The sequence below is a fragment of the Medicago truncatula genome, chromosome 6, assembly GCF_003473485.1.
Source record: "Medicago truncatula cultivar Jemalong A17 chromosome 6, MtrunA17r5.0-ANR, whole genome shotgun sequence".
NCBI classification, from domain to species: Eukaryota; Viridiplantae; Streptophyta; class Magnoliopsida; order Fabales; family Fabaceae; genus Medicago; species Medicago truncatula.
The window spans coordinates 42,391,577-42,463,189 of NC_053047.1; the positions used below are offsets into that span (position 1 = coordinate 42,391,577).

A 71,613-nucleotide genomic window follows, 5' to 3' on the forward strand; every position below is an offset into this window, starting at 1 on the left:
CATAAATAAATAAATAATAATAAAAAGAGTTGATGAAGTTTAGTTCAATTTATAAAAAAAGACTATAAATTCAACTCCCGTTGTCAACGCGTAGACCTCTGGGTCCGTTTGGTTCGAGAATTAGGAGGGGAGGGGAGGGGAGGTGAGGGATTTTTACGGAGGGGAGTGGAGGGGAGATATTTTTAATTAAAAGTGTGTTTGGTTCACAAGGGGAGGGGAGGGGAGGGATTTTAACAGTATTTTACCGTTTTATCCTTAAACTTAATTAAATAAAAGAAACTGTTTGTTTTTACGATTTCAGAAACTGACAAAGACAAGCACACATCTAAGCCGCTATTTTATCTTAAACTGGCTCATGTATTTTGCTCCAAGTATCATATTGTTTTTTTTTTTTGCTTTTTTTATCGGAGCAATTCTTTGTAATATTTTTTGTATAAGAGCAATTCTTTGTAATCCTTGCATTCTTTTCCAATTACTTTCGTAAAAAGTAGCATAGCTCTTAAATATATGACATAAGAATTTTCAAAATCATGGATAGTGCTTATTAATTAACAATTGTAAGATAAATGAAATTTGTTGCATATGAACAAATAAGACACATGAAAGTGACTATGACTACTGTTAACTATTTCTCCTTAAAAAAAATAATGATAAACATCATAACAAAACAGTCTCCCTAAAAAAACTCATAAACATCATAACACCATCATAGTATGATTAATCAGAAGAACCAAAGACAGTTTCCATTATGACTGCTTTGCGTGCTTTGGATGGACACTGAAGAATCATTCTAAGTATGTCTACATCTTTCATGACAACACGATATATCTTAGGCAATGAATTTGGGTCACATCCACACTCCTCTAATAAATTCCAAGTCTCTTCTCCTGAAATTGGAGGCAACTCGTGTTTATGACGTTCTCTCGTTATTTCATTTCCTTCCCGTAATTTAAACAAGGATAATAAAGTAGCGAATCAATAACGATGTAATTAATAATACTACGATATAGACAATGAGATGATGAAATTACTCACAATTCACTTTGGAGGAAGCCTCAAGCAGTCGTTGACAACAACAAAGTAGTAGTAAGAGCGGTTTGTACATCTAACAAATAAGAGTGGTAGATTATATAATAATAAAAATTGTTACAAGGAAAATATAACAAAATAATAATAATAATTGTTACAAGAATAAGATAACCTAATAATAATAATAAGATTATTACAAAAATAATATAATCTAATAATAATAAAAGTTATTACAAGGTTAATATTGAGATTTGAAATTAATTTAAGGATAATTATGGCAATGCAATAAAATTTTAAAGAGATTTGCTCCCCTCCCCTCCCCTTCCCTTCCCTTCTAAAAATTGAACCAAATACTTCAAATTAAAAATCTCCCCTCCCCTTCCCTCCCCTCCCCTCCAAAACTCTCGAACCAAACGGATCCAGGGAGTCTCTGAAGTAGCTCCGATCTTATTAAGTCATGGAACTAGATTCATCTTAACTTTTTCTTATATAATAATAATAAAAAAAAATAGAAAAATAAAGAACGGTGATGATAACTCCTTTTAATAATTTGGGCCAAATAAGAAGCATTGATTTTGATTATCCACTAACACCACCATTTATTATTTATTTTCTTTTAATTCTCTAGTCTCCCATTAGAAAATGATGAAAGAAATAGAATCTCATTTCCTACTTCCACTGGTTCTCGTGTCTCTAATTGTAAATGTTAGTTTCATGTCACCTTTTCTGTAACAAAAAATATATGTTAGATTCATTTCACCTTTTTCTTTTTGTTTGTATTAAAACCCATTTATATCAATTTATTTCGATCCTCTTTTTCTCACGGTTGGTCTATTTTTTTCGATCCAGCTTCTAAAAATTATTTTAAAGTATATAAAATTATCAATCGTCACAAGTCACAACATCAACAATTATTGGCGTAATTAAATAAAAAAATTATTTATGATTTTTTTAATAAAAATAAATATTGATGATTCCAATGACTTCAATGGTAGTAAACTAAAGAAAATACTGAAACAAATTGACTAATATGAACTTTAATTAAATTTTTTTATTTTTTTTATTTTTATATTTTGGTTGTCCAACAAATTGTTCCAAGAAATGGCTGTTCAATAACATTCCTCTTAAAATGTTAATTTTCTAGAAGTGCTAGTTCAATTAATAAAAAAGTCAAAATTGTTAGAATGAACGTCATGATTAGGTTTCAAACTCCGACCTACACTTATATGTGTGAGTTTTCAAGGACTCTTGTTATTTCATTTATCGATAAGGGAAAAAAGAATCAAGTTGATTAATATTAAAGTTTTCTTTTTATGGATTGATGGTTTTAAAGTCAAAGAGCCAAATTGAACTTTTAAAATAGGTTAAGAGATAAAAATGGTATTTAAGTCATTGATTTTTTGTAAAGGAATTTAATCATTGATTTATGAGTTTAATTAGCCTCTATTTGTTACAGCGGTGGATCAGACCTGTACCCACGTTTTGACAAAAGCTACAATTTTAAGCTTCTCAAAAATCACGGTAGATTAGCATTGGGAAGTGGTATTTATGCTCCCACCATTATACCAAACATGTACTTAGTATATTTTGTTAATCTTCATGACAAGTCATGTATTTTTGTATTCATTAATTAGTTGGACAACACATCATTTAATGTATGTATAAATTAATTGTACACCACAAAAAATACTAATTAGAGTCATTTATTAAACTAAACGTTTTTAGAAAACTAAACATTCTTGCTAAAGGGATTTTTTAACTAGTTTTTTTATAAGGTTAGGCTAACCGTTGCCTCTGATAAAGACACAAGATGATGGACACAATCTAGTTTCCTCGTTCAATCGATTGCTCCATCAGAAGAATCCTACACCATTCATCTTTCAATTTGGTAAGATTTTAGGTTCTCTTGTTAAGATCAAATGTTACCACACTGCAATTTCACTTCATCGACAAATGGAATTGCTTCAAACTTAGTCAGTTTGAGCATCTTGATTAATTGTTTTTCTCAATTGGGTCAAAACCCTCTTTCTTTTTCTGTATTTGCTAACATTCTTAAAAAGAGGTTATGACCCAAATGTCATAACTTTAACTACACTCATCAAGGGTCTCTGTCTCAAGGGTCGTATTGATCAAGCATTGCACTTTCATGACAAGCTGGTAGCACTTGGATTTTGTTTTAACCATGTTAGTTATGGGACCTTTCTAGGATTCATGTTTGGAACTGCATGCAGTGGATCTCTCATGCACCGCACGTCTACAAGAAGCAGCAATTTTTAGCTTATAAAAAATCACGTTCAATATGCCTAGGGACGTGAGAATATGTTACTAAACGAGCACTTAATGACCTCTTAGAGTGTGATTGTGGTTTTAATATCATGCACACATCTTAGACTATGAAGGGGAATTAGAGAGTAGTCGACAAAATATGCATGGGATATCACTTATTTCCTTCTTGGTGTGATGCAATGTGAAATTAGTGAGACAATTTCAAAGTCTCTTCCATCATCTAGACAAAACACAAGCATGATCCAAGAAACAACCAAAAATGCTACCAAAACAGCCTTAAGACGAAAAGAACAAATCAAAAACATGATCCAACCCCTCATAACAACAACATTGTCAACTTTATAGACCTTGACCCTAGAGAAGAGTACGTGCAAGATTGATTGGAACCCACATAAGACCTAAAGGAGATCTAACTAAAAACCAACTAAACAAGGATCCAACAAGATGGCAGCACAGAACCGGACACACAAAACCACCACTGCCGACTGGAATCAAACCACAGGTTGAACCAACACGACAGCTCCAACCACACACCTAAAAAGTAACTGAAGTAAGAAAAAATGCAGGACACTACAAACCAATACCAGCGGAGCCACCAAAGCTAAATTGGCCCACCTAAACTGACTGACACATGAGAGAATCGAACTTGAGACTTCGAGAAGGAGCACACTCCCAGATCCCAAGCCAATACTATATATCATAAAGTTATTGTATTACATCAAACTATAACAAATTTTGCAGAAGATAAGTGTCATGAATCGCAATATCCATCTAATTCCTCATAGAAGACACCGAAAACAGATTTGTCCCATAAAAGAAATTTACTTTAAATCCATCCAAAAAAACTAGATCACTTTAGTTGTTTATGAGATTTTAAGTGTTTTGGAACTTTAAAAAAAATAAAAAATTGAACCAGAATACTTCACTATAAAACGTTTCTCAGAAGAAAACCGGAAGGCGTTGCACGAGTTTTTCGGATAACAACCTAAAGTCTTTGTTGAAAAGGATTCCGGGAACAAGATTCCATAACATGATTCAATCAAGGATTCAATTAAGGATTCTGGTAACCCACTAACCAAGAAAACCTAACCAACCTCAAACCTCAATCAATGATTTGAGTAAACAATTAAAACACAAACACGTGAAAATATTAAGAGAAATAACACAAAAACTATTAAGAGAACACCGAGAATTTGTTGAAAGCTGAAGTGCGAATTGTTTTTTTTCCAGAAAGAGGGGTGAATGCCACTTGTTTTTTTTTTCTCCATAAAAGGTGGGGTGAAAAGTGAAAGGGAATTGTGTTTTGTTTTATATAAAAGGTAAATACAGTAGTTTGTGTCAAATGTTGGAATGAAGGTATAAATGTAGGGGTGTAGGATATAACTTCCGTAAGAAAGATATGTAAGATTAAAGTTTTAAACAAAAGGGAATTGTGTTTTGTTTTATATAAAAGGTAAATTTAGTAGTTTGTGTTTTGTTTTGCCTTTACATATTTTTGAGCCGAAAAGCCCGTGAAGAAACCTATTTAAATAAGAAAGATTTACACACTCAACAGAAACAAAAACACATTCTTCCTCTTTCTCTATCGTTAGGGTTTTCCAAGCCCTAGCCATGTCTTCTTCCAAAGTTGCAGACCCAACCCTAGGTTACCTCACTCGAAAAGACACTGAAGTAAAACTTCCACGTCCAACTAGGGTTAAGAACAAAACCCCCGCTCCGATTCAAATCACAGCGGAGCAAATTCTTCGTGAAGCTAGGGAGCGTCAAGAAGCTGAGATACGTCCTCCAAAGCAGAAAATCACCGATTCAACCGAACTCGGCGAGTATCGTCTCCGGAAACGAAAGGAATTCGAGGATTTAATTCGGCGAGTGAGGTGGAATGTTAGTGTTTGGATTAAGTATGCACAGTGGGAAGAGTCGCAGAAGGATTTTACACGTGCACGTTCGGTTTGGGAACGAGCATTGGAAGTTGATTATAAGAATCATACTTTGTGGTTGAAGTATGCTCAAGTTGAGATGAAGAATAAGTTTATTAATCATGCTCGGAATGTTTGGGATCGCGCGGTTACTCTTTTGCCGCGGGTTGATCAGTTGTGGTATAAGTATATTCATATGGAGGAGATGCTTGGCAATGTTGCGGGGGCGAGGCTGGTTTTCGAGAGATGGATGAAGTGGATGCCGGATCAGCAAGGATGGTTATCTTATATAAAATTTGAGCTTAGATATAATGAGATTGAACGTGCGAGAGGGATTTTCGAGAGATTTGTTTTGTGTCATCCTAGGGTTGGTGCTTGGATTCGTTATGCAAAGTTTGAGATGAAGAATGGCGAGGTTCCTAAGGCGAGGATTGTTTATGAAAGAGCGGTGGAGCTAGCGGATGATGAGGAAGCAGAGCTGCTTTTTGTGGCGTTTGCGGAGTTTGAGGAAAGGTGTAAGGAGGTAGGGCGTGCGAGGTGTATTTATAAATTTGCACTTGATCATATTCCGAAGGGGAGGGCTGAGGTTTTGTATCGGAAGTTTGCAGCATTTGAGAAACAGTATGGTGATAGGGAAGGGATTGAGGATGCTATTGTTGGGAAGAGAAGGTTTCAGTATGAAGATGAAGTTATGAAAAATCCATTGAATTATGATTTGTGGTTTGATTATATAAGATTGGAAGAGAGTGTCGGGAATAAGGAAAGAACTAGGGAGGTTTATGAGAGAGCTATAGCTAATGTACCTCTAGCTGAGGAGAAGCGATACTGGCAGCGCTATATTTATTTGTGGTACGTTTGATTTGAATGCTGTTTTGTTGTCGGTTTGTTTATTTATCATTTAGTGATTTTTCATTTTCTAGTGGTATTTATTATTTTCTGCGTGTATCTTAGGATTAATTATGCACTTTATGAAGAACTTGATGCTGGAGATATGGAGCAAACAAGAGATGTGTACAAGTAAGCAGCCTTTTGTGAACTTCTAAGTATTTTGTTTAAGTCTCTGTTTTGTTGGATTTGTAGTACTTTCTGTCCATGCTTTTCCTGAATTTTATGCATATTTTTTACGGGATATCTGCTAGTCTAATAGTATATCGTTCACTGAAAATCACTGCATATGTTTGAGTATTTTCCAAGATGATGGTGTTAACAGAACGTCAAAATGTTTATCATTCTGAGTGCTTGATATGTGGCTTAGCGCTCATCCGAGTTGCCGTCTCTGTAGAGCTTCGTTCCACACATATTAGTAATTAATTTTCTAAAGAAATTGCATGTTATTAAGGTCTGTTGACCACTGTATCAACAGTTTGATAGATAGAATAGTGGATAGTGCATGACTTGAATGTAAGATATATGTTTCTGTGCAACATCTCTGCTCATGATTCTTCAGCCACTTTTGGTTCATAGATTGATTTTATGTGCATATTAAGATTAGGTTGAATGTAAGATATATCTTTCTGCACAACTTCTTTGCTCTTGATTCTTCAGGCGCATTTGATTCAGAAGTTGACTTGTTTTTTTTTTTTTTTTTTACCTTTTCTGGTTGAGTTCTATTGCCATGGGTATTTAAGATATATGTTTCTGTACTACTTTTTTACTCTAGACTCTACAATCACGGTTGACTCTGATTTGTCATTTTTGTCCATTGACTTTTTATTTTACCCTTATATGGTCCAGTTCTATTGCCATCATTGACACTACTTTCATTTCCTTAGGGAGTGTCTCAACCAGATACCTCACCAGAAGTTCTCATTTGCAAAGATATGGCTTCTAGCAGCCCAGTTTGAAATACGTCAGCTGAATCTCACTGGCTCTCGTCAAATATTAGGAAATGCTATTGGAAAGGCTCCAAAAGATAAGGTAACATTACTAATATCTATCTAGATGAAATATTATTATATTGCTTACTTTCATTGCTGCATGTTTAACTTCACAGACACCTTTTATCTTTGTCAACAGATATTTAAGAAGTATATAGAGATAGAACTGCAGCTTGGTAATATAGATCGATGCAGAAAACTATATGAAAAATATTTGGAGTGGACACCTGAAAATTGCTATGCATGGTGCAAGTATGCAGAACTAGAGAGATCTTTAGCTGAGACCGAACGAGCTAGAGCAATATTTGAGCTTGCAATTGCCCAACCAGCACTGGACATGCCTGAGTTGTTGTGGAAGGTACACATAAAATTTATTTCTTTATTGTACAAAAGCCAAATCGTAGCATTTATTGCCTATGGAAGCTTCTAATGTGATTTCTCTTTCTCTTTTGTTGTCATCTTCTGATGCATACCACATCTATGAACCATCTATGCATGCTGGTCATAACCTAACTGTAAAATTGTGAATATATAACAGGCATACGTTGATTTTGAAACTGTTGAGTGTGAATTTGAGAGAGCAAGAGTGCTTTATGAAAGGCTTCTTGATCGAACAAAGCACTTGAAGGTATGGATGAGCTATGCAGAGTTTGAAGCAACAGCTATAGATGAGAGTTTAGACTTATCGGAACAGGAACAAAAGGAGCGATGCCTTGTTCGTGCGAGAAGTATGTGATCACAGCTTTAAGCGCATGCTATATAAATCATGATTGTATATTTTGTTTGAACTTTGAATGCAACATAATAATTTTATGATTCTCATCATATTTTGTTTTGTGCTTGTTTATAGAGGTGTTTGAGGATGCTCTAAACCACTTCAGATCATCAGCTCCAATTTTAAAAGAAGAAAGGGCAATGCTATTGGAGAAATGGCTCAACTTGGAGGCTTCATCTGGGGAGCTAGGTGATGTCAGCTTAGTCCAGTCTAAGCTGCCCAAGAAGCTCAAGAAGAAGAGAAGACAAGTTGCTACTGAAGATGGTTCTTCTAGGTATGTTACTAAATCATTGTTTCTCTTTGAGTGGTTTCCAAGGGTTAGTTTATATGGCCTTGTTTACAATTTGATCACTGCTATTTTCTGGTATCGTTAGCATTAGGAGGCTTGTTGACTACGATATTCTGTGTTAAATTTGTTATTAAAACAATTTTTCTTTTCTTTTTGTCTTTTTTCCTACTTCATTCTTCTCAATTTGATTTTGCAGAATCGAAGAATTCATCGACTATCTATTCCCTGAGGAAACACAGACAACCAATCTCAAGTTCTTCGAAGCTGCTTACAAATGGAAGAAGAAAAGATCGTCTTCTGCTGATGAATAAGAGTATCTTGTAGCTTGGCATGATTCCATTCTTGTATAACCAGCAAATACTGTAGCTTAAGCTTAAGTCAAGCAAAGCAACTAAGTCAATTCTGGGCTATTGAAGTTTGTAGCAGAGGAATAATGTAGTTTCTTATTCAAGAAAAAGTATGCAACAGAGACCAACATTTGAGAAAAATCTGCATTCCTAAAATTGTGAATTGATGAAAGTCATGGTTGTAACTTGATGTAGTTGTGTTTTTCGTCATTAATGAAATGTGTAAGGTCGGTACCAAAGTCAATTATTGAGTGTGTACATATGTCAATAACTACAACTTTACTGTGTTACACGTTTAGATTCTTTGAATTCTAAACATTAACGTACTTAATGCTTTAGTATTATATATACTATTTTCCTTCTAGATATCTATATAACTTGATTTATAGTACAATATTTCTTTTTGAGGGGTTTATAGTATCTATCGATCTTGTAATTTTTTGATTTTTATCTGATTAATCTAATCTTTTTTTTTTAAGTTTGGTATTCAATCCAAGAATCGACTAATTTGAGGGGACCAAATCCACTAGTCACTTATGAGATCCTATTTAAAGTTATAACATAGTTTGAGCTTGCCCACCGAAATTGCTATCGGCGGGAATCTGATCCAAAAATGGACTAATTTGAAGGGACCAAACCCACTGCCCACTAATTTGAGGGGACTAAAACCTTAAAAAGATCAAACTCTAAGATCCCAAACCAACTACTAACCCCATTTTTAATCTAATCTGCTTACTATTGCCTTAGTGGATTTTTTTGAGTAATGGTGCTTTAGTGGATATTTTCAATAGAGTTGTCTAACTTTCTCTATAATGATTTCAATATATTATGTATTGTCTTATTTCAGCACCAATCTAACATTTTTTAGGCAATCACCAATTTAACATACTATTATCATCTTTGCAACACTTTTTGTTGAGGTAAATGATGGCTAAATTTGTCTTTTTGTTTTACTAAATGAATTTACCGATAGTGTGGACTTCAACTCGTGTTTTATTTTAGAGAAATGATATTTGTACAATCATTTTTGTACAACTTTTGTACAACCTTCTCTCTCATACTCACATTTTTTTCTTTTTCTCTTTCTATTGTTTTTGACCAATAAAAAAAGAACACAACAAGGTTGTCCCAAAAGTTATACCAAAAGAGTTGTTCAAATATCACTACTCTATGTTGTTTTAGATGTACCATGTTCGATGTTATGAAAATTCATTCGGTAGTTTGATCAATTTCTGCAGTTGAATAATTTGGTTTATTTCAAATATGAGAATGACTAGTTTTGTTCTTGTTATAAGTTTATCTATGTATCACTAACATTTTAGATTGCAGCTGTATTTCAAATATGAGAATGACTTAAATGTCAATAGTTTGAGTACATATTTAATCAATGATGAAATATTATATTAATTTATGTACCTAAGCTAGTGAGATACACCATCCAGTCACTACTATAAACAAAAATCAATATTTTAGATTCATTCATTAAATTATGCATGTGATCTATAAATTTAATTGCGTAAATTTCAACTAATAGAAAAAGCTTACGAAAAATATCAGTAAAGACCATCAACACCAAGTTAAGTTAAGTTAATAGGGAATGATGAAAGGAAAGTATGCAGCCTTAAATAAGGGATAATGTTTCATGTACACACTTTTTTGCATACACACATTGTACCACTCCATGTGAGAGTGTGTGAGAGACAATACATGTGAGTTTTTGTGTGTGTAGAGAGACCACAAGGACACTTGTCAAAATTATATGTGGGTGTACAAGTGGTACATGCCACCTAAGGTGGTCTATGTATCACTACTCTAAATAAGAGTCTCAAATGTGGTCCATGTGAGTAATTATATGTAGGGTTCGAACCCAGACCCCTGCATATAATAATGCATTGTCCACCAACTGAGCTATGCTCACGGGAAATGCATTTTTTTATTTCCGAAAGAGTGATACAATTTGAGTCAAATGATATAAAAATATATTGCATACGTATCAACCAACAAAATTATATGAAGTATAGAAAATTATCAAAGGTCTTCTATTTGATTCCCCTAAAAAAAATTATCTCATATTTGATTTGAAAATTCCTCTCACCACCTTTTTAAAAAAATTCTTATATTTAATTTAAAATAGGAGTAAAAGATAAGCTCGTTTAAAATGAATATTTTGTTAAACACAATATGGTCTAACTTCTTTTTGTCTTCTATTCTTAATGTGGCAACACCTAATTCAAGAAAATTATCAAATAGCTATGGTAAATAAGGTAATGAATGCTACTAGTGGTAAAATTCCACAAGTGGACCTAAAAAAAAGTGATGAAAAATCAAGCCAAGCCAAATGGTTAAGATAAGGTTTTGGAACCCAAAAGTTATGAGTTGGAGTTTAACCTATGTATTTGGTGGAAGATAAATGTAACCACTTTTATAAGTGTTTTTTAAAGCTTTAAAGATTTCTTTATCCTAGACTATAACAAAATTTCCTTACCCTAAAGTTTATTTTATAAAAAAAGAAATTTTTTATTTAATTATCAATAATCACTATTTATACCATCTTGCTCTCAAGTTGTGACATAGAGGTTTCAAGGACATTTTGGACCAGATGCATGACCAATTTACAATTCAACTGAATGGACTTTTTTTTTTTTTTTTTTTGAATAATTTCAACTAGATGAACTAATTGTCTCCATTTCCATGTGACATCAATGACTATTTAGGGAATAAAGTGTTTCATTATAAATTAAATTAAAATTTCCATTTTTATCTTAAGATAAGAACCTTCACAATGACTATCTTAAGGTAATTTGATTTTCATTACCTTGATGTACATAAAGTTAAGAGTAAATTACACTCCCCTTCCTTAAGAGATATTTGAATCACACTCCCCTCTCCTTTTATGTTAAAATATACACTTCTCTTCCTTGAAAAGTAAAATCTATACTCTCATCCCTTTCAGATGCTTGAATTGCAACCCCCTCCCTTAATAATTAAATATGTCCTACACTTTAATCAATTTTAACATAAATCAATATTTTTATGATATATACTAATTTTGAACTATCATATAAGAAAAATAAATCCATTTCTTTATAATTTAAATGTCAATGATAATTAAATTTAAATATTTTGTTATTATTTATAATTTAGAGTATAAAATTCAGTTAACCATACTTTATCGACTTTCATAATTTTTCACATATTTTAATTTTATTTTTGGTTGATTCATATTTTATAATAGGGTTTAAAAATATATGTTAACGAAATTGTGAATAAAAAATAGCGAAAATATGTATTCAAAATTTGATTATATTAAAATGGATCCACAATACTATTTTTCTTCAAAGTGTGTTAGATTATTTTTTTTTGCTAGATTATTAGAAATAAAATAAAAAATGTTGAGGGAGTAAAGAGTAGATTTTAACATAAGAGGGGAGATGAATGTAATTCAAGTTTCTCTCAAGGGAGGGGAGTGAAGTATTTTCTAATATGTTTTGAAAAAGATGGGAGGAAAGTGTATATTTTAACATAAGAGGGGAGGGGAGTGTAATTCAAGCATCTTTAAAGGAAGAGGAGTGTAATTTACTCTAAAGCTAAATTCCATTTTTATCAATGACTATTATGTCCATCAATTAAGATAAGAATCTTCCCAATGACTATTCATGTGCATTCAATATTTAAAAGTTTAAGACTTTATCCATTTAAAATAAAATTCATTATTTGAATTCATTTTTATCTCTTTAGCTTGTGCCTCTAATACAAGTTAGGGTCATACTAATTTGTGGCTAAACCATATTTTTATATTAATTTTCTTAGCTAATGCTTCAAAGACACTATAGTTAACATTTTTCTACAATGTTAATATGACTATTATCTTTATTTGTTGGAATTGAAGAAACAAAAACTAATGGACAAATGTGTAGGAAGACAATGATTAGGCGGTTAGTGATGAAGTGTAGCGGTCAAACATCTTTAACAAATTATTCATTACTAGTTTTTTTTTTGTTTCAAGCAAATTATTTCGTTTTAATGAGTATGGAAGTATAATAATAATTCCTATAAAATAATAATAATAATAATGATATTAAAAAATTGCTTTGTTTACTAGTTCTAACTCAACCGTTAAAAATATTAAAATTGTTGTATCAAACGTTGCGGTTATTGTTCGAATCCCAACTGCTTCGGTTGTATGCATGAGTTATCAATAACTATTGTGATCTTGCCTATTTATAAAAAAATTATAATAATTGCTTCAAAAAATAACTAAATAATAATAACAATAATAAATAGAGCCAACGAAGTTTGACTCAATTGATAAAAAATAACAAAAAATTTAACTTCTTTTTTTGTTTTTTGAGCAAAAAATAAAATAAAATTTAACTTCTGTTTCCAACATCAACATGAATACCTCTTTAGAGAGACTATAAGGTAGCTCTAACTCAATTAAGTTGCGAAATCCGACTCATTTAAACTTTTTTGTGCCAAATAAGTAGCATTGATTTTTTTTTTTTTTTTTTATAAATAAAGTAGCATTGATTTTGATTATCCATTAACAGTTAACACCATTCATTCATTATTTATTTATTTTTATTATCTCATTAATGAAAGAAAGAGAATCTCACTTCCTACTTCCCTCTAGTACTCGTCTCTCTAATTGATCTTTACCACAACAAAACCAAACCATGTAAAGGTTAGTTTCATGTCACCTTTTTCTTTTTGTTTGTATTCTCTTTTTAGATGTTTCTTAAAAATCCATTTATATCTATTTTTGCATGATCCTCTTTTTCTTACTTAGTCAATTTTTTTTCCTTTTGTTTTTGAATTATTATTTTGAATATGGTTACTTTATTACCTGTTCATACGGTTACTTTATTCATTTTTACTTCATAATTTGTTACTTGTTACCTGACCAATGCCATCACTTACCTCTCTATATATTGTTACTTTACTTCAACACACACATTCATATGCATATTCACATTCACATTCACATTCACACTCTTCTGTTTATTGCTTTATAGGTTGTTACCTATTATTTTCATCTTCATCATCTATCAATTCTTACATTTCTTTGTTGATGCATTTTTCTTTTTTTCTTTTGATGTTAATTATGTGAACATGTTTTGATTTCATGGTCATGTTCATGATCTTAACTATTGAGAAGGTTCTTAACTTAGTTGTTACATTACATTGCATTTTCTTCTTTCTTTTTTTGGTTACATTACATCTTCATCTTCAACTTAGTGTGCTTTCTGCCACTTAGAGCAAGCTTGGTTTCTTAATCAATAACTTGAAAAGTTTAATGATTTCTATGTTGATAAAGAGGAAGAGTTTGTTACTGATGAAAAATAGAAAATCCTTTTTTTCTTCTGCTATTGAACATTGTTATAGAAAGCTCTTGCCTTGATGATGATCAAACCCTAGTTTCTTTTTAAGACTATATAAACTTGAAAAGTGTTTTCTCCTGTTTTTTACTAGAGTAACTTAAAATCTTATATTGGTTGAAAGTTCTGCTTAGTAACACATGCTATGATTAACTTTATATATATTGTTACTTAAAAAAAATTTACACACACACATTCATATTCACATTTTTCTTTTCTTTCTGCTTAATTTTGAACTCTTTTAACTTATGAAAAAATGTCTAATATTTTCATCTTCAATAAATTCTTACACTTTTTTTGTTGATGTTAATTGTCTGACCATGTTTAAATTTCTTATATTTTCATCATGTTCATGCTAATCTTAGCTTAACTATTGATTATTATATTGTTTAACTTTCTTAACCTATTATGTTTACTTTCTTTACCTTTTCAGCCTATAAGAAAGAAAGGATGGAGAATACCTGTTTTTGCAGCTATGCCGATGGATGGTGTGCTTCTTGCAAGCGTAAATATGAAGAGGAAGAAGAGGAACGTGCAAAGCCCTGGCAGCAAATCAAACAGGAAGCAATTGAAGAACTTGCTTTTACGTTTTTTTTGTATGTGTTTATAATTTTCTGATCTATTTGAAGTTTCTGATATTTTTTAATTAATTCTTACTGTTTTGGTCTCTATTTCAGCTTTGATATGCTTAAGAACAACCCGGATGTTGACTGCTCTAGGGCTAAAGCAAAGGATTTTTGGTCGGCTGAGACTTATGATGTAAAGCTTCCTTGGAAGGACTTGGCTGTAGGCCGTGTTTGTCATGGACGTGGTCGTGGGTGGGATTCCCTAAGAAGAAATGAAAGCATGCCTGAACATCTAGTGGACGCGTGTAAGAGGTGTGCTCGAGCATTTATAAGGGCCGAATTTCAGGTATGCTTTGTTCCACCTATAACTATTCAGGCAAATTTTAGGTATGCTTTGAGAATGATTATCTATTGATCATTGTCATTGGCTTGGCTGTCTACTATATTAAATGAATGCTTTGATTTTATATCAATTATAAGATAGAAGGTGATGCTCACAAAAAAATTTATCACCTCTTGCCTACTAAATTAAACACAAATGAAACTAACATTGGTGCGATAAGAAAAAAAACCATAGGTTATGTATTTATTGCACCTATAAACTGAGGAAGGGAGAAAAAGCATAATTGTTCTTGTCAGACGATGTTTTGATCCGAACTGATATGCATGGTTATCTGCAAGTTCTTTGTTTATGTGTACAGATCTCTATTATCTGTTTTGGCTGGCTGTTTGTATTTGTTTTAAAAAAAAATATATTGGATCAATAGATTCTTGAAAGTTTACCTTTTCAGAAATCTATTTCGAGTTTTTTTGGATCCATAAGTTTTTTCAAAACTTCGCAATAATTTTTTTCGCCGTACAGATTTTTAGTGTCTGTAATCTGTTGTAAGTCGCTCGAGGTGGGTTTTTTTGGATTTGAGCGTGGACTGTTTTTGTGGCCTCTTTTGGTGTGTTTAGCAGGCTATTTCAAGATTCTATTTCGGTAGTCTTAGGTCTCATTTGAGGTTTGAGGATCAATAACCTGTATTTTCAAATTTTGCATTTGATTTATTTTGCTTCCTTGTGTGCTGCTGCTATGGGTTTTTTCAGGTTTTTAGCTTAGATTTTATTTGAGTTGTCATGGTTTTTTAGTTTGGCAACTGCTCTTTTTTTTTTTTAATAGCAAAATTTATTCTCGTCGAGTAAGTGCAAGAAACACCAAAACTCACGGATAAAAAGGGAAAAAATACAAGGAGAGTGCCGCCAATATACGTAACACCAAAAAACGACCCCCCAAAAAACCCAAACCGCACCGGTTAAGAAACTAGAGGCAGACATATACCTACGGACGACGCAGGCATACCCCTGCCTCACACACACCCAAACCGCACCAAAGCAAAACCACCCCCTGCAAAACCAGCAGGCCGCAAAACTGCGTTTGGCAACTGCTCTTGATTTGAGGTTGTGTTAATCAAGCTGTTTTTCTGGCCTCTTGTGGTGAATTCCTCACATATATTTCAGGGTTCTATTTTGGTAGTCTTAGGTCTTATTTGAGGTTTGGGGATCAATAGCCTCTTATAAAGTTTTTTCAAAATTTACATGTTTTTAGCAAAGATTTACTTTGAGTTGGTCTTGTTTTTTAGTTTGGCAAGTGCTTCTGAGTTGAGTTGGTAATAGTTGTGTAATAAATTCACTGACTCATTTGAATGTGTGAACAGGTATGATCATGATGTGCTTATTGAAGGATAAAGGAAAGGACATTGTGCTTGACTGTTGGTGATATTAGGAGATGTTTACACTCAACACATGAACTATTTTACTATTTACTATTTACTATTATAGCATGTTTGTTTCCACGTATGTGTGGAGTTAGACTCGTGTTTACTTAACTCTACTTTACATGCCACCGTGTGGTGTGTTCCTAGTTCCTACCGTTGTTTTCAAGTTTACCAAACATACACTAAATTTCCTACTTATATATTGAACATAATTTCATATTTGCTGAGCTTATTGACCATAAACAAATTTAACTTATTTAACATATTGAGCACAATGTTTTGATTGCTTAAACATTGTAATGTACGCTAAAGAGATAGCTAGTTGTAGTCGACATGACTGCCACCACCGCCATTGTCCTCAAGATGTATTGCTCTATCCATCATATTTGCTGCTTCAAACCTTGCACCAGTAAATACTAAAAATTAATCAAATAAGTAAATAACTTTTTTGGTGAATGGAAAGGGATAAAACCCCCTGCAAAGAAAGTGGAGAGTTTTATGTGAATGGAAACATACAAAACCTCTACAAGAAAGCAACTATCATGTAATTTATAACTGTTTTATTTAAGATAAACGTCAAGGTGTAATTGTAAATATAGTTTTAATCTTGAAGCAAAAACTGAGTACTGTGTAAAAATCAATACCTAAAAGTTATTAAGTCTGCATTCCGAATGATGTCAATTGCAACAAGTGGTGGAGAGTCTTGAAGTAGATATGCTACCATTTCTATTATCCTCTCGTTAGATATTGTTACATCGCTCACATCCAGTTTGAATGACTTCAATCTAACAAAGCAAGGAAGCTGATTTCTCATTGAATCATTATTTCTTAGAACCTGTATAATTAGAGTGAATTGGATACATTCAAATGAATATTCTCAAAGACAACATTGTTTATTGCAAATATTTTGGCATAAGGATTAATACCTATCATGACCAACATAAAAAATATAAAGAGGAAAAATGATTCTAAAGTAACTTACCATAAGCATCTTCGCAAGGGTTGTGAATCCGAGAGTCAATATTTTGACATTAGCCAGCAATTGCAACCAACTAACTGGGATTAAATGATCATTCCGATAATTAAACTGAGAGTAATTAATATTCACTTCTTCAAGAAAAGGTAAATTGCATGCAGAGGGGGCTGAGAAAATAGGATGGCGAATGATAGTGAGAGACGTAAGTTTTGGAGTACAAAGCACAACTTTGAAATTGCCAGCTTGTTTACACAAGTGGGCACTACCTATGGTCAGACTAGAAACGTTAGAATTTGACACGGAAAGGGTATGTGCATCATCCTGTAAATACCACTCCACAATGACCAAAGTACTCAACATGTTACATGTTGAAAAGGGCTCAACACAGCCATTGTTACTTGTAGTGAAAGTAAGACCACTAAGATACAAGGTTTTCAATGCCGGCAAGTTCAAAGATTTTGGAAACATCTTACCACAGCCATATGCAGATGGATAATAAAAGTCAAGCTTAAGAAATGTCAAAGAATGAGAATTAAAAATGGAAGGGGGAAATTCAAGATCTTTTATTGTCCATAACTTAACAATGACCGTGAGTTGTTGCACATTATGTGACGCAGCATATTCCATGACCTCTAAGAGTGTGGTTTTGTTGCAATCTGCGGCATTATCATACTCATAACTTAAGCTATGAAGAGGAAGAGAGTTGTCACGCCTAGCCAAAAGTTGGGATACAAACCATTTGCAGATATAACTCTTCTGCTTCTCGGAGTGATGCAACGTGAGATTAGCGAGACTTTTCCAAAGGCTCTTCCATCGTTTAGACAAAACACAAGTCTGAACAGATTGCTTTATATTCATAAATTCAATTATATGCAGAAGGACATGGTCAGGCAGTTCACTAATTCTATCACTTTTCTTTTGTCTTTTCCTCTTCATCGTTCCTTCGTTTCTTTATCTTTATCTTCAGTAACACTTGACTGACCTAACAAAGTTACACAAATACTTCTTAAAATCATTGTTTATATTTGGTTGTGCGGTGAACATAATTGATTTTGAATGAATTGATTATGCATAAAAGTGAGTGGCCTGAAAATTGATTTATGTTTGGATGTATTTGCATAAAAGTGGATTTGACAATAAATTTAAGGTTAAAATCAAGCGTAGAAGCCAAAACTACAAATTCTAGCTTCAAGTGAAATCAATTCTACAACCATAATAATACTTAGGCCCCGTTTGGATTGAGCTTATTTTGAGCTTATAAAAAATAGCTCATGCAAATAAATAAGCTTTATATTAATTCATAAGTTTTTTTTTTTTAGAGCATATTAATTCATAAGTTCTCACTAATTAAAATTGTATCTCCGTAGGTTGTTTTTTCATAAACTATCTTACCAACTTATGAATAATAAATAAAAGTTTATTTATTTACATAAGCTCAAAATAAGCTCAATCGAAAGGAACCCTAGATATATCAAACATGGAATAACAGAAGACTTGGGCTATGATTCATCATAAGCACATATATCCAAAACAAAATATGCAAACAACAACATGTTATAATAATTTTACTGAGAAAGTTTTCATAAAATTTCTGACCTCTGAAATTGTCTTCCTTCAATTCTGGGATCGACAGCGTCTCTGTCCTGTTCTATTCTTTGCACGACACAAATTGTGTCTAGATTTTGTTTTTATGTGAATCCTAGGTTTGTGTCTTTTTGTTTTTTTATTTAGATTTATTGGACTCTTGTAATATTATTGATGACCCGATTTGATGAAAATTACTTTTGACACATTACATAATGCTGAGGAACACAAGTAAAATACGTTTTTGTCTCCTCGGCAGTTAACTGCTGAGGAAAACCTCGATAGTAAACTGCCGAAAATTTGTTATAAGTATAGAAAAGACATAGGAGTTTTCAAAACTCCATTGTTACGTTTTTTATTCTCCTAGGTGCGATTTTGAGCAATTTGAAGCCATTCCAAGCCAATTTCAATCACACAAAAAAAGTAAGTTTTTTGAATCCTATTGCATTCTTGTTTTGTGGTCGAATTGTATGTTTTTTTTTGTCTTGTTTGTTAAATTTCGATTATATAGGTTTTATTGATTTTATGATATGTTAGGATACTTTAGGTTAGAATTGTTAGAGAACTTTTATTGAATTGTTAGGTTTAGGTTTTGATGAATCGTTGTTGAATTGTTAGGATTGTTTAGGTTTAGGTGTAGGTTTTGATGATAGTTTAGATTTAGGTTTAGTTTTTGATTTTACGATTTTATGGCATTGTTGTTTAGTTTAGGTTTTGATCGCCATTTTTTTTTAATGTAGATATGTCTTAGAATCAGAATCAGGGTAACATTCAGGGTGATGAGAAGAACAAAGAAAATTCACCTATGACATGGCAAAGAATTGTTTGTGATGGTTCCGGAAAAAAAAAAAAAAAAGGGTTCAAAGGTGCCGGTGTACAATCAGTCGAGGTTGAGGAGGAGCGGGAGGACATGCTATTTTTGTCCTCAACCAAAACAAGGTGCCCCAGGGACTGTAGCAGGCAACCCGGTTGACTTGTGTGACGAGGAAGAATGAATGTAATGACTTTTAATGCCTATTTGTTTAGGATTTTTTTTATGTTTTATTTTTGTGTCGCGCACATTTTGTTTGACATTATGGTACTTAGAATAAAATCGCATTTGAAATAATTTCTATTAAAGTCGCGTTTTGAATAATTGCGTATTCGAATAAAAACTAATTAAATCTAACGTGAATTCAACTAATTAAAATTGCGTAATGAATAAATAAAATTGAAAAGTGAATAAATAAGATAATTATTGTTCCATTCAAAATTACAACATGTATTATGCATATTCAACTATATATGTTATCACATTACATTACATTCCGGAATGTACCTTCCAATTGCAACAATTATCTTACCCCTGAATGAGGTAAATTTAAACTTGCTAAACAGCAGGATTCCAGCATGCGATGATCATTTTAAATAATGGTATTCAAGTGTCAAATGAATGAGGTGCATTCTTTGACACTTCAATACCTTCATTTAAACCGGCCTAACAAGAATTTAATCTTTTGACAAAAACAATGGTAATGCCGGTCGAACATTAGAGTCCTGCCGTTTGGCAAGTTTGAATTACCACATTCAAAGGAAGACAATTTTTGTAGCTCGAAAGCGCATTCATTCCTTACCTAATGACGATCTTTTGGCGAAATCAAACTTTTGATGATATCTTCAGTTGATCTCAGCAACGTCACCCGCATATCGATTTACTGGAACATGTTGTGCTCCCTGAACATGCTCATCACGTTTTCGTCGTTCGTTAATTCCACCCAAGTCAATGATACTCTCCCCTCGTCGAGCGTTGGACGTTTATACCGAACGTGTTCCACCCTCCTTGTGTCTCTGGGATTGACTCCTTGGTTGAATTCAGTCAGTTCATCCTTAAGACCTCTTAACGTTACACCAAGGCACCGAACCTTCAACCTCTGAGGTTCTCCACCGTTGAATTATACATGAACGTCGATCCACTCGGCCATTGTTTCAAATCTACAAAATAAGAAATTAAAAAAAATCAATGAAAAACTCATTCAAACATTTCATCAAACACTTGATGTGCACATTATACATAGACTCTAAAAACCCTAAAATTATAAATCATATACTCTTACTAAAATAAAAAAATTAATTATATACTATAGCATAAATGGAGGGGATTACAAAATTACAACATCAGCCGCCTAAGGCTCCGTTTAGATTGACTTATTTTATAGCATATACAAAACAATTTATGCAAATAAATATTCCTCTCGGTTACATTTATAAGCAAAACACAGTTTTTTAAGTTCATGGAATAATTAACATATCTAGTCACATTTATAGACCAAATACAATTGTATTTGGTTACAGAAATAAGCTACTCCCTCCGTCCCATTTTAATTGAGCCCTTAGCTCATTTCACACTTATTAAGAAAAAGTGTATAAAGGAAAGAGAGAGGAAAATGGTTTTGAGTGTCTTTATCAACTATTGATGCATTCCTCTTTATATCATAAATGCAAAATAAAATATATTGAATTGAGAGTTGTGAAAGTAGTATTAATTATAGTTATAATTGAAAAAAAGTAATTGATATTGTATTGAAAAGTGAAATTGGTCAATTTTTTTGGAACAATATTTTTTTACAATTGGCTCAGTTATTATGGGACCGAGGGAGTAGCTTATTGCTTTTTGGACTAACTTATAAGCTTATTTTGATATAATAAGATGTTTTTGGTAAAAAGCTTTACCCACTAGCTTGTAGCATTTTTTAAGAAGCTATTTCAAGTAGTTTTTGAGTTTTTAGCTTTTACTTTTTTATATTTTCTTCCAATTTTAACCCTATTAATTTAATTTCTTTTTTAATAAAACAACTACCCATGTTCATATTTCATAATTACCACGTTTTTTTCCCTTAAAACAAAGAAAAATTGCCTTGATTTATTTTTTTAAGGAACATTTTATATAAGTTCAATGAAATGCTTTATATTTTGTTATAATTAGCTTGCTGTATATTGTAAAATTTTATATACTCTTGTTCACATTTTTTTTCCACCTTGCTCTTATTTTTTGGATTTGTAAAAGTAGATATCAAAATTGTCGGTGGAAATTGTTTGGAGGATTAAAAATTGAAGAAATTTTTTATGCAGATTAAAACTAAAAGTTTGAATATTTATAAAGATCAATGACATATTTAACCATAAATTAAAATATTAAAAAATATAGTTTTGGCCTTTCACCAAATACTAGTTTCACAATAATATAGTTTGAAATACAACTAGATATAAGGTAGACAAATAAATATTGTTGTACAAAGAGATAAGTTGTAGTCGACATTACTGCCACCACCATTGTCCTCAAGATCTATTAATTGCTTTATCCATCATATCTGCTTCTTTAAACCTTGCACCAGTAAAATATTAAAAATTAATAAAAAAGTAAATAATTTTTGGTGAATGGAAATTAGAGACAAAAGTGAGTATTAATTGTGTAAAAATCAATACCTAAAAGTTACTATGCATGCCTTCCTAACAATGTGAATTGTAACAAGGAAGTAGTTATGCTACCATTTCTATTATCTTCTCTTTATATATCGTTACATGACCAACATCCAGTTTCAATGACTTCAATCTAACAAAGCAAGGAAGTTGATTTCTCATTGAATCATTATTTCTTAGAACCTGCATAATTAGAGTGAATTGGATTCATTCAAATGAATACCTATCATGAGCAACATAAAAAATATAAAGAGGAGAAATGATATTAAAGTAACTTACCATAAGCATCATCTTAAAGGTTTCGAAATCGAGAGTCATTATCTTTACATTAGCTAGTAATTGCAACCAAGTCATGACGATTAAACGTTCATTTGATATACAACGAAAAGAGTAAAATAATATTTACTTCTTCAATGAAAGGTAAATGGCATGCAGGGGGGGCTGGGAAAGTCGTAGGACGATGAACCTTGATGGTGAGACAAGTAAGTTTCGGAGTACAAAACACAACTTTGGATGTATTGTGTAAAAGTGGATTTGACTATAATTTTAAGGTTAAAATCAAGTGTAAAAGCTAAAAGCTACAAATTATAGTTTCAAGTAGAATTAATTCCACAAACAAAATCAATTCTTATTTAAAACATACACAAATGTTAAAATCAATTCTACAACTTGTAGAATCAGTTTGACCCTCCAAAAATTAGAAGAATTGGTAATCATAATAATAGAAACCCTAACCCTTATATCATTCAAAATTGCATGCATGCACAGTGATATCTATATAGTTAAACATCACCAAAACATACATATCAAACATGGAATGAAAGCAAGGAATAACAGAAGACTTGGGCTATGATTCATCATAAGCACATATATCCAAAACAAAATATGCAGCATACAATACAACATGTTATAATAATTTTATCAAACTAATTATGAGGTGTATATATGCTGAACCTAAAGCGTGTCAAAGATACTGAGAAAGATACCTAAACATATCAAAACGAAATTGTCTTCTTGAAATTCTTGGATCAGCGGCGTCACTGTTTTGCTCTTTTCTTTTTACAACACAAATCTGCCTCCAGATTTTGTTATATGTGAATCCTAGGTTTGTTTGTCTTTTATTTATTGGAAAATGCTACCTTGTGCCCTTAGGGCACATTTTATAAGGAACTTGAAGTGGAAATTTTGTTTAGAAAATTATGCCAATTTATTCTTCTAGAGAATGAAAATTAATGTTTTGTAGTAAATATTTATCATTTATAGAATCTTTAATGTGTGCCGCATAAGTTAGCATGGCCCATATTTATTTAGCACAAGAAGAGGTAATGAGCTTTTGTAATAAAGACACTTGTGAACGATTATAAGGGTAAAAAAGGTCGAAATTGTTAGGTTAAATACGTTGACCGCATTCCAACTTCAATTTTTTTCATTTTGGTTAGTGAGTATTCAATGATATTGTCATTTTGTCTATTTTCTCAACCAAATTATTATTTTTATTAGCGTTTAAAACAGACACTCCGTGTTTATCTGTCTTTTTTTTTTTTCTTTGTATGCGTATAAATTACGTGCAAAAGTTTTTATGAAATTTTGATTTTGGCTAAAATTATAGATCAAATATATTTTGCATTTTAATATCGTAACAAACTATATTAATCTTTTTCAAAGAGTACATTAACAATATAACAACTATAATATAAATTCTTATCTTTTTTAAAGACACTAAAAATATAACATTCTTCCTTAAAAAAATACAATGTAGCAATCTTATAGACAACTTGGTTTAAGGGTATAATGGGAAGTGAAAAAGTCACTCTAAAACTATGTATGCTCTTTATATGTAGTATATATTATTATTAATTATAATACAGGGTAATAGTCAATTTAGTCCCTGAATATAAAACGAATAACCACATGAGTTCCTCAATTTATCAAAATTTTAAAATAGACTCTGATTATGCACTTTGTTAGTTAAAATATTCACTGACGTTAAAGCTGTTGGAACAAAATGTGTTTCACAATGAACTTTATTAAGTTTTGATGATAACAAGGTATTAAAAATTGTCAATTGGTTATTACTAATGATTGTTCAAGTGTACAGGACCAAAGGCTACTCAAGTTATTTCAATAGGTCTTGGAAGAACAATGGAAAGAAAAAGAAATTCTGAGCATCTGAAGAAAACTGCTCCTGAAGCTGAAGTGCTTCTGAAGAGATGACGTCATCAGAAGCAGAAGGTCATCAGAAGCAAAAGTTTTCATCAGAAGCAATATCTTCACCAGAAGCTACGTTTGATCCTTTAATCAAACTGAAGATTCAAAGTAGCTGATTCTCAATTCAGTCTTATCAAAGAAGAACGAAGAATTGAAAGGGAGGTATCAACGGATATATGGATAGCACTGAGCACTTGTCTCTCATTAATAGAGTTGACAAAGTACAAGTGTACAACCACTACCTCCACTACTCTGTTTTCTGTCTACGCTACAAGACAAAACAACAGCCATGCCTGCAGAATTTGTACACTCAAGATGGGAATGAATTTGAAGCTTATTCTTCAAAGGACTACACCCAAATCAGGCAAAGGATCACTGGTGGATAATCAAAGGATTTCAAACGACTCTTTAGACGTGCTGATTATCTCAACGTCTCTTTCACGCCTCTATATAAAGGAGTGAAGACTTGAAGATTGAATATAGAGATACATAAGTTCAAAAACGCCAAAACTCTGTCAATTTGATTCTACAAAGCACACTGAATTTCTGCACTGATTTGATACATCTTAGAAATTCAAAGTCTAGAGTCTTTTCTGTATTGTATTGTGAACACCACTGATTGTATATCAAGTGTTCAATTCAAACTCAATTCTCTGTATTTTTGTTTGATTAGAAGTCTCTTGCCTGCGTGCTTGAGCATTAGAAGTCTCTTGCTTAGTGCTTGAGCATTGGAAGACTCTTGCGTGTGTGCTTGAGCATTTTTTTTGTGAAGTCTCATACTTAGAAAGTATTGAGCAGTTGTAATCTTTGTGATTATAGTGAAATCTCCTTGGAAGTGCAAGGGGGACTGGACTACTTCCGTGTTGTGGAAGGAACCAGGATAACTGCTTGTGTCTTTGTCTTTCTTTTCTCTGCTCTGTTCTTTTCCGCTGCAATCTGACTCTGATCATTTCATCAGAAGCAATCAAACTGCTTCTGAAGTTTTATCAGAAGAAGTTTTTTTTTAAGAGAAATAGAAAACACAATTCAACCCCCCCTTCTTGTGTTTTTCACCTTCAATTGGTATCAGAGCCTGCTCTGTTATCACAGCACTTAACCGTGTTACAGTTCAAGATCTATTAGAAAAACATGTCTGGAGATGAGGAATCAGTTACTACAAAATACACAAGTGTCAAGCATGACTATGATACTGCTGACAAGAAAACAGACTCTGGAAAAGCTCCAAAGTTTAATGGAGATCCAGAAGAGTTTTCATGGTGGAAAACTAATATGTACAGCTTTATCATGGGATTGGATGAAGAGCTATGGGATATACTGGAAGATGGAGTTGATGATCTGGATTTGGATGAAGAAGGAGCTGCTATAGACAGAAGAATACATACTCCTGCTCAGAAGAAGCTTTATAAGAAACACCACAAGATAAGAGGAATCATTGTGGCTTCTATACCTCGCACCGAATACATGAAAATGAGTGACAAATCTACTGCGAAGGCTATGTTTGCTTCTCTATGTGCAAACTTTGAAGGCAGCAAGAAAGTAAAAGAGGCTAAAGCTTTGATGCTAGTTCGTCAGTATGAACTTTTCAGAATGAAGGATGATGACAGTATAGAAGAAATGTACTCAAGATTTCAAACTTTAGTTTCTGGATTGCAAATACTGAAGAAAAGCTATGTTGCTTCTGATCATGTTAGTAAGATTTTGAGAAGCTTACCTCCAAGATGGAGACCCAAAGTAACTGCTATTGAGGAACCTAAGGATCTAAATACTTTAAGTGTTGAAGATCTTGTTAGCTCACTCAAAGTGCATGAAATGAGTTTAAATGAGCATGAAACCTCTAAGAAGAGTAAATCCATTGCTTTACCATCTAAAGGAAAGACCTCAAAATCTTCCAAAGCCTACAAAGCCAGTGAATCTGAAGAAGAATCACCTGATGGAGATTCTGATGAAGATCAATCTGTAAAAATGGCTATACTGTCCAACAAGCTTGAGTATCTGGCAAGGAAGCAGAAGAAATTTTTGAGCAAGAGAGGTAGCTACAAGAACTCCAAGAAAGAAGATCAGAAGGGATGCTTCAATTGTAAGAAGCCTGGTCATTTCATTGCTGATTGCCCTGATCTTCAGAAGGAGAAGTTTAAAGACAAATCCAAGAAATCAAGCTTCAACTCCAGTAAATTCAGAAAGCAAATCAAAAAGAGCTTGATGGCGACCTGGGAAGATTTGGATAGTGAATCTGGTTCTGATAAAGAAGAAGCTGATGATGATGCTAAGGCAGCCGTGGGGTTAGTGGCAACAGTATCATCAGAAGCAGTATCAGAAGCTGAATCAGATTCAGAAGATGAAAATGAGGTATATTCCAAAATCCCTAGACAAGAACTTGTTGATTCTCTAAAAGAACTTTTATCACTGTTTGAACACAGAACCAATGAGTTGACAGATTTAAAAGAAAAATATGTTGATTTGATGAAACAACAAAAGTCAACTCTATTGGAACTGAAAGCTTCTGAAGAAGAACTCAAAGGGTTTAACCTCATATCAACAACATATGAAGATAGACTCAAGAGTCTTTGTCAGAAGCTACAAGAAAAATGTGATAAAGGTTCAGGCAATAAACATGAGATTGCCTTGGATGATTTTATTATGGCTGGAATAGACAGAAGCAAAGTTGCTTCTATGATCTACAGCACATACAAGAACAAAGGCAAAGGGATTGGATATTCTGAGGAGAAATCCAAAGAATACAGTCTCAAGAGCTACTGTGATTGTATCAAGGATGGATTGAAATCCACCTTTGTGCCTGAAGGTACAAATGCTGTAACTGCTGATCAGTCAAAACCTGAAGCTTCTGGTTCACAGGCTAAGATCACATCAAAGCCAGAAAACCTTAAGATCAAGGTAATGACAAAATCTGATCCTAAGAGTCAAAAGATTACAATTCTGAAAAGATCAGAAACTGTTCATCAGAATCTGATTAAACCAGAATCTAAAATCCCAAAACAAAAGGATCAGAAGAACAAAGCAGCTACTGCTTCTGAGAAAACAATACCAAAAGGTGTCAAACCTAAAGTATTGAATGATCAGAAGCCACTCAGCATTCACCCTAAGGTACAAGGGAGGAAAAGTAAAACCTCCAAAACTAACCCAAAAGGACCCATGAAGATATGGGTACCTAAATCTGAATTGTCCAAAAATGCAGGTGTGCTTAAGGGCAAGAGAGAAACAAAGGTCATGGTACCTAGACAGCGGATGTTCAAGGCACATGACTGGAGAGAAAGCTTTGTTCCTTACCCTTACAATGAAAGATGGAGGAGAAGTGAAGTTTGGTGGCAACCAAACTGGAAAGATCATTGGTACAGGTACTATTGGTAATTCCTCCATCTCAATTAATAATGTGTGGCTAGTAGATGGTCTGAAGCATAACCTATTGAGCATTAGTCAATTTTGTGACAATGGATATGATGTAACGTTCAGTAAGACCAACTGCACACTAGTCAACAAGGATGACAAATCCATTACATTCAAGGGAAAGAGAGTTGAGAATGTCTATAAAATAAATTTCTCTGATCTGGCTGATCAGAAGGTAGTTTGCCTTCTGTCAATGAATGATAAAAAAATGGGTATGGCATAAAAGGTTGGGACATGCTAATTGGAGATTAATTTCTAAAATTAGCAAGTTACAACTGGTCAAAGGATTGCCTAACATTGATTATCATTCAGATGCACTTTGTGGTGCATGTCAGAAAGGAAAAATTGTGAAAAATTCTTTCAAGTCTAAAGACATTGTATCAACCTCCAGACCCTTAGAATTACTCCATATTGATCTTTTTGGTCCAGTTAACACTGCATCTTTATATGGAAGTAAATATGGATTAGTCATTGTTGATGATTACAGCAGATGGACTTGGGTAAAATTCATTAAAAGTAAAGACTATGCATGTGAAGTGTTTAGCAGCTTCTGCACTCAAATACAATCTGAAAAAGAATTGAAAATTTTGAAAGTCAGAAGTGATCATGGTGGAGAATTTGAAAATGAGCCATTTGAACTTTTTTGTGAAAAACATGGGATTCTCCATGAGTTTTCTTCTCCTAGAACTCCACAACAAAATGGGGTTGTAGAAAGAAAGAACAGAACCTTACAAGAAATGGCCAGAACCATGATCCATGAAAACAACTTAGCTAAACATTTTTGGGCAGAAGCAGTCAATACTTCATGTTATATTCAAAATAGGATCTATATCAGACCTATGTTGGAGAAAACAGCATATGAACTCTTTAAAGGAAGAAGACCCAATATCTCTTACTTTCATCAGTTTGGATGTACTTGTTACATCTTAAACACTAAAGACTATCTGAAGAAATTTGATGCCAAGGCTCAAAGAGGAATCTTTTTAGGTTACTCTGAAAGGTCAAAGGCATACATAGTGTATAATTCAGAAACACAATGTGTTGAAGAATCTATGCATGTAAAATTTGATGATAGAGAGCCTGGAAGTAAAACTTCAGAGCAAAGTGAAAGTAATGCAGGTACAACTGATTCTGAAGATGCATCAGAATCTGATCAACCTTCTGATTCTGAAAAGTATACAGAAGTTGAATCTAGTCCAGAAGCTGAAATCACTCCAGAAGCTGAGTCTAATTCAGAAGCAGAACCTAGCCCAAAAGTACAGAATGAAAGTGCTTCTGAGGACTGTCAAGATAACACTCAGCAGGTTATTCAACCTAAATTCAAGCACAAATCTTCACATCCTGAGGAGCTAATCATTGGAAGCAAAGATAGTCCTAGAAGAACAAGATCACATTTTAGACAAGAAGAGTCATTAATAGGACTGCTTTCAATAATTGAGCCTAAAACTGTTGAAGAAGCTCTCTCAGATGATGGATGGATATTAGCTATGCAAGAAGAGCTAAATCAATTCCAAAGGAATGATGTGTGGGATCTGGTACCCAAACCTTTTCAGAAGAACATTATTGGAACAAAATGGGTATTCAGAAACAAGCTGAATGAACAAGGAGAAGTAACCAGAAACAAAGCCAGACTTGTTGCTCAAGGCTACAGTCAACAAGAAGGCATTGATTACACTGAAACATTTGCTCCAGTTGCAAGATTGGAAGCAATCAGGTTACTTCTATCCTACGCAATTAATCATGGCATAATATTATATCAAATGGATGTCAAAAGTGCCTTTCTTAATGGTGTCATTGAAGAAGAAGTGTATGTTAAACAACCTCCTGGGTTTGAGGATCTTAAGCATCCTGACCATGTTTATAAACTTAAGAAATCACTATATGGCTTGAAACAAGCTCCCAGAGCTTGGTATGATAGACTAAGTAATTTCTTAATTAAAAATGATTTTGAAAGAGGACAAGTTGACACAACACTCTTCAGAAGGACTCTTAAGAAAGATATTTTGATTGTGCAAATATATGTTGATGATATAATATTTGGTTCTACTAATGCATCTCTTTGCAAAGAATTTTCTAAGTTAATGCAGGATGAATTTGAAATGAGTATGATGGGAGAACTGAAATTCTTTCTTGGAATTCAAATCAACCAAAGTAAAGAAGGAGTATATGTTCATCAAACAAAATATACAAAGGAGCTTCTGAAGAAGTTCAAGCTAGAAGATTGTAAAGTGATGAACACTCCAATGCATCCAACCTGCACCTTAAGCAAAGAAGATACTGGAACAGTAGTAGACCAGAAGCTATACAGAGGTATGATTGGTTCTCTGTTATACCTCACTGCATCTAGACCTGATATTTTATTCAGTGTATGCTTGTGTGCAAGATTTCAATCAGATCCTAGAGAATCTCATTTAACTGCAGTTAAGAGAATCTTCAGGTATCTGAAAGGAACAACTAATCTTGGACTCCTGTATAGGAAATCCCTAGATTATAAGTTGATTGGATTCTGTGATGCTGATTATGCTGGTGATAGGATTGAAAGAAAATCAACCAGTGGAAATTGTCAATTCCTGGGAGAGAATCTGATATCCTGGGCAAGCAAAAGACAAGCAACTATTGCTATGTCTACAGCAGAAGCAGAATACATTTCAGCTGCAAGTTGTTGCACACAACTACTTTGGATGAAACATCAGTTGGAAGACTATCAGATTAATGCTAACAGTATTCCCATTTATTGTGATAATACTGCTGCTATTTATTTGTCAAAGAATCCAATTCTACATTCAAGAGCCAAGCATATTGAAATCAAACACCATTTTATCAGAGACTATGTTCAAAAAGGGATTTTAGATATACAATTCATTGATACTGAACATCAATGGGCTGATATATTTACAAAACCTTTATCTGTTGAAAGATTTGATTTTATTAAGAAAAATTTGAACATGCATTTTGTGTCTGATTGAAAAATTGCTTGCTTCTGAATAAGAAGTTTGGTTCTGAAGTTTATTCAGAATCATTTGGTTCATCAGAAGCTCTTAACTGAGGTTCTGAGGAAAATGTGCTTTTGAAGATGACGTCAGCACTAAAACTTCAGAAGTGTTATTCTTTGCTTCTGAATAGCATGGTTAGTGGGAACGTTGGCAGTTACTTCATGTAACAGCTGTCCCATTATCCAAAAGGTAGTTTTCTGAAGAGTCTCTGACGTGGTCTATTTGTATTGGAGTATAACAAAAAGGGCAATAATGTTTTATTTGCTTTTTAACATACTTACACGCGCCCCCAATTTGTCATTAATGCTGTGTTTGTTTGTCCCTTCTGAATTGCAAACGTTTTAATAAAAACACTAAGTCAATTCACACACTACTCACTTCACAACAAACACTTTCTATTTTCTTCTCAACCCTCTGCGAAAGTAAGCGCATTCACTCATCCTCTCAAAACACCTTAGAACCCTAAAACTACTTCAAATCTATGGCATCTTCAAGTTCTGCTGGTGGTTCTTCATCAAATATGGATATAGATACTCCAGCATATGAAATCAAAGGAAGAACTATGTCTATTGAGGAATGGGAGTTAATCATTCAAGCGGAAAATCCAGTGGATTTCGCTTCTCTAACTCACCATGGGTGCGACTTGGTAAGATTCTACAAGAAGCAGAAGCTGATGAGTTACTTCAGTCTTCTCAATGGTCCTACTTACGAAGTGCTGGTCAGACAATTCTGGGTAAGGGCTTCAGTCTTTGACATTGAAGCTGCTAGACAGGAAGAAGCTCAACTGATTCTGGTTGATCCTACTCTAAAGGGAAAAACCAGAGAAGAAATGGGTCTACTCTCCTTCACCGGCACAGAGATTAGATCAAATGTCATGGGTATTCCTGTAACCATAAATGAGCAGATTATTGCTCAAGCCATGGGAAGGGATACTTCTGGCAAATACTTTGGAGAAGAAATTCCTAATCCAAGAACCAGCTCTTGGAAGGAAATTGTGAATGAGACCATCTATGGGTCTAAGGTTGCTCAATCTTACAGCACTTTGAGCATTGAGAAGAAAATGCTGCTGAAGATCCAGAATGAGAACATCTTTCCCAAAGGTGGAGGAAATGATCAACCTTCACTTGGTCACAAAGTCTTTCTGCATCACACCATCACTCAGGAAACAACGATGAATGTTCCAAAGTACATGTTCAAATACATGATCAAGGAACTAAAGAAGAGTCAAATGGAAAACAGAAAGTTTGTTCCTTATGGAAGACTACTCTCTGTAATCTTTCAAGAAGGAGGACTTCTAAGTGCCTTGAAGGATGTGGGCATCTATGATAACCAGAAGCTGGGAGCAGTAACTGGGAAGATAATCAATGCATCAACACTTGTGAAGATGAAACTGATTCCAGCAAATGCTCTCAAGAAACTAGATTCTGATATGCGTGAATCTGATGCAATATCTGATCTAGTCACTCATCACATCCCCATCTACAAGAAGGATCCCCTGGATGTGCAGAGAGCCTACATCTTGGACTTCTACAAAACCTACAATCAGAAGATCAGCTTGAAAGATGTCCCTGAAGAAATGTATGGTGGTGATCTGCCTGTGACCAAAGGTAGAAAATCTAAGAAGAAGCAGATCACCAAGGAAGAATACCTTGCTGAAGATGCTACTGAGGAGGGTGCTCAGAAGCATAAGAAAGCCAAGAAGGAAAAATCTGCTATGTCCACCATTCTTGAGGAAGTGGAGGATTTGGATGATGTCCCTCTTATCTCAAAAAGGACAAGGAATGCTCAAGAAACAGCAGAACAGCCTGCTTCTGAACAAACAGGCTCTGAGCAAGCTGCTTCTGAAGAGCCTCTAAGTCCCAAGAAGAAAAGAGAAGCTGCTCTTAAGACCATCAAAAGGAAGAGATCTTCAAGGAATCTGAAGACAGCTGAAGGACGAAGGGCAGAAATGTTGGAAGAACTGGAAGAAAACTGGGATGAAGACTCAAGCCCCAAGAAGGCAAAAAGGATTATAACTTCAGAGCCTATAGTCATGCCCAGTTTTGAAATGACTGAAGAAATAAAGCAGTATGCTAAGGAGTACTCTGCATCCAAGATAGCAGAGAAGAAAAGGTTGAAGGAAGTGTTTGAGAAAGAAAGGGATGAGCGTCTCAAGGCTGCAGGGTATGTGCCTACTCCTGACATTGCTGCTTTAGCGTCTGAGTTAGAAACTGTTCAGTATGGAGCAACTCTGCTTTCTCAAGCCTTGAAGAATAAGCAAGCTTCAGGAGCAACTTCATCAGAACCAGTTTCAAAAGCTCCAGAAGCAGTTCATCCAGAAGCTCAATCTTCAGGTAATTCATCCAAACCTGACATCTATACTCAGATTCCATCTCTACCCTCTTCACCCTCTTCATCATCCACAGAATCAGATGACCAACCCCTTAGCCAACACATAGACAAACTTCTAAAAACCAAACCTACCAAACTAACAGAATATGGAACACTTGACTATGAGAGAACTCAAATAGAATTTTCCAAAAATAGGATTAAACTGTGTGAGAAATTCAATTTGCCTACTACTCATCCACTATATCCAGATATTCCAGAACCTGTTAGTATACAACAACCTGAACCCACCCAAACAAACTCACCAAATAACCAAACTCCACAAAGAGCCTCTGAAGTAGTTTCAGAAGCAACTACTTCAGAAATCCCCCAACAACAACAAGAATCCTCAACCATTCACAATTTAGAAAAACACTTAGGTGGTGAAATGCAACCTACACCTACAAAGGCCTCTAAGACAGTCCCTGGAAAGACTGTGTTAGAAAACCAACAAACAGAAACCATCCCTGAGCAAACTGTTCCTGAGCAAAATGTTCCTGAGCAAACTGTTCCTGAACAAACTGTTCCTGAACAAGATGCTTCTGAACAAGTTGCTTCTGAACAAGTTGCTTCTGACCATCAATCAACAGAACCAGAACAACAACCAGAACCACCAATAATAGATTTAGCCTCTGACCAACCTTCCACATCTCATACAACTCAATCTGAACCTTCAACCATCCCTGACTATATCCTTGAATCTGAGTATATTGATGAACAGTTAATCAAGCTTAGTGATGAGATTCAGACACTGATTCTTCGCAGAACAGTTCCTGTACCTCCTATTCACTATCTTGATCAATGGATGGATCTGAAAAAGAGTTTTGATGACCTGCTGGATAAGCTTAGTTCAAAGTGTGTCTCATCTCACTCTGCCATGCTGCAAAAGATGTTGGATGATATGCATGAAGCAGCTAGAGTGAAAGAGCTGAATTACGTGCCTCTGCTGGACATCACTCCTTTCTATCCAGAAGAAGAGTACATCTCAAGGGCAACAAGAATTCATGCTGGGTACAAAAGAAGATTGAGGGAAAAAGATGAGCTACTCAAAAAGAAGGATGAGCAAATCAAGTATCTATTGGAACAGATGTACAAGCAAACCCAACCTTAGTTGCACATTTTTTTTGCTTGTTTTAATTTTTTGTTCTAAGTACTTTAGTTGCACTGCATTTGTATCTCAACTTTTCTATATATATATTATCATTGTTTCTGGATCTTGTGCTTTTTCACCTTCAATATGTTTTACAAGCTTTAACTCTGATGATATTTAATGCTGCTTGCTCTGAAATACTATTTTTAAAGGTTATATGTTTATTCTTTTGTTTTGTTTTGCTCTGATACTCTTTCTTTTGTTTCTATTCTTTTTGTTGATGACAAAAGGGGGAGTAAATGTATAGTATTTTTAAGGCACTGAGCCCCACTACAACCACTTCTAAATTTCTTTTAAATACTTCTGATTTGATTTTATGAGTATTTTATTGAAATTTAATTAATAAGAATAGAACTTAGGGGGAGCTTACAAACCTCACCTTAAAGATCTATTAGACTCAGGGGGAGCTTACAAACCTCTATCCCAGTGGTCAACTTATTAATTAGATCAACAACAATTGAACATTTTAAATACTATTGTTTGTCATCATCAAAAAGGGGGAGATTGTTGGAACAAAATGTGTTTCACAATGAACCTTATTAAGTTTTGATGATAACAAGGTATTAAAAATTGTCAATTGGTTATTACTAATAATTGTTCAAGTGTACAGGACCAAAGGCTACTCAAGTTATTTCAATAGGTCTTGGAAGAACAATGGAAAGAAAAAGAAATTCTGAGCATCTGAAGAAAACTGCTCCTGAAGCTGAAGTGCTTCTGAAGAGATGACGTCATCAGAAGCAGAAGGTCATCAGAAGCAAAAGTTTTCATCATAAGCAATATCTTCACCAGAAGCTACGTTTGATCCTTTAATCAAACTGAAGATTCAAAGTAGCTGATTCTCAATTCAGTCTTATCAAAGAAGAACGAAGAATTGAAAGGGAGGTATCAACGGATATATGGATAGCACTGAGCACTTGTCTCTCATTAATAGAGTTGACAAAGTACAAGTGTACAACCACTACCTCCACTACTCTGTTTTCTGTCTACGCTACAAGACAAAACAACAGCCATGCCTGCAGAATTTGTACACTCAAGATGGGAATGAATTTGAAGCTTATTCTTCAAAGGACTACACCCAAATCAGGCAAAGGATCACTGGTGGATAATCAAAGGATTTCAAACGACTCTTTAGACGTGCTGATTATCTCAACGTCTCTTTCACGCCTCTATATAAAGGAGTGAAGACTTGAAGATTGAATATAGAGATACATAAGTTCAAAAACGCCAAAACTCTGTCAATTTGATTCTACAAAGCACACTGAATTTCTGCACTGATTTGATACATCTTAGAAATTCAAAGTCTAGAGTCTTTTCTGTATTGTATTGTGAACACCACTGATTGTATATCAAGTGTTCAATTCAAACTCAATTCTCTGTATTTTTGTTTGATTAGAAGTCTCTTGCCTGCGTGCTTGAGCATTAGAAGTCTCTTGCTTAGTGCTTGAGCATTGGAAGACTCTTGCGTGTGTGCTTGAGCATTTTTTTGTGAAGTCTCATACTTAGAAAGTATTGAGCAGTTGTAATCTTTGTGATTATAGTGAAATCTCCTTGGAAGTGCAAGGGGGACTGGACTACTTCCGTGTTGTGGAAGGAACCAGGATAACTGCTTGTGTCTTTGTCTTTCTTTTCTCTGCTCTGTTCTTTTCCGCTGCAATCTGACTCTGATCATTTCATCAGAAGCAATCAAACTGTTTCTGAAGTTTTATCAGAAGAAGTTTTTTTTAAGAGAAATAGAAAACACAATTCAACCCCCCCCCCCCCCCCCTTCTTGTGTTTTTCACCTTCAAAAGCAACCCATAAGACTTCCCATTTGAAAGGAAACAAAAAGCGACGCTTGTATGTCTTCTCCTATTTAAAGGAGATCCATCCTCGTAAAACTTCCCCTTTGAAGAGAAGCAGACTCGTAAGACTTCGTTTTTGAAGGGAAACAACCAATAAAACTTCCCTTATGAAGGAAAGCATCACGTAAGACTTCCCCTACGAAGGGAAGCAACCAATAAGACTTACCCTTTGAAGGGAAACAACCAGTAAGACTTCCCTTTTGAAGGGAAGAAACTTCATAATACTTCCCCTATGAAGGGAAGTATCATTATTAGCTTTCCCTTTTTGAAGGAAGGTGGCCTCATAAGATTTTCCTTAAAGGAAAACAAACAAAGAAGAAAACCTTGTCGCGAAGAAAGCGCCCAAGTATGCAAAGACTTTCATAAATTCAGTGAAAATAACCCGCAAGAATATGAAATCTAAATAAAAAAAGGAAATCCATTTGCATTAAGAGTTAAAGACGCCAAGTGCTTACAACAAAAAAAGCTAAAAAAAAACGACCCTCAAAAGACCATTACAAGGGATTAATCAGGTCTTATTTACACCAATATGACCATTACAAAAGCATAATCAGGTCTTATTGACCAGCTCCTTGTCCCTAACAATCTTGATTGACGACAGATGACTTAGATCAAGATCTAGGTATAACAACATGACTTCTCAACTTCCCCCTTTTCCATATTCGCAACCACCCTTTCTTTGCATTTTCAACACCCTCTTGAAACTCGATAATCTTCTGAACATCCTTCTTAACCTCCCCCTTTATGGCACCATAATTGTTATTAAGCTCCAAGCACTTGGCTTCAACATCTCGCTTATCTTCCTCGACTTTCTTTTTCTCATCCTTTGTCGTCTTTAAGGAGTTGCGAGATTCCTTCAACTGGTCCTCCAAGGTTTTAACCCTCAACTTCAAGTCTTCGTTCTCCTGCTTTAGCCTATCTGCATTCGATTTTACAGCCTGAAACTTTTCCTCCATCACTTCAAGCAACACCACAGAGCGCAAACAAGAAACACTAGCATCATGAAACATATTGGAGTGATTAGACTTCCTTGTTGCCTCAAAATCTTCATAAAGGTTGAAATGATCCTTCACGAAGCCAGCACGATCGAAGTTCCTGTTCCACAAGGAGCCGCCGATCTCAACCTCAAGAACGCACTCGACATTCTTCTTGTTGGCCTCGCCTTTATCACTCTTCCCTTTCTTCTTTAAAGGACATGCCTCAACGAGTTGATGGTCAATCTTAGCTTGCAAAACCACCGCATACGTACCATCATCATTTTTGGTGATACTCTCGTCAACAAAACTCCCAGCCAAGATTTCTGATTCAGACTTGGATCTTCTAATTGCTTTTGCACTAAACACATTTAGTCTCATTCCTTTATGTTCTTGGCAGCTAACTCTTTTCTCAGCTGGTGGCTTTGTACAAATACTACCATCATTCTTCTTGGTTGTCTCGCCTTTATCACTCTTCCCTTTCTTCTTTAAAGGAGACGCCTCAGCGAGTTGATGGTCAACCTCAGCTTCCAAAGTCACCTATGACGTACCAACATTATTTTTTGTGATGCTCTCGTCAACAAAACTACTATTATATTCAGCTTTGTCTGATTTGTCGTCTGCGAGTTGATGGTCAACCACAACTTCCAAAGCCACCTCTGACGTACCAAAATCATTTTTTGTGATACTCTCGTCAACAAAACAACTATTATTTTCAGCTTCATCTGATTTATCTTCCGCGAGCTGATGGTCAACCTCAACTTTCAAAACCACCTCTGATGTACCAACATCATTTTTTATGACACTCTCGTCAACAAAACTAATATTATTTTTAGCTTCATCTGATTTGTCGTCTGCGAGCTGATGGTCAAGCTCAACTTCCAAAACCACCTCCGACATACCGACATCAATTTTAGTGATACTTTCGTCAACAAAACTACTATTATTTTTAGCTTCATCTAAGTTGTCATCTACAAGCTGATGGTTAACCTCAGCTTCCAAAGCCACCTCTGACGTACCAATATCATTTTTTGTGATACTCTCGTCAACAAAACTACTATTATTTTCAGCTTCATCTAATTTGTCGTCTACGAGCTGATGGTTAACTTCAACTTCCAAAGCCACCTTTGCCTTACCAACATCATTTTTTGTGATACTCTCGTCAACAAAACTACTATTATTTCCAGCTTCATCTAACTTGTCGTTTGTTATAGGCAACTTGTTTGAAGAAATTATGTTCAGCATTTGAAGAATATCATTGGGCCGTCGTTTACCGTTATCAACTTTGTTCCATGCATAATCAAATGTCTCGAGCATTTGAGATTTTACTTTACAAGCTTCACCATCGGTCTTCATCTGTTCAACAAATGGTATTGCGCAAATAAATCATTGAAATTAAAAATATTTGCAAATCATTTGTTTAAGATAAAATTTTACTTGTCTTCCCTAAATGCAAGACTTGATATCAATTAATTGTGTAAATTATTTCCACAAACATCATTAGAGATCATTGCTTAACATTTACTATGGTCTGTTAGGTACGTAATGGATTAACTCATAACTAGAGACAATACTTATTTGATTTCATAATTATCAACAATCATGGACTTTGTGATATTAATCTAGCTTTTTGGATCCATCAATACATGGTCAATTGAAACCATATTGATATTAACAAATTGAAAAATAAATGTACATGCATGAAGTGTACTTACAGAAGCCCATCTATAAACAATTGGGAACCCTTGAAAAATGATCTCATGAAACAATGAGTATTGAAGAATAACACAGATCATATGGAAACACAAATGATCAAAGATAAAGAGAAGGAACATACTACACACTAGTAACTTGTGCAACAAGTTAACTAAACTCTTAGCTAGTTTTATTGTTCTAACAACCTGCAAAGTTAGTTACAACTAGAGTTACAATCATATATGTAAGATTCATATTAGCTTAGTGTGCACTATCTTATGATACACTATAAATAAAGGTTCTCTTGTAATCTCTATTCATTCAATGAAACCCATAGTTTCTTTTCCATTTTTCTCTTTCTGTTATTTTCTCTTTCTTTTCTGTTACAATTCAGTTTCTCAACATGGTATCTAGAGCCTCTTGATCCAAAGAGAGCTTCTTCTTCCGCTACGATTCTCTCTTTTCTTCTTCGTTTTCCTTTCTCTGTTCTTCAGTTTTCATGGCGCCTCGCAACAACAATGGTGCAGGTTCTTCCTATGAGGTTGCTCTTGATCAAACAAGCCCGTATTTTGTTCATTCTAGTGATGGTCCTTCTTCTGTAACAGTTACGCCATTGCTGAATGGTTCTAACTATCATTCTTGGGCTCGTTCGATGCGAAGAGCTCTTGGGGGAAAAATGAAGTTTGAATTTGTTGATGGAACTATTTCTCCGGTTACAGATTCGTTTGATCCTTCTTTTCGTGCTTGGAATCGGTGTAATATGCTGATTCACTCATGGATCTTGAATTCAGTAGATTCTTCAATTTCTCAATCTATTGTTTTCATGGAAAACGCCATGGATGTGTGGAATGATCTTAAGGAACGTTTTGCTCAAGGTGATTTGGTTCGTATTTCTGAACTTATGCAAGAAATCTATTCTTTACAACAAGATTCAAAATCTGTTACTAATTTCTACTCTGAATTGAAAGTATTATGGGAAGAGTTAGAAATCTATCTACCTATGCCTAGCTGTAGTTGCAGAATCCAATGTTCCTGTGAAGCTATGCGCACTGCTAGGAAAAATCATGTTCTGTTATATGCTATGCGTTTTCTTACTGGTCTCAATGAAAATTTCAACATGGTGAAGTCTCAGATCCTTCTCATGGATCCTCTTCCACCAATGAATAGGATTTTTTCTATGGTATTGCAGCATGAAAGACAGGGTAATTTTGCACCTATTATTGAAGATTCTTTACCTTCTATCAATGCTGTGAACTCTGGAAAACCTAAGTATGGTAATTCTGGAAATATGTACAAAAATACCAATCAAAGTTCTAATTCCAACTATAACAAGAATAGGTCTTGTACTTTCTGTGGTAGAAGCAATCATACCATAGAAACTTGTTATAAAAAGCATGGATACCCTCCTCATCTCCAGAGAAATTTCAATAATTCATCTTATGCTAATCATACTGCATCTTCAGAGACTGAAAATCCCACTCCTGATGAGCCTGGGAGAGTTGCTTCTACATCTATCACAAATGAACAATATGAAAAGTTAATGAGTTTACTTCAGGTTTCATCTTCTAAACAAGATTCAGTAACTGCACAAGCTTCTGCAAATCAGGTTTTTTCCACTCCATCTGGTCATACATCAAATGGTAAGCACAGTACTAGTTGCATTCTTTCTTTAACTTGTCATAGTTTTGCTTTAAACTCCTGGATCATTGATTCAGGAGCTAGTGATCACATTTGTGGAAATCTTCAATGGTTTCATTCTTACAATGAAATCACTCCTATGCATATAAAATTGCCTACTGGCCACTATGCAATAGCCAAACATGCTGGAACCATTAAGTTTAGTTCAAATTTTTCAATATCTCATGTACTATATGTGCCTGAATTTCATTTCAATCTATTATCTGTGTCAAAAATATCTGATTCACTAAATTGCATTGTCATTTTTGATGGTTCCAAATGTCTTATTCAGGAAAAGAATACTCAGAGGATGATTGGTTCTGGTGAAAAGAGAGAAGAATTATATTACTTGAATCCACCAGATAAGATGGTTTGCAGTTCTAGCATTGTCAAATCACCCTCCATTTTTTTACCTGATAGTGCCTTATGGCATTTTAGACTAGGTCATCTCTCTTTTTCTAGAATGAATGTTTTACATTCAAAATTTCCCTTTGTAAATGTTGATAGCAAAGCTACTTGTGATGTATGTCATTTTGCTAAACATAGGAAACTTCCTTTTACTCCCAGTTGTAATAAAGCAAAACAGCCTTTTGAGCTAATACATTTTGATATTTGGGGTCCTATTTCTATTAAATCCATACATGGTCATTCTTATTTTCTCACTGCTGTAGATGATTTCAGTAGGTATACTTGGTTAACTTTGATGAAAACCAAAGCTGAAACCAGACAACACATTGTTGATTTTATTACTCTTATTGAAAATCAGTTTTCTTATAAAGTTAGAACCATAAGAAGTGATAATGGTCCTGAGTTCCTCATGCCAAATTTTTACTCTTCAAAAGGAATTTTACATCAAAGAAGTTGTGTGGAAACTCCTCAGCAAAATGCTAGAGTTGAAAGAAAACATCAACACATTTTAAACATTGTGAGAGCTTTACTTTTTCAATCACATCTTCCTAAACATTTTTGGTCTTATGCTGCTATTCATGCTGTCTTCATCATGAATAGAGTGACCAGCCCTATTATTGACAATAACACTCCTTATTTTCTATTGCATAAACAGATACCTGATTTAAATCAATTGAAAGTTTTTGGTTCTTTAGTTTTTTCATCCACTTTACAAGCAAACAGAAACAAACTTGCTTCTAGAGCAAGAAAATGTGCCTTTTTAGGTTATAAATCTGGCATGAAGGGAGTTGTCTTGCTTGATATAATTACAAAGGAAATTTTTGTTTCTAGAAATATTACACATCATGAAAATATCTTTCCTTATCAACCTGTATCATCCCCACCTCTTTGGAACTACTACTCCAGCATACCTTCAAAATCATTAGATCAAAATCTTGATTCCAATTCTTCTGTTTGCAATGATTTTACTTCTTCTGACCAAAATTCTCCAACACAAACATCCCTTGATATGCACATTGATAATGCACCTAACCCTGATATTACAGACACTTCTTTACCATCAATTTCCAAACCTGCCAGAATTAGAAATGCACCTTCTTATCTGACAGATTATGTATGTAATTCTTCATCTGCTTTTGCATCCGCACCAAAATCCTCAGGTACTCTTTACCCTATTGCATCTTATCATTCTTATGCACATCTATCATCATCCCAAAAGTCTTTTTCTATGTCTGTCACACAATGTACTGAGCCAAAAACCTACAAAGAAGCTAGTCAGTCTGAATGTTGGTTAAAAGCTATGGAATCTGAATTAGAAGCATTAGCTAAGAATGGAACTTGGTCTATTGTTGATCTTCCTCACAATGTGAAGCCTATTGGTAGTAAGTGGGTTTATAAAATTAAGCACAAGGCAGATGGCAGTATAGAAAGATACAAAGCTAGACTGGTGGCTAAAGGATATAATCAAGTTGAAGGAGTTGATTTTTTTGATACTTTTTCACCAGTAGCCAAGCTTACCACAGTGAGAATTTTACTTGCCATAGCTTCAATCAAAAACTGGCATTTACATCAGTTGGATGTAAATAATGCTTTTCTACATGGTGATTTGCAAGAGAATGTTTACATGAATATACCAGAAGGTGTCTCTAGTGCACCAAACAAGGTTTGCAAATTACATAAGAGCCTATATGGTTTGAAGCAAGCAAGTAGGAAATGGTATGAGAAGTTGACATCTTTATTGATAGCAGAAGGGTATACACAGTCACCATCAGACTATTCACTTTTCACCATTCAACAAGGTTCTAATTTTACTGCCTTATTAGTATATGTAGATGACATTATTCTTGCTGGTTCATCTATCACTGAATTCACTAGAATCAAAGCTATACTTGATGCTCATTTCAAGATCAAAGATTTGGGAATTCTAAAGTATTTTTTAGGATTAGAGGTTGCTCATTCCAAAGAGGGGATCTCTATTTCTCAAAGAAAGTACTGTCTTGACCTATTGGATTCTTCTGGACTTTTAGCTTCTAAACCTGCTTCTACTCCTCTGGATACTTCCATCAAATTGCACCAAGACAATAGCAAACCTTTTGCTGATGTGTCTTGTTACAGGAGACTCATTGGAAGACTTCTCTATCTCAATACTACAAGACCAGATATCACACTAGCAACTCAACAACTCAGTCAGTTTTTAAATGCTCCTACTGTATCGCATTACAAAGTTGCTTGTAGGGTCATCAGATACTTGAAACATAACCCTGGACTTGGTTTATTCTTTCCTAGACATTCTGATTTACAAATCCTTGGTTATGTAGATGCTGATTGGGCTGGTTGTATTGATTCTAGAAGATCAACAACAGGTTTTTGTTTCTTCTTAGGTTCATCATTGATCTCATGGCGTGCAAAGAAACAAGCAACTATTTCTAGGTCATCCTCAGAAGCAGAGTATAGAGCACTTTCTACTGGCACATGTGAACTTCAGTGGCTGCTATATCTCTTGAAAGATTTACAAGTTACTTGCATCAGACAACCTGTGTTATACTGTGATAGTCAGAGTGCAATTCACATAGCTTCCAATCCAGTATTTCATGAGAGAACTAAACATTTGGAAATAGATTGCCATCTTGTCAGAGAAAAGGTACAAAAAGGAATACTAAGGTTGCTTCCTATATCTACTGAAGAACAGCTTGCAGATTTCCTTACAAAACCTCTGTCACCTCCAAAGTTCAATTCTTTTGTATCCAAGCTTGGAATGATAAATATTTATCATGCTCCAGCTTGTGGGAGGATATTGAAGAATAACACAGATCATATGGAAACACAAATGATCAAAGATAAAGAGAAGGAACATACTACACACTAGTAACTTGTGCAACAAGTTAACTAAACTCTTAGCTAGTTTTATTGTTCTAACAACCTGCAAAGTTAGTTACAACTAGAGTTACAATCATATATGTAAGATTCATATTAGCTTAGTGTGCACTATCTTATGATACACTATAAATAAAGGTTCTCTTGTAATCTCTATTCATTCAATGAAACCCATAGTTTCTTTTCCATTTTTCTCTTTCTGTTATTTTCTCTTTCTTTTCTGTTACAATTCAGTTTCTCAACAATGAGCCTGATGCACAACCATCACCCAAATGACCTCCATCTTTGCTATAACTTTGGAGTATTTTTCTCACATCAACAGATTTTCCAATATAAACCACTACTACGCCATGAGGGTCGGTCGCAAGCTTGTAAATTTCACACCCTAAATCACTAGTCGACGAACCTACACCAAGCTCATACACTCCCACACTGAAATTTTGTGGCAGGTTTTCTTTCTTGTATCTTGTATATCCATGGTTTCCCCAATCAGAAGGATCAATAAGAACCTGAAAGCAATTGCTAACATTAGCAACTAATATTCCTTAAAAAAAGAAAAACATTAGCAACTAATATATATATATATATATATATATATATATATATATATATATATATATATATATATATATATGTATATATGATTTTGGACCCTGATTACTTTCATATGAATTTACATTGAAAGCTTTGAAAATTATCTCCCCTCTTAAAGAAAAACAAAAAGAAAGAAGGAAATTATAGGAACAAATAAATCAAACAGTGTAAATAATACTCGTACGATTTTTAAGATATTCCTAAAATTTTGAAGCATTAACATAAAGCATACAACACACACACTAAATAAAATTCATAATTTATAGGATAATTAATATATGAACCTTCCAATGAGAGAAGCTAGAATCATGTTTAGTGTGGTCACATTGCTCTCTCTTCAACATTTGCATCGTCTTTAAATTAAATGTTCCATTAAAAGCTTCTAATGTTCATACTATTTATATTTACTAAAGTACCCTTTCATAATTTCCATATGTCCATGACCATTCCAACTTCAAAGAGAATTATTTCAATAAAATAAAAAGTTTAAGAGTAAATAATCTTTTTTTTTTTGAAGGGGAGAGAGTAAATAATCGTTAATTAACAATTATTCGTCTTTGTCAAAAAAAAAAAAAAAACAATTATTCGTCTGTAAGTGTTGGCAATTGTAAATGACGATTCCAACTTCAAAGAGTATTATTTCATAAAATAAAATGTCTAAGAGTAAATAATCATTAATTAACGGTTATCCGTCTGTAGATCCAACTCAGTTGGCAGTTGTAAGGGGTTGGGGTCCAAACCCGAGACTCCCATTTCTCGACATTTAAAAATATGTAAGCCCAGAGAAAGATATATATCTTTTTATTTTTGTATAAGAGGTTAAATTCTATGCACTTGCGTTTGTAATTTTTGTTTATGCATGCCTTGAATCAAATAAGTTTGCTACCATTTGGATGATTTGGAAGGAGCGAAACAATTGTGTGTAATTCAAAACACGACAACTACTTCATCCATCCTTCTTGATAAAGTAAAGCAGCACTCATTTTTATGACTGAAATATAAACAGGCAGCATTCGCTTATTCTTTTTATGACCGATGAAAACATCCACTCTATTGTATGGGTGTGTGCTTGTAATATTGTTTCTTGGTTGGCCCTTCAAAGGGCAATTTGACAATGTAACTTTGTAACTTTGATGGTGTTTCTTTCTTGCACATCTTGTGCGATTGGAAACACTTTTGAGTATATATATATATATCATTTTGATTTGTTAAAAAAAATGCTAAATAAATATTTTTATATGCTCATATGTTAGCCAAAATGGGTTCGGACGCTACTTTTAAAATTCATGTTGGTTAATTAGGATACTTTTTTTTTGGTCAGAGGATACTTTTTCTTTATTGGGTACTCTATTGATCTATGATGTTGGTGGCTATATTGTCCTCGTGAGTTTAGCTCAGTTGGTATGGACAATGCATAATAATATGTAAGGTCTGAGGTTCGAACCCCGGCCACCATAAAAAAAATGTTTAGTTAATTCAAGCCTCTTGTATTAAATAAATAATATTTTTATCGATATTTTAGAAACTAATTTAAAAATATGATATTATATAGTACTTGATTGGATACATATTTAAAAAAGATTTACAATATCGGCATATATAATTTTTTTGAAAGAATTGGTATGTAAAAATGAAAATATGGTATCATATATAGTAATTTGAATGGATAGTGTTTAAATTTTTTTTTCTCTGTAAACTGGATATCTTTCGCGTGCAATTGTAAAGATTAATAGTTGAACATTGTGGAACTCAAATGAACGGCAAACTCTCCCTAAAAGTTTTAACGTTGTTGCATGTCCAAGACGGATTTTAAAAATAGGACATTCGTTAAGTTAGAAAGAGAAAAAAAAAAGTTTACAATATCGGCATATACAACTTTTTTTTTGAAACAATCGGTGTGTACAAATGAAATTCATTTTATATCCTAAAAAATATATATTTAGTTAAATATATCTTCTGTCCATAATCCTTTGGATCTTATTAATAGGTGTCCTTAGACCACAACCTAGATTTTCTGCTGGTTAAAAAAATTGAGACTATAAAGAAAATCATAGCTATTCCTTTCAGTAAAAAATCATAACTATTTAGCAATTTCAAATAATTAGAATATTTTTTATGAACAAATTACTTTTAGAAACTTTAGAAAGGTAAGTATAATATAGTAATTCATTTATATTCGATATAATCCATTCATTTACTAAAATTTTAATTTTTTTATTTAATACGTTGCTTCTTGTAAATTTACTAAGTATTCTTACGCTAATCAACATATATTTGTCTAAAAACCAAATATAACAGAAGAAAAAAATGGTCTCCCTTCAAAAAAAATTATAAATCATAGCTAATCAACATATATTTGAAGGTTTGAGTTATGTTAGATGATTAGGGTTTAGATATATTTGATTCTCTAGTGATAACTAAGATTATGAAGTCAAGAAGGACAATTGTTGGCTTTAGACTGAGTTGTGGTGGTTTCTCATTCTTACAAAGATGCAAACCAATGTGTGGATGTTTTAGTAAATATTGGTTGTTATTCAGACTATAATTTGGTCGTTAAGAACCTCTTGTTAGTTAATAGCATAAGATTACTACCCCTCGTTTGATTTTAGTGATATTTCTTTTTCGGGCTTTGACCCTTGGTCTCATAAAAATAAAAGGTTTAATTGCAGGTTTGATCCTTTATGTTTATTTTAAGTTTTAAGTTGGTTACTTATGTTTTAAAAGTTTCAAGTTAGTTCAATACATTACTCACATTGGAATAAGTTAGTCACTCCGTCACCTGATTGTTTAAAGTTTCGGGTTGACAATATGGGTGATGAAATTTAACTTATTTAGAAAATAAGTTGTAAACCTTTTTTTTATTTTATTTTTTTGTTTTATTAAACTCAATATCATCTCGTGGAAAGGACTAACTTATTTCAATATGGGTAACGTTTTGAACCAACTTGAAACCTTTAAAACGTAAGGGACCAACATGAAACTTTTAAAACATAAGAGACCAACTTAAAACCTAAAATAAACATAAGAGATCAAACATGCAATTAAGACAAAATTAAAAATAAAGTAGAATTTTGTTTAGTACATTCAGAAGATCATAATGTGATTTAAAATAACTTTAATTTAGTTTACTTATAATTTTTGGCATTGTCCTTAAAGATATATCAAACTATAGAAGAGTGTTCAAAATATTATATCATTATGTTAACTTGTTCTTAAACTATTCTATTTTTTCATTTAAATCATTATGTCGAAAGAATCTTAGTTGATGTTGACGTATCCTATTATATAAATACTCAGTCCATAATTATAAGATTTTTTATCCCTTATTATAGTATCTTGAGGAGAATCTGACATAAATTGACACTGAGGAGAATCGAATATGAGAACTTGAGCAGGAGTACACTTTCAGATCTCAAATCAATACCACCAGAGCAACCTAAGGGGGTTATCTTAGTGTGTTTAATTGTTAAATAGAAAATAAATAATTTAAAAATTCAAATTACAACTAAACCAAAATATAACGATAAGAATTTTGATAAATTCAAACTACAACTAAGGTAAAAAAAAAAGGATTAATAGGTTTTTACCGCCTGCAGTATAGGTCATTTTTGGATTTTTTCCTGTAATTTTTTTTTTATTTATCCCCCTCTAAAAAAAATTTGTTTTGATTTACTTGATAAAACGAAAAATTTCTTGAAACAAGAAAATTAACTTGGTTTTTGTTTGGTCTATTAGGGCGGAAATGACTTATATTAAGGGGATAAATACCTATTGACCCAAAAAAAACTAAATTTGTAAAGGTAAAATGAATGAATTAAGAAACCACAATCAAGCACTATAATGATCTATTGCACATCCGCAAGTCCTAGCTCAACTGATAAAATGCCGAAATTGTTAGGTCGGATGCCATGACCGGAGTTCGAAGCCCGGTACCTCTACTTGTGTGTATGAGTTTATAATGATTTTGTCTTTCCGTCTATCTTAAAAAAAATGACCCCCCCCCGAACTTTCAAAAATTTGCATATTTGGCCCCCTAAGTACCAAAACCACAATTTAGCCCCCCTAAGATTTAGCCACATTGCAACTTTGGTCCCTTTGACCAATTTTGACCTAGTCAATGCTAATTTGGCCTGCCACATGTGTATTTTTTAATTTTCTTTTTTTTAAAAGCCACATAATCATTTATTAAATGAAAAAAATTGAAAAATTAAAAAAAAAAAATCAGAATTATTTTAAAAAATATATATAAAAGGAAAATAAAAAAGGAATAAACGATTCTTCTTTCCAAAATTCTTTCCATAAAAAAGGAATGGCACATGAATTTCTTCTTAAAAAGACACCCAGAATTTCTTCTTTCCTAAATCCATTTCATATATCAAAAAACATAACAATCAAACATGATTTCAATTCCAAATCTAGTGTGTAAAGGCATAATTAAATAGCAGTTGAAATATAAACCACAACAACAAAAGAAACAAGAATAGCCATAACAGCAACAACATGAGCTGCACATTTACTCCCACAAGACAACATCCACAATCTTATCTCAATAACATTCACCATCGAAAGCATAAAAAACAAACACCCCATAACATATCAGAAAGCAACGATTCTCCAAGCTTCTTTACGACGTCGATGCCGGTGTCGCAAGAGGAGCGATTCTCCAAGCTTCTTTGACCCTGTTCGATTTATAGTTTTCATCCATTGCTTGAAATCTTGAAACCAATTCTCTTATTGGTTTTAATTTTCATATCGAATCGATTCAAAAAGAAGAACAAAAAGATTGAAAATTCAAGAAGGATTGAATTGGATTGGATTGGATTTTGAGGCTAGGTTATTGCATCACAACAACAATAGCAAACCGATCTTCTTTCCATGATTTGTAACACCCCGTTTTCCCAATATACAAATTTCTTAAATCAATAATCAATGTAAGCTTCATAAACAACATGATATCACATATAACATAATCCAAAACAGTTAAATAATAATTTAACCCAATATCTTAAACATTGCAGCGGAAATTATATCATAGTCATAAAACGTTTTGGCATGCAGGCCCCATCAATATAATCTCAAAAGAGTTAGTTCAATAAATAGATAGCATAGTATTCACGTAATAGAACGAAGCATGCATAACATATAGCCCCATCCCGTTACGTATCAGAGCGACCTAGACGACACAGTGAAGGTAAGGCCACTCACGACAGAAACTGCACACTAAGCACGATCACCTGCAAGTTACTCATACAAAGGGCAACATTTTCAAGCAGAAGGGGTGAGATTTCATAACAAAATAATGTTAATCAAAGTAATTCGAATCATAATTAACATTAACATCATAATCAATCTTAAGTAACTTTGCATATTTGAGAAACAATTATCACGTAATCACATCATCAATCATAGACAACTTTGCATATTCAATAAACAAGTATCACGTATTCACATATTCAATCATTATCAACAACATAGCATTATGGACATGACAATGTGACAATGCTCTTAGACTCCTTATATGCATGTGGTACCAATTGTCATCATAAGTATTAATATACTTTAAACGTGCGGAGGACAAAGCTCCTAATAAATCGTGCGGAGGACAAAGCTCCTAATAAATCGTGGTGAGGACTAAGCTTAATGAAATGCTAATGCATGGACTCTTATGAACAAATCACCGTAATCAACATATCAACATGCATCCAATAATTTGGAGCTAAACGTCATCATTCCATCATATATAGACATTATGCACTTAGTTAAATAACAGCAGTAGCACAGTCAAGTCACATAAACAGATGATATCAATATATCAATTGCAATTCAATAACATCATAATTATTTCATTCATATCTTACATAATTGTACAATACATTAATCATGCTCAATTAATATCAACATATTTTAAACAGCTTTACAGACTGCATTAAACGTCATCATTAGGTCTCATTATCATAAGGGGGTTCACTCTTGATCCAAACGTACGAAACAGATCGCACAAGCACTCAAGACACTCCAATCTGGAAGTGCTCGCGAGGCGAGAGTTCTTACTCGCCATAGCGAGTACCACACAATTCCCAAACTAAAGTTGTTCTGGGTCCAATCTTGTCCTACATTCATCCCTAATCATTACTAGGTATGTTCAGGCACTCAAAGGCACTCAAGGTCCAACTAAAAAGTCGAAAACACAAAATCTAACATGCTCTCTGCCTTAGCTCGCTATGGCGAGTAAGGTTGCTCGTTATGGCGAGCTGTGTTGCACAACTCGCGAGGCGAGGAAAAAGGGGTCGCGAGGCGAGCGATGAATGTCGCTACGGTCAGACTTTCTATTTTCTCAAAAATCCGACGATTCTCATGGTTCTATGCCTGATATTGATTCCAAAGTTTGTCCTAAACATTATCTAAGGTCCAGGAACACTTTCTACAACAATTTAATCAATTCCTACCGTTTAATCATCAATTCTAGGGATTTGACCTAGTTTTCGTTTTCTCCAATTCAATCTTAATTCTTGCTAACTAATCATCAGAATTACAATAACTAACATTATTGAATTATTAGTCTCACCCTTACCTTAATTTGCAGAAATCGCGGCTCTCCCTCTTGGTTTCTCTTCTCTTGGCTTTTTTTCTCCAAAAACGTACGTACAACAATGTTTTTCTAAAGCTAGGTCTAACCCTTTTATATCTCCTCTTAATTACTTATCTTATCTCACTTTCCTCCCCAAAACTATCTAAAATATCAAAACAGCCCTCAACTAAATATTTTATATTATTTTCAAATCTTTATTTTATTTAACAATAAAATAAATCCCTTAATCTTATCAAATCTTCCAAAACTCATAACTTATCACAACATCAACCAAACCATCAATACAGTCGTAAATCATTCAAATCATACCATAATCATGCATATATTATATAAATATAATATAATCGTCTAAACTCAATTAAATAAACAATTAACGAAAGTGGGCGTTACATGATTCATCTTGTTTTCTTTTAGGCTAAACTTCACTTTTCGCCCTCTAAGTTTCAAAATGTTGCAATTTTGGCCCCTATTAAAAAAAATGGCAAAAGTGACCCCCTATGTTTAGGGAAATATGCTCTTTTGACCTCCTAACATAAGGGAAATATGTTTTTTGACCCGTTATCTTTACAAAAAGTTACAATTATGGCCCCTTTTTTGGGACACGTGGCGTCTTCTCAGCAATTTTGGGATGAAGTGGGCCAAAATTGCCATTTTTTTAATAGGAGGTCAAAATCGCAATATTTTAAAACATAAGGGGCGAAAAGTGCACTTTAGCCTTTCTTTTATCTTTTCAATCTATGGGTTCTGAATTTTTCCATTATTATTTATTTCTCAGTGATTGTTTCTTCTTTCCATGAATCACATTTTTTTTTTTCTTTTTCTTTTCATTTTCTATTTCTTTCCTTTTCTTTCTCCACGATTCTTTCTTCTTTTCATGAATCATGTTTCTTTTTTCATTTCATTTCATTTTCTATTTTTTTTTTTTTAATTTCTGATTTTTTTAACTTTTCAATTTCTTATTTCATTTATCTAATTTAAAAAATGATTATGTAGCTTTAAAAAATACACGTGTGGCATGCCAAATCAGCGTTGACTAGGTCAAAATTGGTCAAAAGGACCAAAGTTGCAATGGGGCTAAATCTTAGGGGGGCTAAATTGTGGTTTTGATACTTAGGAGATCAAAATTGCAAGTTTTTGAAAGTTAGGGAGGGAAAAGTGCACTTTAACCTATAAAATATTGTATTTTTTTTTCTTTCTTCCTATGCCTATATACTAGCAATTGCCAACATTTTTATTTATCTCCTGAGTAACAACTACGTATTACATAGATTATGTGTAATTATAAGCTTGAACAAGTACATTTGTGGTCTAGGCAAAAATTGTCCATTATTCATCATCAATTATTTCTAATTAATAGGAACAAATGCACGAATTCTCTTCCCTTTATGATCATGACATCTTTTTCTTCCTTTAACTGGTTGTCTTCTACAAGTGGTTCCATCTTCCAAAATAATTCCACATGTAATAGTTTTGGTGATACTCTCATCAACAAGACTCTCAACCACTGTTTGTGGAAGATCTTCAACATCATGTTTAATATTTTGGTACCTACAAGCATTTCCTCTTTTTGATTCTGATTTTGCTGTTCTTATTCTCATTCCTTTATGTTCATGACACCTAACTCTTTTCTCGACCGGCGTCTTTGTACAAATAGAACCATCATCCAAAATCACTCCACAAATTTTATCTTTCTTCTCAACGGAAAAATCAGCTTTATCTTGAACTATCTTAGGACGCGAACGGTTGAATTTGAACACGCGAGATAGGAAATTGTAGTTGCCACTGTCGACTTCGTTTGATTTGTTATCTTTCACAGGCAACATGCTTGATTTAATTGGTATCCCTACTTTCTTTTGAGTGAAGGGTAGAAGTGATTTGGCTACATCTGAAAATGTTCTTGTGTCTGAAGAAATTTTGTTGAGCATTTCAAGAATATCACCCGGACGCCGTGGACCGTTATTAATTGTGTTCCAAGCATAATCAAATGTACTCAGCAGTTGAGATTCTGTTTGCAAAGCATCTCCCTTGGTCTGCATCTGTTCAACAAATGAATCAATTGAAATCATCTTGATCTTAATAAATTGAAGAAAAAAAGTGTAAAGCATGAAATGTACTTACAGAAGCCCATCTATAAACAATTGGGAAACCTTGAAGAAAGATTTCATGAAACAATGAGTGTCCCTTTTGGTGAGAAGATTCAAATGAAGAACAACCATTACCCAAATGAGCACCATTTCTACCATAACATTGGAGTCTTGTTCTCACATTATCACCTTTTCCTAGATAAACCACAACTACTCGACACGAGTCAGTGGAAAGCTTGTAAATTTCACGCCCCAACCCGCTAGTCGATGCAGCTACTCCGAGCTCATAGACTCCAGGTCCAGAATTTTCTGGTAGGTTATGGATTCTATATCTTGTAGATCCTTCCTTTCCTTTGGAGTAGTCTTCCCAATCAGAAGGACCAATAAGAATCTGAAACCAATTATTAACATGAACAATCAATATATATGTATTCGGATTGGGACGCAATCAATACATTGAATCAAAATATTTAAAACCATTTGCATATCAATCTCCGTATTTTTAGATTCAAAAACAAAATAAAAATCTATAATAAAATAATATTCAGATCTCAATCCAACAATGTCTTGACAGCATGAATATGTGAAATTGTCAGCTATTACGTAGCCCTTTAGTTTGATATTTTTCAATCTTACACACATAACATCATACTCAATTTATAATAATAGAACATTAAATTAAAATTAATAGATTAGAGGATAATTGATATGAATTACCTTCCAATGGGAGAAGCTAGAATCATGTTTAGTGTAATCACATTGCTCTCTCTTCAACATTTGCACCGTGTCTCATGGAAAGTATATGACCGTTATTTGCGTTAAATGTTCCATTTACTAAAGATTCTAATGTTTATGTTCATACTTTTCCCATTTACCAAAATGCCCTTTCATAATATCCATACCTTGAAACCATTCCAACCTCCAAGTGTATTATGATAATTGATTAATTAATTATTATTCATAGTAAGATTTATCTTTTTTTCATTAACCATTGTGTGTTTTTCTCAAGTTTTTGGTTTGATTTTCTTATGTGCTTACAAATCTTATGTTCGATAAGTCTATACACATATTTTTTCTACTTTTGATTGGACCCTATTAATAGACGGTGAAATTGGTGTTAAAATTATTCGTCATTGTACCAAATACATTTATCGGATGAATCTGTTCAACAATTGTCTTCAATGCAAATATAGTTAAAAAAATCATTTGCTTTAAATATGTTCCTTAAAAGACATTTGACTTTTCAATATTAGTAGAGACATGATATTAGTAATGGTGAAAATATGAAATTGGCTTGAGCAAACTTTTAACCCAAGACTCCATAATATCTAGAGAAATGCTTACGTATTGATTGACACAAATAAAAAATGGTTAGGTACACACGCATGAATCCAAAAAATTAAAGTAGAAATAATTGAATGATATAACTAAATTACTTTTCATTTATTTTGCTCCATTTATGTGAGTGTGCTCAAATATATTCCTTCTGGTCCTTATTATAAGAAGAAAAATCAAAATCAAAATCAATACACTCATTAATTAGTGTAACTTTTTGAATATTTTTACAAATATACCCTCATAAAAAATTGTGAAGCATTCAATACATCCATTAATATTAAAAAGACAAGCATTAAATAAGGGGTAAAAAAGTCTTTTAAACAATAGCTACACCTTAAAAGTTGCGATATTATTTAGGCCCAGTGACGCATAAAACTTTTTTTCGTTGAAAAAGTTACGATATAGACAAAAAATTTATTCAATAATAGTAAATATTTCTTAGTGAATTTATCCAATTGAGAAAAAGGGTACACACACTAAAAAAAGATCACATTTCACACTTTTTTTACTCTACTTTTTTAGATTTTAAATCTAATTAACTCGCTGGAAAAATGATATACACTTCTGACCAAAAAAAATGGTATACACTTAAATCATTTGATGTCATTTTGTTTGTCGATGTTTTAAAAGAACTAACAACACTTTTTTCGTTGATGAATTAGATTGTTTATAATAGAGAAAGATTTGCAACCAAAACTATATTTAAACAAAATTTATATATATATATATATATGTTGATGACATTTTAATGGTGATTGTATTACAAAACTATCTCATACTTTGTCCGTCCAACAACCATTTATAGAGTTAGAAATATTAAATATTATATTTTAAAGTTTAAAATATCGCAAAACATACATTTTGATGGTATTTTAATGGTATTAGTGTTATAATATGAATAATTAACACATTTAACAAATATTTGAAACTTGAGTAAAAAATATTTGCTGTTGTGAATAAAACATGATAGTTATTGCTGTTGTGAATTTATATAGAATGGGCTTTCTTTTGGGCTTATCACTAAATTTGGAGAATTGCTCTTCTCCCGTTTAGAATTGCTTGTTCCCGTAAAAAATGAATTAGCTTTTGTGCATTTTTAACATGAGTTAACTTACTGATCGGTGTTTTTGATAGTTATCTATCACCCAAAGGGTTCCTTTTAAATGACAAAAGAGAATTGTTTTTCCCGATCACATTTTTTAGTACTCGTTTGCTTCCACATCAAAATAACTCCAAACGTACGTTTACTAAGAAGCTTGGATTTTTAGCTGCCGAAAAAAAAAGTGTTGAACATGTGTCCAGACACACACTTATAGGTGGGAAAGTTGAAAAACACTTTCTTTACTCTCCAAAGTCACTTCTTCGTTGAAATATTGATTCCCTACAAAGAAATACCATATTACACTTCTTTTTTGTAACATTTTCTCAACAACACAACAAGTAAATTCTAATATCTCTATATTTTTTTGTTGCTGGAATTTTAGTGTTTCTATCACGATCATGGATAATTCCCTGGCCCACAAGTTGAGTCACCAACCCAACACCAATGAGAACCATCCACATGTATCTTATACCAACCATTCAAGGGTTTCTTCCAAGAACTATAAGACCATTTACAATGGTAAAATACATTCAATAACCTTCAACACTCACTTTTTCAATTCCCAACACTCCACATCATTTTCTCTCTCTTAATTCAACACCCATTCAATTTTTACCTCTCCAATGGTTTTTTATTCAACACCCTACCCCACCACCTTTTATTTCTTATTCTTATTTAATTTTATATTTTTGTTTTTATAATTACATAAAATTACAATTATCGATTATAATTAAATTAAAATGAAGAAACACTTAACAATTTTTTTTTTTTTGTAAAAACAAAATTTATTTAAATTATTTATTTTTATTTTCTTAACATAAATAAAATGCAATACAACAAACTAAGTACGGGTCACACAAATAGCTTAAAATGCAAGACAACAAACAAGCACACAACACACAAGTAATTTACTTAGTTCGATACAAATCATCTTCAATCGTGAAACATTCCAAACTTTGTCCATATGTGCTTCACTAGATCTGCTTGCAATTCGTGATGAACATTTGGATCACGCAACTCGGATCTAGCACGCACATGATTTGCAAAAGTGGGTAACACCTCGGTCGAGTATGGTTGTGCTGTACTAGATCCACTTCCCTCGGATTGCTCAAAATCGGTCCAACGTTGAGCATATGTATCTCGTTCATCCTCAACAATCATATTATGCAATATGATGCATGACCTCATGATGATACCCAAATCGGCTATGTCCCACAAGCGAGCTGGTTCACAGATGATTTTAAATCGAGCTTGAAGCACTCCAAAAGCACGTTCGATGTCCTTCCGACAGCTCTCCTGATGTTTTGCGAATAACTTATCAGGTTCACTTTGAGGAAGTCTAATTGATTTGACGAAAGTTGGATAAGAAGGGTAGATACCATCAGCTAGATAGTATGCCATATTATAGGGACGTTGATTCACAAAGAAATTCACCCGTGGAGCCTTTCCCTGTTCCACATCATCAAACACCGGTGACCGGTCTAGAACATTGATATCGTTCAACGTTCCTGGACATCCAAAAAAGGCATGCCAGATCCATAGATCATGAGATGCAACTCTTCAAGAATAACTGTGGTGGTTCCCTTATCCCCCCTGGTGAATTGACCTTCCCATGCTTTAGGACAATTTTTCCACTCCCAGTGCATGCAGTCAATACTCCCGATCATCCCTGGGAACCCCCGCATTTCACTAACATGTAGTATTCTTTGAAGGTCATCTTGGTTTGGTGCTCTCAGGTACACTTCCTCATACAATCGTATGATTCCTTTACAGAATCTACGTAAGCACTCCAATGCTGTAGTACCTCCTATTTTGATGTATTCATCGACCGCATCTGCTGCCACGCCATATGCTAACATTCGCATTGCTGTGGTACATTTTGCTAACGGTGATATACCTTCTTTGTTGGCGGCATCAACTCGCTGGGTGAAGTAGTTATCAGTAATTGAAAGGTCTCCAACGATTCGAAGGAAAACATGCTTTTGCATCCGGTACCGACGACGAAACATTGCATCGTCATATGTAGGCTCATTGGCAAAGTAGTCGTCAATGAGTCTTTGGTTTGCCGCTGCATGATCTCTATTTAAATATTTTCTACTACGAGATCCACTACCTTCCTCTAATTCTTTTCGACGCTGAATAAATCGGTTGACGATATAAGTGTCTTCAATATCACGTTTTTGTTTGTAGGCTTCGATATCAAAAGGATCCATTGATAGTCTTTGGTGATATTGGAAATAGATAGGAATGAGATTTGTGATATTGGAAGTAGACATGAGTCCCTATATATAAGTACATTGTGTGGTGGACACTGACGGATTCGAAATAAGTTATTGTATTGTATTAAAGCAAACACTGATAATTATTAAAGCAAACAGTGACGACTAGACAACACTCTGATAATTATTAAAGCAAACACTACGGACTAGACAACACTCTGATAATTATTAAAGCAAACACTACGGACTAGACAACACTGACAAATATTAAAGCAAACAGTCGGGACTAGACAACACTGATAATGTTGACTGAATACAAACAAATATTTGATTAAAATTAATTTTCAAACAGCTCACGCTCCAACTTCCCCAACAGCTCATTCTTCCGGTCATCGAGATGCTCTTCGTCCCTTAACTTTAGATACATTTTCATTTTTTTAGCTTGAGTCTTTTCTTGCAGCAACTTGTTTTTCTGTTGTTTCACCAAAGTTAACTCTTTCAATTGTTCAATCTCTTGCTCTTTTAATTCTTTGAATTGAACCCATTCCTTTTCCACCTTCTCCAATGTCTCGCCCTTGCTTTTCTTCTTACCTTTTTTTTTAGCTGCATCCCTACCTATTGGACGAGCACTAGATCCTACAGAGTCCTCGTAAGATCTCTTAGATCATCTACTTCCTGAGTCAACATTTCCTCCCACTTGACTACCATACCGTGGTTGATCTCGGAGAGCGCGCCATTCTTCCATTAAAGTAAATTGAACATTCTTCCCACATCCATATAATTCTTGAGCTTTTTTGAAAACATCATCTTCCGACCAACCGCTTCCTTGCATACGCTTAGCGCTATCATAAGCACCAACCCATTTATTTATTAATTTGTTCATATAATTAAAACGGTTTCGGCATGCAACTACATCGCGCGGAGAATCGAATGAGCAATGCTCGTTACAATACTCAGCAATTTTACCCCAATATGATTCACTTGTCTGGTTTCTTCCGACAACACTGCATGTTCCATATTTTATCCACCCACTAATTAACACCAAATTTTGTTCAGTGTTCCATGATGGTTGTTGGTTTCTCTTGCTCTTTGGAGTTGTATCCTCTGGAGTTGGAGCAACTTCATTATCTCGTGTCATTCCACCACGATTTATTTGTGATGAAAATTCAGGATATTCACCAACACTCTGAAAATTTTCATTCACCATTGGCATATAACCATTAAATGGGGGTGTTTGAGATGAATATCCCATCATAGATCTAAAATATGGATTAAAGTTGTTTGGAACAAAGGATGGGTGATTGAAATTTGAGGCAAAACCAAAATTAGACATGTTTTGAGGATTTTGGTTGGGGAATTGATTTGGGTTTTGAGGATGTTGGTTGAGGAATTGATTTGGGTTTTGAGGATATTGGTTGGGAAATTGATTTGGGTTTTGAGGATGTGAGTTGGGAAATTGATTTTGGTAGCTAAAAGGGTAATCAGAAGAATTTTGGGTGTTGGATTGATTGTTAGTGGGATCCATTTCACTAATTAAAGACTAAAACTTCAAAAGAAATTCTAATAATAAGATTAAGAGAGTGAAAATTATGGTTTTTTTTTCTGTGTCCAAATCAAATGATCCAAGTCTCTATTTATAGAGAAAAAAAAATCACGAATTTTGGTGAAAAAATAAAAAATAAAAAAAATTATTTGCAATGAAATAATTGAGTCCAAAGTATTAAGAAGATAAAAATCCAGGCCAGCCAACCAGAAAGCGACGCGTGACAGCATCTATCCAAAACAGTTTCTCTCTCCGCGTCCCTCTGTCACAGACGCGCCTTGTCGGCGCGTGTAACGCACGCGCCAAAAAAAGCCCAATCCGAGCGCGCCACGTGGCTTCCGGCGTCAGGATTCAACCTATTGAATGTATTCATCATCTCTTTCCTCCAACTCACTTTCAACACCCCCCTCTCCAATGGTTTGCTTGTTGAATATGGCTTTCAACACCCTCATTGTAGTTGGTCTAATAGTAAAAAAAATTGTTTTATGTGATGAGTTATGCATGCATTTCGAAAACAATTATGAAGATTGTATACGTTTCAAGATGTTTGCAACATAATTTTAATTTATTTTCAACGTTATACAAAAAAATCGTGTTTAGTTAACAATTTGGTTGATTTTTTTTAAGTCTTAACCCTATGATTCCTAAGGACAAGAATCATAGTTTATAAGATGAAATCAGTGTTTGACGGTGCAGATTGAAAAAGAGTTTTTTTATATATATTTTTTTTACTATAAATTTGATATTCTCTTCTAAAATCAATATTATTTAAAACACTTAACACATTCAATCTCTATTCTCTCTTAAATTGTTCAACACTAATAGTAATATTTGCAAATTCAAATTCTCTATGATAATCAAATACTAATTAAATGCTGAACTTTTGACTAGTTGAACCCATTATATTTCTTGGTGTATGTTTTTGTGCCATCAAAATATAAGACTATGTTGAGTCGCGCACTCCAAACATGTTCATAACTAGATCATGCTTTCTAAACATACGTAATTTCTATCATACATATGTTTTTATTTTTATTTTTTATTACTATATAATTGTTTTCAATTGTGCTTGTATCATACTTCAATTTTAAAAGTAAATGTATATAATATTATGTAAAAAAAGTTATCAACAAATAGATATGAATCTTGATGCACAATATAAAGTATTCATTACTATCAATAATTGATTATTGTATGAGTGGATGAATCAAGAATGGATCCTGATAATAGGTGATAACAGTATAAACTATTGAAATGATTGGAACATATTAAGGAATTTTTTTAGTGTATATGCCGAATACAACTCCCAATTTCCTCATCTATACAAAATGATTATTGCTTAATTTCTGTTGCTAATCTTGACTTAAGGAAAGTGATAACTCTTTGCAAAATTAAAAGGCCATCAAGGATTAAAAAAATGGTGTGACATAGCTATCAAGATCTTTGGCATCCACCAAAGTAGAACCTTTGGATTGAGACAAGTTATAGGATGCAAATGTTGCAAATTTATTGGAGTGGAATTATTTATTGAGTAACAAAGTGCTTGTACATTGGACATTTTTAGTAAAAATTTCATCCAGCTACTTGATAATTTAGTGATGTAATCTATCTTTTCAGTATAAGTGGGCACATTGTCCCTATAATTTTATCTTGTATAATGTGATTGATCATGATAATAAGAGCCTATAAGTGAAAAATTAATCTTAATTATGTATCATTCATTGTTTATATTTATTTGATTGATTGTGACTTGTGAACTAACCTAGCCCGTTCTTTGCTTGTGTTATTTTATTTTAAATTATATGTTATTTACACCCTATGTATGAAAGCAGTGAATATATTTTTTTTGGGTACAAAGAAGCGGTGATTCTTAGTGTTTGATTTGATGTGGATAATGACTAGATGCATGTATAGCTCAATTTGGTTTGGTACTATGATCTATGTGCAAACATAAGCAAATTAGTATTGTGCTCAAGTTTAAATTAATTCAATTTTATACGCTTTTATATATACCTTGCAAGTGGAGTGTAAAAAGCTTTTGGTACCTCAAAGATAATATCTTAATTTCCCTCCAAATCTTTACTATCAATATTAGCTTAGTCACCAATTCTCAACGGCTGCATGTTCTTCTTTTAGACTATCAATTATTCTCTGAAAACTATGACTATTTTTAGGATATGAAATCTCAAAAGTTTGTACTTTGAAGATAGAAAAATAACTATTGCGACCAGAAAACAAAGACACTTGAAGTGGAAAGTTCTTTGATAGCACTAATAAATGTATTTTTATATAGATATGAATATGATATGATAATACTCTTCGAAGATATTGAAAGTAGTGAAGACTAAAAAAAAAAATAGAAAGAATAAACAAAAAAGATTCCTTCTCATGTAAGGCCAAATGGGTATTAAATAGATGACCTATAAATGGTTGTGTAATTTCCTTTGTACAAATAATTAAAAGATTATACAATGCTCAACTTGACCTGCAATCAGTGGCGTAGCCAGGATTCTGGAGTAGAGGGTTCAGACCTTTCAACTTTACCAGAGCTACGAAAGTTTTGTGCAATTATTTTTTCTTTTACATATCATTTATTTATACTACTAAATTTATAATTTTCGTCATTTTTTTTAATCAAATATCTATTTTTTTTGCATAAATGTTTAATTATTTTTTTTTTATATTTTCCATATTTTGTATAAATTATAAATTTCAAAATCTATCAAATCAAAGTTAGAATTTGTGTAAATTATAAATTTATAATTCTAAAGCATAATAATTTGGTGTATAACATTTTGTGTTGAAATATGTTTCATGGAAAGAAGTAAAAATAATTTACATAAGTTATTGGTTACGGAAAAAATGTGAGGGAGAGTAATTTGGGTACACCTTGCATTTGAGTTCATGAAAATTGAGAATAAGTAAGATTTATTTTATTTTATTTGGAAAAGATGACATTTGAAACCAACTTGATTAAATAGGGTAAACATTTGTCAATTTTATTTATAAATTTGGGACAAAGAAAGTGAACTTTTCCTGTTAAAATTTAGGATGGTGGGAGTATTAAGTTATGAAAGAATATAAAATATTTAGTAATATATATTATATTTGCAAGAATTAAACTCTGCGACATACTTTGTTTAGTGGTAAAAGCTTCTTAAAAGACTTTTAGAATTTGTGTTCTATCTTCAAGCACTTCATTTTTTCTTTAGAAGGAATTCAATTATTACAATTACAATTATTAATAAGAAAATAAAAGAAAACAAATGTAATAGGAAAAACCAAATAGAGAGTTGGGCTTTTAAAAAATAGAGTTATATCAAAAAGGAAGTCAATTATCTCTAGTTGAGGCAAATACTGTTGTGCTAATATAAAAGTGAGACTCGTGTCATTCATAGGGTGAGAGAAACTTGGGTTATTGGTGTAAAATGTTTGGCTCAATTGCAATGTTAAAATATGAGGAGATTCTTCCTTAAAATATCAGGAGGTTCAAGCACTAATAAAACAGTGCAATCATGTGCAAATTTTAAAAGCTCAGGAAATGCAAGTGCATCCCCTCACTTATATGTGGCACCGCCACTGCCTGCAATACAAGTTGTATTAATAAATTTGGACTGAAATTCTTAAGAAGTTAGCTCAAATATAATAATGAAAACATCAATTAACAATTAAAATATCACTAACTAAGCTAGGTAGGACCAAATATGTGATTCTATATATAAAAAAGAAAGGACAAAAGCTACGTGACACGGTAAGATTAAGATGAATATATCCTGTGAGTGTAGTTCAGTTGGTAAAGACAATGCATAATATATACAGGTGTCGAAATTCGAACATTTGACACCTCACTTCTCCATATTTAAAATGCATGAGCTCTAGTCACTAAGCTACTTAGAAAAAATAATATTAAGATTGATATATAACTATCCCAAAATGTGTATATTTGATACATTATACCCTATTGAACCTGAATGTTCTATATCCTTATCCATTTTACTAATGAATCTAAGATTTTAATTATGTGGGAACTCACCTTTAGCAAAGCCATGTTGTATGGTGATTTTAAAAACATGATGTGAAATGTCCAATATTGTATCTACCATCCGGGCCCTTTTCTTTCTATTAAAGGATTTAATTAAAATGATAATTACTATAATGATGGATAATTGAATGATCTAATCTAATTATAATTATCTGTCTTTAATGATTCATCATATGGATTATTGATTAGGTTTCATGTCAATCAAATGAAAGTGGTTATGAATAACATTCTTATCTTGTCTTGTAAAAAGTGGTATTCTATTTCTATCAAATGTTTGAATAAAGAGAAGTACCCCATTTAAGGGTTTAATCTAGCAAGATTACTTTTGATTTTGACTTTGAATAGCATCTCAAAGAAATAGTTTCTCCATATCTGAATCTGAATTTGAAACATTCAAATCTAAGATCGGTGAAAGAAAAAATGTACAAAATTTGATTGTCACGTCCTTGTCATGTTTTTGTAATAATATAAGATAGGGGATATACTTATACATATGTACCTTTAGTAATTTCCATGGCAAGTAATGGTGGTTGAATGATACGAATTTCAAAGTAATTCTTTTCTATGAAATTTCTATTTTTCCCTAGTCATACATATAGATCACATATATGATAGACCGACATCCCAAAGATTGGAGGGGAGGGGAGAGGAATTCTGACCTTATCTGTCTTTTACTTAATAACTTCCTTGATGTTTGACAATACGTTTGGGACCAACAAATACAAAATTCATAGGAACGTGTGTTTATAATTTATTTATTTTGGTGAAAACATGTAGTATTTATAATATTTACGAATGTAAAGTCTTCTTTGTATATTTGACCGATTGATCCTAACTAGAGTAAGGACTAATTCCTCGAGGCATCTTAAAATATACTCATATATACATGCATACTTTAATAAGAACGATTGGTCTAAGTCGTGAGAAATTTTATAGATATCGTAGTCTGACTCATCTTTATAAAACTGGTTCGTAAAGAGAAGATTGCTCTCACTTATAAACACATGTTTATGTCATATTTTGTTCGATACAAGACTTTTAACACACCCTCTCACGATCAACACTCTGAGCTTGGTTAGTGAACATAAATGGTGGGCGGTCTGATAGCAGAAACCTAATAGTAGGTGGCCCAGCGAATTTTGAAGGAGGCTCTGGTACCATGTAGAAATTGGGGTCCAATCCCCTTTTAAAACCAATTTGTAAGGTGAGGATTGTACCCGCTTATAAACACATGTTCATGCCACATTTTATCTCATGAGACTCTTTAACAACTATAATGGTAACTAAAAACTACTTTAATAATTTCCAAAAAAAAAAAAAAAAAACTACTTTAATAAGTAGATAAATATATTTTTCCTTTTAACAAAAAAAAAATATTAACTTCATAGATACATAATACAATTAATATTTTGTACATCCAATTTTTTTTTTTATGGCAACTAGCTCATTGAAATTGATACGCGAGAGAATCAAAATGAGATTTTGAAATAAACACACTTCAAAATTTCAAGTCAATACTATCAAGCAAACTTAAGTGGGTTCATCCAAAAATATCTCTTAATTGGTAATTTTTTGTGCGATAGAATTATGATTTTATTGACAAAAAGAAGGAAAGAGGAAAATCAGGTGAATTCAATGTGGTGTGTATTAGTATAGTCCATACACAAGTACTTACAAATAAGATAAGGTATCAATATATCCTTGTGATCTAGTATTTCTTATGCTTAAAAAAAGTTTTGAAAAAAAAAATCAATTATAAAAAGTATCCACATTGAATAAACTATGTCCAACCAATTAAATAGTGTTGGTGTGCGTCCAATTTTCACAAATTCCACTGCTCACACCCATCAATCATCATATATATCACCAGACACATAAGTTCTTTTGTGTTGGATCTCTAATTTCAATTTCTCCCTCTAAGAGACAATAAACACAAGTTTTAAGGTTAAGGTTTGTGTCGGTTCAAAAAATGGGCAGAAAGTGCTCACATTGTGGAAACATAGGTCATAATTCAAGGACTTGTAATTCATTAAGAGGAAGTGGTAGTTTTGTTGGAGTTAGACTTTTTGGTGTTCAACTTGATTTATCTTCTTCTTGTGTTTCCATGAAAAAGAGTTTTAGCATGGATTCTTTTCCTACTTCATCTTCTTCTCCTACTTCTTCCTTTTCTTCTTCAAGATTAACCATTGATGATAGAGCCTCTATTGGTTATCTTTCAGATGGTCTCATAGTTCGTACACAAGAAAGGAAAAAAGGTACATATATTGTAATACATTTGTAAATTTTTAATTTAGATTCAAATTTTATCAAGACATCGGATGCAGGATACACATAAGATACAGTGCGTCATCCATTTTAAAGTATATGGATTTCAAAGAAAGCCTATGATGTATTTATTATGAAGACACTTTATTACTACTATTTATTTTCTTTGTTCTCAATCAATTCTAGGTGGTTCATCTATAATTTTAAATTATTGATTTAGAATGTTAAATGAAATTAACATCTAACAAGTTTTTTTTGATATTTTGTTATTTTATTCATTAGGAGTTCCATGGACAGAAGAAGAGCATAGAAAATTCCTTGTTGGACTTGAGAAGCTTGGAAAAGGAGATTGGAGGGGTATCTCTAGAAACTATGTGACTACAAGAACACCAACACAAGTTGCAAGCCATGCTCAAAAGTATTTTATTCGACTTGCAACCTTGAATAAGAAGAAGAGACGTTCAAGTCTCTTTGACATGGTATATATTATATAATATTTCATGACCAACTAACTAGCACTCCTTTCTTAATTTATATATATAAAAAAAATTCTTCGTTCTTAATCATGAAATATGCATTTCATTGAATTTAATGAAATGCATACTTCATGTTCATTCATATTATTAAAAGTCTCACATTTAATAAAATCAGGTTTATAAAAGAGTTTGTAGGTGGGAAAAATTTGTACTTCTTTACAAGCCCATTTTATAAAAGAGTTTTTTTATTCCTCTGATTTCTTAAAAAGCATACCACTCCAAATTGGAAAGGCACGAATGCGTTTGGATGTATAATCCATAAAAATGTGTTTTTTCCGTCTAAATGACGAAATTCATGTGAGTGGTTTTTAAGAATCATGGTGGCCGAAAAATCTTCTTTTTATGATTGTTGGATTAGGAACAACTCAAATTCTAAAATAACATTAAAGCCTATAAAAAATTTACCCGATGACTCTAAGATCACTTGAGTCATGCTTGAGATAGTCAATCTTAGCTATAAGGGGTGTGTTAAGAGTTCCAAATATGCTTAGAGGAAACAAATTGGTTTTCGATGTATAGAGACTTATTTGTTCTATGACAAATAAAAAACATCAAATGTCAGTGAAATTAGTCCTTATTGAGACTAATTTAACCGTCATTTAATATTTTTTAGTTATTTTTAGTTTTTTCAAAAACATTGACAATTTTTTCAATAATGTTTTTTTTCTCAACAAACCAATTTGGATATTTACATTTTATACAATGAAAAACAAGTATTAATCTCTTAAATTGAATGATATTGTGGAATTTTTTTAGGTTGGTAGTGGCAAGACAAACAAAACAGTTGATCCAAATAACAGTTCTAAAAGCAAGTCAGGAGATTCAGTTTGTAGACATGATCATGAAGTTGAGAAAGATGCAACTTTGTCACTACTAATAAACTCACTTCAACAACAAACCAAATCAGATGATTATGATATGCAAAAAATTGAAGATGATTCTGAAGAAGCAGAACATAAAGATGTTCCAGATTGGCTACATCCTCTAACAAAGTCTTTAAATATGACATTGGTGATACCAAATTCTTCAAATGTAGCACCACCTGATCTTGAACTAACTCTGGCAGGGTCTAAGTCAAATAACATGGAACAAGATAAAACATCATCAAGTTCATTTCTTATTGGGCCAATTAGTGTCACTTAATTAGCTTAAATTATTATAAAATGTTTATATATTACTCCTTATGTATGTAATTTATGAAGAAAAATTTTGTTTTTATTTACCTGTCATTTTTTTTAAAGTGTAGTGCAAATTAACTAATAGTTTGAACTATGATATGTAATGCAAAGAAAGAAATAAGTGGAATGAAATAATATATAATTAAGAGTGTTATGAAAAAATGAAAATAATTTCATTTAAAATAGCATAATTTTAAAGCAACGGTTAAAAGTATTTGCCTAGAGAGTTGTACTCTTTTGTATCATTTATTTGTCGACTATATCTCAATGATCATGCAGAAGGTCATTTGAGCTGATCAAAGAAACATTTTTTTTATTTTATTTATGTTAATGGTAATTATTTAGGCACTAATCTAAGCATTAATTAATTAAAATCCTATTAATTGAACAGAAAAACGAACAAGACCTACGAATCATGGTTCAATTGGTTGAACAAATTAAACCGAATAATAAATGAATATATTTAAAAAATGCAAAAACATAAAACCGATTAAATCAATTGCAACTCAACAATTTCAACTATGGTAAATTCCACTATGATTCAATTAAGATCAAACCAATCAACCAACTAGCATAAAACTTTGCTCATTTGATTGAACCGGTTGGTTCAATACAAATGTTTAAAACATTTTTGCAAAGTTTAGCATAAAACTTATTTTAGTTTTTTATTCGATCAATGTTAATATTATGTTGAGTGAGGATTGAACCCTTAACATTTGAGAAATGATTTTTGAACAGGTTTTTTTTTTTTTTTTTTTTTTTATAACTTTGTGATGACTTTTTACATCAAATGGTGGAACCCCTTCCCGAATCCTGCGTATATAGGAGCTTTAGTGCATCGGGTTGTCCTTTTTTTTTACGATTTTATCTTTTATACTCATATTATGTTTTTACTTTATATCTCTGGTGCTCTGGTTTTTGTGTCAATACTCATATTTCTTTGTATATTTTACTTGTCTTACAACTTATTGACAAAAATGATTGTTCAAGTAACACTCCTCTAACAATTTACTCTAACAATTTATACGAGTATGTACCTCCTACAATCATGTTTCACTACTACACACTCATATGAGTGGAATTGCTTTTCAACCAATTTTTTTTCTTTTTTTTACATTTTGCTTGTAATTAATTAACTAGCAAGTCATCAACATTTGTACCTACCCTACCCAATATAGTATTACGTTTTAATATATGGACTTAATTTAGTAAGAACGTGTTTTATATTATAATTATGAAAAGTTTACAACTGGAACAAGCTATTTTGGTTGCTTGTACTGCAGTGCTTTGCAGTGTCAATAACTCAACATAATAGAGACAGCTGACGCCAAAAAAATCACATGATTGGGTAATTTTTTTGTTCACTTCCTGATTTTTTATAACTTAAAGTTATTTTTCCATCGGTTAAAAGCAAAGTTTGATTGTGTATTGAGAAGATTTTGGATTCCACTATCACTAGGTTTGGAAAGGTAGGCGTCTAGGAATACGAGTTCGGATATGCTCAATTTAGATTCAACTTCATTTACTCTATTTGGAGTTTGAATATAAGACATGTGGTAAAAAAATATCTAAAAGTTTAGATTTTAAATTAAAAATAATAAAAGGCTGTTGCAATATGAGAGAAGAAGGGAACATGATTTATTTGTTATTATTATGTATTTTTATTAAACACATATTTGTTTTTTTATACAATCATTTTATGAAAGCTTTTGAAACAACTATCTCTGATACTCTCGTTATGTTCTTACTCTCTTTATTATTTTAGTTTTTGTGTTAATATATACATTTCTTTGTAAATCTTTGGTTGTCTCATAAGTTGTTTTAAAAATGGTTCTTCAAATAACATATGTGATAAATGATTTCTTCTATTTCTTTTGCTAAAAAAAAAAATGATTTCTTCTATTTTTTAATGCATAAATGAAGAGCTTTAAGATGCACAACTTAACTATCACAATGAAGATTCTAGTTTAAATGACCGAAGCTTATGAAGATATTTTGTACAACCACTTGGATGCCAAATATCTTTTCGGGTCCTGCTAATCGGTGTCACCGGAACACTGGTTAAGCATATTATAAAAGAGAATTATTACTATAAAAGGAAATTATTTTTGACTTTATTATAAATCAATTACACAATTTCAATGCATTAACTACTATATAATTTCCTTTTTCATATCTTTAACAGTGTCCCAGGAGCACCGGTTAGCATTGTGGCTTCCTAGGTATAAGAAATGTGAACTTTTTTTTTTTCTTTCAATGATAGAATTCAGATATTATTTCGGTTGAATTCTCTTGCATTAATCTCTTATAGAAAGATCAATATATTCTCTCAAAAAAAAAAATCAATATATATCCATACAAGATAATTGGAGTGATAAAGAGATCGTAGAATTCTTTCCTATTAATAAAAATAAAATCCAACATGTGTAATTTCAAAAACAAAATATTCATACAATAATTAATTAAATGAAAGTTTAAAAACTAGTAATAGACGGTGGAAATGATCGTGTTTGATTAGTTGATCCTTAAATCGAATATCGAGTTTTCAGAATAAGTCTCTATTAATGAATAGTTTATATATTACTCCTTATGAATGATTTTAACTTAATTCAGACAAAAAATGATAGCTGCTTTCATAATAGAATGACCCTATTGAATTTGGCATATTCCCTTTTCAAACTCTTTGGTTAAGCTTCATTTCCATCATATCCTTATCTTCATATTTATATACAGTCAAATGCCTAGAGTACCAAATAACTATGTGTGGTGTACATATCTTCTCATATTCTATTCATGTACTCTTTTTAGATTTTAGATTTCATCAATTTATCAATCAAATTTAAATATGATTGCTTTATTATGATTGCTTATTTGTCTACAAATACAAAATGCTAATAAACAAACAAGTTGTATGATACACTATCTTGACAAGTGGTTCACCATTGATAGATACTGCTTCTACTTACTATATTATAAAAGTAAGTTTCTAGGATTTTATCATTTTGCCCCTTGGAGAGGCATTTTAGTAATTTTTTATTGATGGGTGTGGTTAATGCCACCTCATCATTTTAGGGTGCATTTTCCATTTTGCCCTTCACCATTTTTTTAATTATTTTATAATTTTATATTTTTAATAACTTTTATAATTTTTATTTTTTTTTTAACTATTTTTCAATTTTTTCACCCAAATTCAGTTGCTTCTAAATTGCCGTTGTGGGAGAGTAAGGTATCGCTTGATCCGGCTTTTTTCCAACTTTTTTAAGGAGAAGTTAGGTCAAACACACTATCAATTATTTTAATTTCAATATTGTTTAATCATCACAACCTCACAAATATTTTTATTCACACTGTCATTTAATGATATCAAATACTATTATTTCTTTTATTCAACCTCGCAAATATTTACACACACACACATTAACGTTTAGAGTAATATTTTATGTTCGTCTGTCTGTGTTTTTGTTACGCTGATGCATATAATTTTTTTTAGTGTTGCTTGGTTGAGTGCTACCTCACCGATTTTTTTTAACTATTTTCCAATTTTTATATTTTTAAATACTTTTAACTATTTTCCAATTTTTTCTCCCAAATTCAGTTGCTTCTACACTGCCATTGTGGGAGATTAAGATACCGTTTGACCCGGTTTTTTTTTTTTACTTCTCTACATTTTTAAAAAGAAGTTAGGTCAAACACAATATCAATTAAGTACTTACTAGAAAGGGAACATTTTTTAATGCATAGAATTGAATGGAATGAGCTTTGACCAAAAGTTGTTGAATGCTACTTTAAAAAACTACTTCTCGACAATATATTTCACAAACACCTCTTTTCAACTCACGCTGGGAACCTTTTCTTTTATTTTTTAATATTATATTTCAGTATATTTTCTCTTCATTTAACTTTATTTTATTTTATTTTTTTGAACAGTTCCATTTAATTTTATTATCTTTTTTTCAAAAGATTTTTATTATCTTTTTATCACTTATATATTTAATTTCAATATTGTTTAATCATCACAACCTCACAAATATTTTTATTCACGCTGTCATTTAATGATACCAAATATTTTTATTTCCTTTCTTCAACCTCGCGAATATATACACACACATTAACGTTTAAAGTAATATTTTATGTCCGTCTGTCTGTTTTTTGTTACGCTAATGCATATAATTTTTTTTAGTATTGCTTGCTTGAGTGCTACCTCACTGATTTTTATTAACTATTTTTCAATTTTCATATTTTTAAAAACTTCTGACTGTTTTCCAATTTTTTTATTTTTAACTATTTTCTAATTTTTT

At 32.9% G+C, this 71,613-nt stretch overlaps 8 protein-coding genes across 8 annotated transcripts; 3 read left to right on the plus strand and 5 right to left on the minus strand.

The window, feature by feature from the left end:
• Window positions 1–4,889: 4,889 nt before the first annotated feature.
• On the plus strand, window positions 4,890–8,740 carry LOC11439028 (crooked neck-like protein 1). Its single transcript, XM_003620771.2, has 7 exons — window positions 4,890–6,080; window positions 6,183–6,248; window positions 7,004–7,148; window positions 7,248–7,466; window positions 7,647–7,836; window positions 7,959–8,157; window positions 8,369–8,740. Exons 1-7 carry the CDS (start codon window positions 4,927–4,929, stop codon window positions 8,481–8,483), a joined length of 2,088 nt encoding a protein of 695 aa, XP_003620819.1. The 5' UTR covers window positions 4,890–4,926; the 3' UTR covers window positions 8,484–8,740.
• A 4,753-nt stretch (window positions 8,741–13,493) lies between these two features.
• LOC120580861 (uncharacterized) lies at window positions 13,494–16,264 on the plus strand. Its single transcript, XM_039835052.1, has 4 exons — window positions 13,494–13,534; window positions 14,331–14,493; window positions 14,575–14,809; window positions 16,161–16,264. The coding sequence occupies exons 2-4, from the start codon at window positions 14,348–14,350 to the stop codon at window positions 16,164–16,166; spliced, it is 387 nt and encodes a 128-aa protein (XP_039690986.1). The 5' UTR covers window positions 13,494–13,534; window positions 14,331–14,347; the 3' UTR covers window positions 16,167–16,264.
• A 22-nt stretch (window positions 16,265–16,286) lies between these two features.
• LOC11432639 (F-box/LRR-repeat protein At1g55660) lies at window positions 16,287–18,876 on the minus strand. The gene is made up of 4 exons (XM_024785623.2): window positions 18,793–18,876; window positions 17,203–18,178; window positions 16,865–17,055; window positions 16,287–16,620 (listed from the first exon to the last, which is right to left on the minus strand). The coding sequence occupies exons 2-4, from the start codon at window positions 18,130–18,132 to the stop codon at window positions 16,539–16,541; spliced, it is 1,203 nt and encodes a 400-aa protein (XP_024641391.1). The 5' UTR covers window positions 18,133–18,178; window positions 18,793–18,876; the 3' UTR covers window positions 16,287–16,538.
• A 17,932-nt stretch (window positions 18,877–36,808) lies between these two features.
• LOC120576127 (uncharacterized) lies at window positions 36,809–38,527 on the minus strand. Its single transcript, XM_039827132.1, has 2 exons — window positions 37,811–38,527; window positions 36,809–37,711 (listed from the first exon to the last, which is right to left on the minus strand). Exons 1-2 carry the CDS (start codon window positions 38,525–38,527, stop codon window positions 36,809–36,811), a joined length of 1,620 nt encoding a protein of 539 aa, XP_039683066.1.
• Window positions 38,528–42,658: 4,131 nt separating this feature from the next.
• On the minus strand, window positions 42,659–44,830 carry LOC11436497 (protein EFFECTOR OF TRANSCRIPTION 2). The gene is made up of 2 exons (XM_024785531.2): window positions 44,704–44,830; window positions 42,659–44,334 (listed from the first exon to the last, which is right to left on the minus strand). Exons 1-2 carry the CDS (start codon window positions 44,767–44,769, stop codon window positions 44,056–44,058), a joined length of 345 nt encoding a protein of 114 aa, XP_024641299.2. The 5' UTR covers window positions 44,770–44,830; the 3' UTR covers window positions 42,659–44,055.
• A 7,182-nt stretch (window positions 44,831–52,012) lies between these two features.
• Window positions 52,013–54,166, minus strand: LOC11436498 (protein EFFECTOR OF TRANSCRIPTION 2). The gene is made up of 3 exons (XM_003620877.4): window positions 53,810–54,166; window positions 53,127–53,483; window positions 52,013–53,044 (listed from the first exon to the last, which is right to left on the minus strand). Exons 1-3 carry the CDS (start codon window positions 53,867–53,869, stop codon window positions 52,355–52,357), a joined length of 1,107 nt encoding a protein of 368 aa, XP_003620925.1. The 5' UTR covers window positions 53,870–54,166; the 3' UTR covers window positions 52,013–52,354.
• A 4,249-nt stretch (window positions 54,167–58,415) lies between these two features.
• On the minus strand, window positions 58,416–59,003 carry LOC25497014 (glutathione S-transferase T3). The gene has a single exon (XM_024786616.1). The coding sequence runs from the start codon at window positions 59,001–59,003 to the stop codon at window positions 58,416–58,418; it is 588 nt and encodes a 195-aa protein (XP_024642384.1).
• A 6,077-nt stretch (window positions 59,004–65,080) lies between these two features.
• Window positions 65,081–67,359, plus strand: LOC11442166 (transcription factor MYBS3). Its single transcript, XM_003620878.4, has 3 exons — window positions 65,081–65,591; window positions 65,884–66,080; window positions 66,894–67,359. Exons 1-3 carry the CDS (start codon window positions 65,306–65,308, stop codon window positions 67,278–67,280), a joined length of 870 nt encoding a protein of 289 aa, XP_003620926.1. The 5' UTR covers window positions 65,081–65,305; the 3' UTR covers window positions 67,281–67,359.
• Window positions 67,360–71,613: the final 4,254 nt, after the last annotated feature.

Bases quoted from the DNA above. Each gene is read 5' to 3' on its own strand.
- LOC11442166 (XM_003620878.4), top strand. From the start codon at position 65,306: ATGGGCAGAAAGTGCTCACATTGTGGAAACATAGGTCATAATTCAAGG. The intron at 65,592-65,883 runs GTACATATATTG...TTTATTCATTAG, and splicing joins TACACAAGAAAGGAAAAAAG to GAGTTCCATGGACAGAAGAA. The intron at 66,081-66,893 runs GTATATATTATA...GAATTTTTTTAG, and splicing joins GTTCAAGTCTCTTTGACATG to GTTGGTAGTGGCAAGACAAA.
- LOC120580861 (XM_039835052.1), top strand. From the start codon at position 14,348: ATGGAGAATACCTGTTTTTGCAGCTATGCCGATGGATGGTGTGCTTCT. The intron at 14,494-14,574 runs GTATGTGTTTAT...TCTCTATTTCAG, and splicing joins CTTGCTTTTACGTTTTTTTT to CTTTGATATGCTTAAGAACA.
- LOC120576127 (XM_039827132.1), bottom strand. From the start codon at position 38,527: ATGAAGACCGATGGTGAAGCTTGTAAAGTAAAATCTCAAATGCTCGAG. The intron at 37,712-37,810 runs GTTGACCATCAA...GGTACGTCATAG, and splicing joins AGGTGGCTTTGGAAGTTGTG to GTGACTTTGGAAGCTGAGGT.
- LOC11432639 (XM_024785623.2), bottom strand. From the start codon at position 18,132: ATGAAGAGGAAAAGACAAAAGAAAAGTGATAGAATTAGTGAACTGCCT. The intron at 17,056-17,202 runs GTAAGTTACTTT...CTAATTATACAG, and splicing joins CCCTTGCGAAGATGCTTATG to GTTCTAAGAAATAATGATTC. The intron at 16,621-16,864 runs GTATTGATTTTT...TACTGGTGCAAG, and splicing joins GCAGACTTAATAACTTTTAG to GTTTGAAGCAGCAAATATGA.
- LOC11436497 (XM_024785531.2), bottom strand. From the start codon at position 44,769: ATGCAAATGTTGAAGAGAGAGCAATGTGACCACACTAAACATGATTCT. The intron at 44,335-44,703 runs GTTCATATATTA...AATTGCTTTCAG, and splicing joins CTAGCTTCTCTCATTGGAAG to GTTCTTATTGATCCTTCTGA.
- LOC11439028 (XM_003620771.2), top strand. From the start codon at position 4,927: ATGTCTTCTTCCAAAGTTGCAGACCCAACCCTAGGTTACCTCACTCGA. The intron at 7,149-7,247 runs GTAACATTACTA...CTTTGTCAACAG, and splicing joins GAAAGGCTCCAAAAGATAAG to ATATTTAAGAAGTATATAGA. The intron at 7,467-7,646 runs GTACACATAAAA...AATATATAACAG, and splicing joins TGCCTGAGTTGTTGTGGAAG to GCATACGTTGATTTTGAAAC.
- LOC25497014 (XM_024786616.1), bottom strand. From the start codon at position 59,003: ATGGGATATTCATCTCAAACACCCCCATTTAATGGTTATATGCCAATG.
- LOC11436498 (XM_003620877.4), bottom strand. From the start codon at position 53,869: ATGTTGAAGAGAGAGCAATGTGATTACACTAAACATGATTCTAGCTTC. The intron at 53,484-53,809 runs GTAATTCATATC...AATTGGTTTCAG, and splicing joins CTAGCTTCTCCCATTGGAAG to ATTCTTATTGGTCCTTCTGA. The intron at 53,045-53,126 runs GTAAGTACATTT...TTTGTTGAACAG, and splicing joins TTGTTTATAGATGGGCTTCT to ATGCAGACCAAGGGAGATGC.